We start from the raw sequence: 66,716 nt of genomic DNA on the forward strand, positions 1-66,716 counted from the left end.
TCTATTCCAATGTCTATACCATTAATTTTAACTTTTATAATTTCTAGAGGTACAAAACTAATACTACTATTACTAATAGTACTAATACTACAATTTTTTTAAATACATCATCTGACTTCATGCTATAAATTTATAATGTTTATTACTTTATATTTATTACGTTATAAGTAGTTATATAAAGACAATATAGTTAATTATAAATAAAATTCAATAAACTTAAAATATAAAATATGGAGTTATCATGCATTCATGCCCAACTCTGTAACTATGTTTATATAGGTATCCAGCTATAAAAAGAAATAGCTGCAAGACAGTGTGTGTATGAAGCATATGACTTTCCATTGAAATGTATTTTTTTATACTTCACATTGAACATTTGAAATGGAAAATATATTTAAATCCGAATTTTCTTTCTCCGATTAAAATCATGTCTTTAAATTCACAATCAAATGGTTCATGATTTTCCACGTTTTTAATTTGATTAAATAAATGTACTATATTATTTACTATTCTTCTACCAGTTATATTAATTTCCATCGAATCATTTTTTTTGTCCCAGTATAAACTTCATTGACAATTTTGATTGGTGATAAACCAGTTGCTAATGATGAAGTTGACGGTGTTTGGCCAATATTAGGGGATGACGTAACCAATACTTTTTTATTGCCTATTAATGAATTGTCATCGGTTTCGCAAGTTAGTGGTAAAGCTATAAATCCATATCACTTGAGGAAAGAGGGTAAGAAATGTTCACATGTGACCTATTGTCTTCGGTACTTAGAGTAATCAATGATCCAGTAGGGATTCTATTTTTGTAAATAATAATAAAATAAAAAATAATAATAATAATTTAAAATTTATTTTTATTTTTTAAAAACTTACTGTATTGCATCTGTATTATTTTTTTGGTTCGTGGTATGACAGCCTCTTACAGCATTAATGAAACTTTTGTGTTTTTTTCTTTTAGATAATGGAATTTTAGTTTTTACTTTATATTTGGAATTCATTTTTCTAATTACAATAATTATTTACTATTTAGTCTTTATAGAAAGAAAGCTAAATAGTGACTAAATTATAAATTCAAAGCGATCGGAAATTATAAATTTATAAAATAAGTACCTATTAGAATTCAAGAAAATATAATAATAGCATCTTAATGTGTAAAAATTATTATCAGGGCACGGATTTTATAGTTTTTGCTAATATTATTATAGAATAGTTAGAATACTAATTATACGTATCTAATCATATTACATTGTGTCATTATACAGGTTCATTATTAGATGTATGCGCGACACGGAGGTAGCGATACGGAGTCGCACGCACTAGCATGCGCATGTCAATACGTAATATTGTCATCACGAAAAAAAATTTTTTTTCACTCTAACATACGATTCTAATTCTAACGATGCGTCGCAACGGTTACCTCGATTTGCATTCTGACAAAATATTCTTTTTTTCACAACATGTTGTAGGTGTTATCGGGATGGGGCTTGAATAATTACTCGACACGCCGTTTGGTATGAATACGTTTATTTACACACTTTACAAAAATACTCAGGAACGTGTGCAGCGTCGACGACGGTCGGGCAAAAGCTGCCGTAGTCCGCCGTTGCTGGCCGGGCCGGCGGCTCACCCCGTCGGCGGCGGCCAGACCGGTTGTCGGTCGCGATCTCGCGGACGTCGATAAAGGCGCCGCGGTCGTTGCGTTAACGACCGCGACAATGTAAAAGGGATTGTCCTAAGCACATTTTTAAAATTTTACTTGGTTGCTTAAATAAGTAAGCTTGAAGATTTGCAATTGTTTAAATTTTTTACAATATTTATTGTAATTAAAATTAAAAACTTAAAAATGTATCTAGGTCATTCCCTCGTACATATTGTGGAGACTCCGAATATTTTTCCAGAATGAGAATCGTGATAATTATCGACATGCATCGTTAGAATTAGAAAAAGTAGTTTTTGAAAAAACCATGTGGTGACGAGACCCCTTAATATAACCTATCTTCTGCGCATGTGTCTAATATATCTCGCTGTACCAAATGTCGCGCAATCGATTAAGTCGTTCATGAATAAGGATAAACAAACAGACACAGAAATCCATTTTTATATATAAAGATTTGCATTGATAATAATGTTATGAGCATCACGATTTATGGACTATGATACTGTGTTATATTTTATAGGTATTGTGTCTTCAGTTATATCTGAAAAACGACAATTTGTTATTCCGTTCTCTGTAGTAGGTGAAAACCAAATTATGTTTTGTATATTAAGTGATTTTTTAGAACAGAATACACACTTTAAAAAATTAATGTAATAATAGATATAATTCATTAAATCTTTAAGTTACAATTATTTATTCTGCGTAAGCACATTACTTAACTCAAATGAGTCGGTCACTGGACTGAACAGTTGACAAGACCGATATACAGTAGCCCTGTCGCGTATAAGCAAAAGAGATTAGACGCCTACATAATAGCGTCTAGCTATTTATTATACAATAGTTAACATAAAGACTACCTTTATTCTAAGTTAAACCTAGTTTTGGGTACATAACAATAAAAATTAGTGATATATAACGTAATAAAGTATTTTTTAAATTTAAATTTAAAAATATTTTTTTTCAAATAATAAATTATTTTATATTTATAATATTTAACAGAAGTCAAATGGCCTTATTATTTGCTGAAATCTAAATAAATAATTAATTTAATGAACATTGTTTGGAAAGAACACTACGTTAATGAACTTGCATTTATTGCGTTCTCGTTATTTTAAAAACCACACTCCTACATGGAATCTTTATTAATTTCTTGTAAAGAGTGCATGAACTGTTGCATGTTTTACAGGCCTTTAAAATTAAATTGATTTAAAATTTTATTTTATCTAGTAAATTGCACATTTATACCATAAAAATTAAAAATTCCAAAACTTTTTTTATTATGTTATTATTTGTCTTACTATGGTTACTATAATGCAGTAACTACACAATGTGGTATCTAATTTTTGCAAATGGTAAATACGCCATTAAATTAACGACCATAAGAACGTGTAAATTTTTTAGATGAACCATGAACGTGTCCATTAAAATAATAATAATAATAATAATAATGAATGTAAAAGTTAATGATGAACGAGGCAACAAGTTCATTGTATATGCATTGAACGTAAACCTAAACGAGATCATCTATTAACTGTGCTTTCCAATCACTGAGTATAATACTCGTAAATTACTTAAGGTGAACTTTGAATTAAATATGCCTTAGTTTTAAAAATTGAACGATTTATACATTTTAAACCTACAGCATATAATTTGCGAATTGTTATGATTTTGATTACTTTTATTAAAATTGTGAATAGTAATACTTAAAAAAAAACGTCCCTATATCTCAATATTCTTAAATATCTAGGTATTATAATAACAACTTATAAAACATCATACTCCATTTTCAAGCTTTTAATAGTTTCGGCATAATATTATTACAGTAATTAAACCAAATTAAGTTGAATGTTATTTGAAATGTGTTCGTTAGATTATTATTATGTTTAATGACGAGTAAGAATAATATTCAATCGTAGCCTTCATATGGTATAGAATGGTTAGATAAAACTGCATTCACAGTGCAATTGAGTGATTTTTTTGTCAGTATTAGACACGTGTGGAAATATGAACAAATCATTTGGAATGATTACATCTGCTCAAAAATAAATAATAATAAAAGTAAATACATTAAATAACTTGAGTAACAAAAATATTAACCTGTCAAATCATCTCAGATAACCATTTTTATCTACAAATTGCATGCTGTAATAATTCTGTGAAAGATATATTTTGTTTCTGTTTTTCTACATCCTCGTATAGTCGTATGTATACAAGGCCGTAACTGAGAGGATCCAAGGGGTCCTAGATATCAGAAATATTTACTAATTTTTGAAATATTTTATTATTTTTATCACATCGACATGAATAATTTCAATCACAAACGGCTAAAATTTCAATTGAATTAACTATTAACTGTTTTGCATGGTATGAAAATATTATAATAGCGTCTAACAAGGACATAACTTGTGAGAAGGAGATCCATAATGCTAACAAAATCCAATTAAATAAATATGGACAGCCGGTGCAACTTACAGATGGCTACAATAAAAACATATAATATTTATTTGAAAAAAAAATGTTGGATACCGATCTGCGATCAGTACCTACCTATATTGCTGGTGAGTAAATAAAATGTATGATGGTAAATTAATATTCAATGAATAATACCGTTGAAAAACGGTGGTGAGAAAAGACCATGTGTCAGTTAGCCTATACATTCAAATAATATTTTCTAAATACAATAACATAACTGAGACCGTTGTTTTTCGATTAAATATCTAATGTCTTCCAATTTTTAACTTAAAACAGCAATAAAATAATTGTGTTTATGTACTTTTTTTAAAAATGAAGGTGACAATATGAACTACTTATGACTTTATGAGATATCTTATTTAAATTTTCTATCTTAAGCTATAAAAACTAAACATTTTATTAATTTTTAACCATACAAAATATTTTTAAAATGTTCAAGGCTTTGAAGAACTTTTATTTTAAACTTAAAATGCGTATAAAAAATCATATATACTTATCATTAATATTTTTGTACTGTTACTACAACGATGTTTGGGAAATCTTGTATTCAATTTTCAAATATTTTGACCTAGCAAGTAGCAACATTTTTATAATGCTATTAACATTTTTTATGGCCTATAAATAGCCCAATAAAGATCAAAATATTTTAAAATTTAATAGTGTACAGATAGTTGTAATATTTCCTATGAAAATTAAAAGTATTTTTCGGTTATTAGTTTTTGTGTTACACCAAAAAGTATATTTCGTCGAAAAAGAATCTCCATTTTCCCTTTATTGTTTGTTTTTTTTCTTGACGATTTTGAAAACTAGTGTAAATTTATAAATTCTCAAAAATTCTAAGTTCATTTTCCTATCATAAACGGTACTGGAATTAAAAATTAAATTATTATTTCCACTAGAAAAATGTTTACGGACGGAAAAAAAACACCTCAATGTAAATTCAATACATTCATCGCATCGCTCAGAATATAAAATGTATATATATATTAAATAAAATCTGTTCACAATAATAATTTGACACAACAGAGTACATCGCATAATAATGGTTTATTTATTTGAAAAACAAAAGCTCTTTGTACGATGACTGATAAGATAGCGTAATATTTTTGTTGAGTACATACACGTATTATAATACCTACTTAATATTGTTTGAATAAGCAACTTGAGATTTGTAAGTAAGACGTCCGATGATGTTTACAGTGGGCTTAATTTGAACATTTAAATCATATATAATTTATAATAAATTATGTAAATGTAATACAGTAAATAATTGCATGATCTGTTTGTATTATTTGCAACGTTAGTTTCATTTAAACAATAGATGATGTAAAAAGTTTTAATTAGTCAAAAATACCTACGCTATTTAAACCAAAAAACTCATTTTTTCCTTTCGTTGAGTTGATACCTACCAACGACGTTTTATTATATTTGGTATGATAATATTTATATTTTTACTTTATAACTTGAATAATCAATAAAATAAATCCATATTATAACTTGTATTAAGTGATATTTTTATACAGGGGTTCTGGATTTAAAATATTGCAATGCAATTATGAAACATATTTTTTTATTTATTTTAACAAATTTGCTTATAGATAATATTTAAAAATGATTATTGATTATACACAGAAAATATTTATAATGAATGAATTATCAACCAAGGTTTACAAACCGTGTTAATTAGGTACCTAACCAACCTATAATAAATAGTATTATATAATTTATCACTCATATCAATTGAGTTCTTGTTGGCTCTTATGTATTAATTCATGTTTTAATAATCGATACAATAAACTAACTTATGGTTTGGTGTGGCATGATAGTATACGGATTTCAGTCATAAATCGTGTCTTAATGTAGTCTCTAGCACCAGCTTATGATTCCACTTGTTTCCGGATTGGTATAACCACCCGGGATCTTAAAGTCAAATTTTTGTTACGTGTTTCTAACCGACTGCATAAATAGTTCCAACCGTACCAATCGTAATCCTTAAGATAAAAAAAACACTAATGACCTCAGAAAAAAAAAATTAAAACCTTTAAAATGTTGTCTTGCTGTAACTTAATATGATTATGACCTTTTAAGATATAATATGCAGTTTTTAAATTTTTTTTACAAAATTTGTTATTTCAATAAATTACATGCCATTTTAAAATTACTAAAAATACATATTTATATTTTCATTATAATTTATAATAGGTAACATCAAAATATTAAATAATAGCAGATCGTGTACATATTAATCATATCTCTATATAGTTGTTTCGTTAAGAAAATATATTTAATAATATTAGTTATTACTATAATATTATACTCATGAAGTGTACCTATTGTTTACAATATATATCTTTGGGATTTATTCATTTTTTGTTGACATCTCACTAAAGTGTTTACATTATTAAATAGTAAGTAATAAACTTCACCTTACCTAATCTATAAGACGAATTGTAGTTTGTATGACGTTAATACAATTACCTAAGTATATGATTAAAATATAAAACACGATTGATAAACACATCGTCGCATTGGTAATGTTCAGAAACTTTACTTAAAAATTTAATTTGGTCAGTATCACGTTGTTTTTTTATAAAATTAAACGCTTTTATATTAATGTTATTAAAAAAAAAATAACTTAATCAAAATATAGTTGTTCATTTTAATTACTAATTTGTAAATATTTAAATTAGAATTTGAGTAAAATATATACATAATTCAAAAAAAATTTAATGCATGCAAATTGCAATTATTAAATTGAGTACAATAACAACATATAATATAATCTTTGTTTCAATATATTATTTTATTCTTATTCTTCTTTTGGCTTCTACTACCCTATATACAGGGTGTTTCTGAAATGGTTATGATAACTAATATATGCGTACTCAGTGTGATGACTCAATGAAGATTTTTTGAAATTTTTTTTCAATCTTATAAAATCTGGGTTTATTCATCTTATTGTTAGAATATTATCTTAAATGTGAAAATCAACACTCATGTTGAATTTTTTGCAAAATTCTCATACGAATCGAGGTGTCACATCATTTTTACGCTTGTCGCGCGTTTTTCACGCTCGAATCGCCGACTAAAAAAAAAAAATGGTGTGACAAGTCGATTCGTATGAGAAAACTACAAGGTAAACATTGGTGATAGTTATTTGTGGTCATTTACCATAAGTACAAAATGAAATGTGTATCCTATCAAGTCAAAATAATTATGTTACTGCAATATCCAAAAATTGGAATTTCAGTATAAATAGAAACACAAATTGTACACAAATAGTTAGTTTAACTTATCTCTAACTTATGACTTATGACATTGCGGATACAAGTTACCATATTCTATTACCTGTACATCTAAAACATATACCTAATTTAAATTCGATCCATTACAACTCTGTTAACATTATATAGTTGTATTAGTTATTTTTATTAGTTGACAATGTAAAATAATGCACCAATTTAATCATGTATGTTAAATGACAATAAATAACTATCACCAAATATTTAGCGTGTAGTTTTTTTATACGAATCGATGTGCCACACTATTTTTTTCTTAGTCGGCGATTCGAGCGTGAAAAACACGGACAAGCGTAAAAATGAAGCGACGCCTCGAATTGTAGGAGAATTTTGCAAAAAATTCAACTTTAGTGTTAATTTTCACATTTAAGATAATGTTCTAAAAATAAGATGAATAAACTCAGATTTTGAAGAGTGAAAAAAAATTTCAAAAAAATCTTCATTGGGTCATCATACTGAGTACGCATAACTAGTTTCCTCAACCATTTCAGAAGCACCCTGTATAAGAGTTTTTACCGCCATCGTCTAATCATACCACATTTGTCCAGAACTCGTACTTTCTGCACTCTTGTAAGATATTTCAAATCTTTTTCATAACATTGATCCTCATTTTTGTGTTTATATTCTATTTTAAACATAAATTAAAATAATTTAAATTTAAATTTAATATCATAGGCATATTGATTTTTCAAGCGTTCCAGTTCGTACATTTTTCAATTATGAACACCGTGTGTACTCATCAATCGGAATGTTTTATCGTTTTATTCTAAACATCACTAAGAATGTTCAATAAAATATGTTAAACTTATTATACCTATTTAAGAGCGGATGAGTTGTGAAATTTAATCGGTTCGGAGTTCATTGGAAATTAATACCTACTTAAACCGTTTGATAAAAATAAAGTTCGATGCTAATATTATAAATGTATAATACGATTTATTTTATACATCAAAATAAATTTAAATTCTAGTTTGGGTCCTTGAAAATTGAAATTTGATCCACATCCTTAGATTGCATAGTAATATATTAGGTATATATTTTATAGGCTGTACAGTAATTGAAGCGTTAACTAGCTTGAATTTTAATGAATACCCATTCGACATTGTAACAGAGTAGGTATATACCTGCGTAGTACATTTACTGAAATTACTCGTTAATCTTTTAAAAAAAACATATGCACTAGAAAACCATTGTTAGCGGCCATATACTATATAGAGTATGTAGGTACAGTCCATATTTTTAATTAACGTGTAAAAAGTAAAAAGTAAAAAAGATAATGTTATATGTCTTTTTAGATATTTTAATTGTAAATCAATGTTCAAGAAATAATATTATCAATTGATCCTCATAGATTACTGTCTTTGTTAAATTTCAGATTGATTATTCAAGCAGAATATTAGGATTATTGTATAGGTATATATGAACAGCTTAATGATAGATATATATATCAATTTTAAAAGAAGTCACGCGTGTCAGTTTAGAAATTATTTGATTTCTAATCATTAATATTCACAATTTCTGAACATTATTTATTGAAATAAATAAATACCTACTTATTCCGTATGGGTGATATAATACTTAATCACGTGCTAGATATTATAATTGATGAGTTGTATGAATTGTAGACATCAAATGTTATTATATGACATAATACCTATAATAAAATTAGCTATTAAGTATGAAAATGTGTGTGGTAAATTAAATCACACTTAATCGGAAATGTTGTGTTGAGTGAGACTATTTCGAGTACTTGATCGACTAGTAAGACCATATTAATGTAAACATTGTTTTATTAAAAAAAATTCAGTCAAATAGTTAAATTATTATCTACACGCTATACAATGAATTATATATAATTAAACATAATTACTATAATATTACTCAAATATTCCAAGTCCTATATTGTATTTAGATGAATATAATTTTAAATCCCTACTAAACTACTATGACAATCGGCGTAAAAGTGCTCAGTATTTTTTAAAATTGTTGCAAACCTGTGAATGTGTTTATGATTAATTTTAAAATTATGTGATGCTTTACTTTTCAAATCTCTAATAGGAAATACGGGGAGGGGACTTGCTCTAGCATTTCTATTTCTGCATTTCTGGTAGGTACTATAGATAAAAACAACTTATTGTAACAATGGAGGCTAATCTTAACCTGAAGTCTCTTACAGTACAATAAATAATAATGAATAGCATTATAATATATATAATACATAATATCTGACTCTATCAGGACTATTTAGGCCATTAGGTATCTAACATAACACGACTCACATTCAAATTATACTTTTAAATTCAATACCTGTTCTAGTAGGAAATCGATTCTATAGTTCTTACTTCTAAAAGGTCAAAATAATTCAGGGTTCTCAGTACCTAGGTACTTTAAATTTTTTACTTTAAAATAAGTGTTGCTATTTTTTAACAATATCGACCTACATTAATATAACCTATAACTTTTAATAATAAATACGCCCTATCTATATACGCATATAATATAATACATGTACAACAATACGTCAAAACAATCAAATATGCCCACTTTCACTCAGCACTTCGATATCAATTCAGTTAAGTACCTAATGATAATAACGAGGTTGGTAATTTGACTGTTTATTGAATCTAATACTGATGATGATATTTCCCACACTACAGTGATAAGTCTTTGTAATTGCAACAGTGATACATTTTTTTTTACAGTTTTTGAAGTAATAATATCAAAATAAATAATATGAACTATTTTATTTAGAATTTTCTAGGTGAAATGTTGAGCATTTGCTCTGACTAACTTAAAACTTTTACCATCAGATAAAGTAGTAGTAGCCTTGTGAAAAATCTTAACAATAACCTAAAATTGCCTTCATTTATTAATGGTTTATCTATATTCAGTGGCCCAGAAATGTGGTGACCTCTTAGAACGAAACTTTGCCTACCACAAAATATTATAAAATTAATCACAAAGATTATTATTAAAAATAAAAAATTGAATCTATTTATAATGAACTATAATACTAATTACTATTATAATAACTATTTATAATGATACAAATGTATACATTTTGAAGGTAAAAAAAATGTTGACCACTGCCATTTATAACCTATACATATAGAGGGGTGTGTGGTTGATATTTTGAACCATCCCTCTCTCTTGAAGTTAGATTAGATCAAAACCACCACTGGTACTAACAAATATCATCATCGAAAAAATTAAAAAAATTGTTTTATCAATATTTACTGTTTATTTGTTTTAGTTTTAATTTTTATTTGCCAAATATTCATTGTCAGTGTATACCAATCATCCGAAAACAATTAACATGTCTTATAAGCGTAACTATTTTTAACCACCCATTTAAAAATCACATAAAGCTGTTGAGTGTTTATCTAAATAAGAAGCAAAATTGATCCAAGTACTACACTGTCCCGAGGTTTGCTATAATTGGTTTTATATTTATTACCTATATTTCTATATTACAGTATTCTTAAAAATGATCTTTTGAGTTATTCCATTGCTTGAAATCTATTTTAAACTATTTTTATGGTTACAAAATGAGACGTAAAATAACTCTTAATTATTTATGGTCCGCAGTATCAAGAGCTTTTATCAAAATCTAAAAACTGTAATTTATTGTTATTTTACAATATCATCGAGCGCATAGTAAAAACATTTAGATAGATTGTCTATTTCATCATCAACATAATTGAAACATCGTTGTTAGACTACATCAAACTCAAATTTATTTTTTGAGAGAAGCTTAAATGTAATAAGATTATTAACATCTAAATTGTAATCATTTCTCCAGGATCTTGATGAAATTGCAAACCATTGATGTCAATGTACCTATATGATAGTATATTTATGCTTTGATACTTAAATTGTTTTGTACTATTTTTAAGACGTGGCTTAATGCTATTTCAAACTGTAAAGAAAATATTTCTTTTTTTAAACTTACTTAAAGGATACTTGAATGATGTTGTATTTTTATAAGTTTTGCTGATAAATTATCAAAACCCAAAGCTTTCTTTTCCTTTTAAGTATTTATTAGTTCAATCACATAATTTCTATCAACAGACTCAAACAAATAATTATCAAAGTTTTTATTATAATGGAAAATAATGACTTCCATATCAACAAATTGTGTATAATGTTTTGACAGATTTTTAATGAAAATACGAATTGTTTAAAATATTTTTTTCATAAGAAAAATATATAAATATAATATATAAACATATTTTATTAGAACAAGGTTTATCAATATAGGCTCCTACTTATTTTTATAATCTATTTTCATAACATTATATATGAATACAATTTGAGTTTTTTATTTGTTTTTCGACTTATCTAAGCTGCAAATTGCAATTTATATGATTTACAGTATTACTTTTTGTTTAATATATATTATAGGTAGTAGTAATTTATTTTATTATTGGGCTGTGATCCGTGAAACTACACTTTATGATAAACATGACAATAAGTATTCAAATACTATGATTATTATTATATGATTTATCATTTTTTTTTTTTTTTTTTTTTTTATAATACACTTTAGTCACAATAACTCGAAGTCGAAGGAAGATAAATAATGTATTTAAGATATTATATGTTATTAGAAGTAACTAAATTGAAGTTATAATCTAACCAAGCAAGATATAACAAAAAATTTAGATTTTCAAGTAATCAAGTTTTATATTATTGCGAGTCTACTATGTAATTAGATGATAAGCTTTAATAATAATACACGATCTTTCCGAATCTATATTTGAAAAATTCAACAGAAAAAATATGTTTGCTTTTTTGGAATCTATTGGCAATTGATACAACCACTGAATTATGTATTTTTTTCGTACGTATTATTTTTATTTTTATTCAAATGATAATGTCTCTTGGCCATATTAATTTGTGTCTTGTTGAGATCAAAATTAAACGATTATTTCCATAAAGATAAAAATATATATTGTATAGCCGTATAGGCGCATTGACACTCTAATTCACGTATAGTATAGAATATAGATAATATATATAATACGTTATGGGCACCTACTACTTGCAGCTGACATTCAAGTGGAAAATGTTTATACATTATATTAGCTGTTGCGGAATTGGCAGGTACGTGAAAAAAAATAATAAATGTTACATCATTAATCATGTGTGTATACTATTACGATTCAAATGGACAATAGTAATTATTATTATATTATCTCTAATATTTACCTAAAGCTCTTCATTGTGTTAGTGGCTGTGTAAAATATTGTAATAATGTAGATACTCTATTATGAATATTAAGCAGATAACAAATCTCGATGAGGTACTTGATGCAAAAATAATCATAATTTAAATAAAATAATCCACAAAATACGTTCAGGCGATGTGTATTGTAGGTTTGTTAAATATTATGTTATTTCCATATAGTATTGTTTATCTATATATATTTTAGAAGAAACATAGAAAACTGATGTATTTCATCTATATTTTCTCGTGTTTTCCACCCTGTATCAAAGATTAAAATGAATAATCTGCTTTGTTTTCAATGTGTAAGATTTACGTATTTCTATCGAGTGGCCTAACTGATAACCAATCAAATTTTTATACAGGTATATAATTATTTAACGACTACGAATTTATACTTATAACTTGGCTACATTCTGAATGTTAAGTTGATTCATACCCAACTTACCAGCGTGCCAAAACTAGTTAGTTTTAATATAAACTAAAATCTATTATTTAAAAAGCTATATTAGTTGTAAAAAATATAAATTAATTACTATTCACTTTTTTTTTTTTTTTTTTTTGAAAAATGAAACACGTACTATTAAAATGTCATTTAAAACTTGTGGGTATAAATAAAACAACAAAATCATATATTTATAATTATAATACAATTTTTAAGATGTATATTTGATATACAGTATAAGATGATATTATTATTCTCATCTTATTTTAAATTTTGTGGTACATTTAGATATTTTGTTCCATCATGATATGCTTTCCTCAATTTCTGATTGGCTGTTCGTATTCATTTACATCTTCACTTCTGGCAGAATTTCGAGAATCTACATCAACAATACATTTAAGTGTCGAGGAGGAATCTTGGATAAGTATGTGGATTATTGGACATTTATCATAATAGTATTACTTTAATACCTAATGTCTTAAAGTTATTTATAAATTATAATATATTGTAATCTTTAAGCCATATAAAAACCATAGCGATAGGTATTTGAGTAGAATTAAATTAAAACATGTATTCAAATACTTTAATATAGAATTATTGTTTACAATAATTTTGGATCAATGTTGTAGGTATCCCACATGGAATAGGTATTATATTATCAAATATGCACTATTTAAAATTTAAAGTTATACTGTCTTATGTTACATGTGTATGTGGTATAATGGCATAAAATAAACAACTGGCTCTGAAAATTCTAATACTGTCAAGTCATGATAGCTCGAACCTTGATATCTTTAACTCGAAAAACTTGACAATTTGTTTTTTTTTATTTTGCATGAGGTTGGTTAGTTTGAAATTTAAAATTTTAGTTCTATATCTTGAAGTGATTTAACATCTTTTTTCAACTTCAAGTTATTATGTAACTATTTATATAATAATTAAGTTCCAAAATAACTCAAGACCATTATGAAAATGTATTAAAATAAAGTTGAAATACCTCCTATATCTCTATCCTAAATAATTAACTTTTGCACGACTCTTTGTCTCTAAGTTAAATGTAATTTATCAATCAAATGTTTAGATAACATGAGTTTATTGGTTTTAGGTACAATGACAAGTGTATCGCTTATTTTTTATGATAAATTTTTAGGGATGTAGAAATGCTTCAAACTTATGACTATTTTCTAGCAGATGATTTATATAGTTGGTACCTACTTCTTGAGAATAATGGAAAAACAAAAACCCTTTAAGAGCCTAATTTTTAAGCCAATGATCAAATAATTTCTAGAAGGCATTTGAAATACTTTGAAATCTATTTTAAAAAGTATTAAAAAAAAATAATAAAGAATCACATATAAACACATATATTATCCCTTAAAAATATAACTGATCTATCTTTAGGCTCTCAACTGGGTATCTCACAATGTACTACTATCTAATTTATTATTAATAAATAATAATTCCCATTTATTAAATGTGATACTTATACAAAATATATTATTACATCAGTAGTTATTAAGAAAACTAAAAAAATACAAATCTTACTTCTGGATAAGATGTGTCGGTTTTATGTTTTCAATAACCTTTTTGAGCTATTTCTACATAATTTATTATTATGATTAAATTATCGTATAGAGAAAACATCTCGATCTTGTCATTTAAAATATGTTCTAAATAGAAAATATAGATACACTATATTAAGTCAACAATTTATAGTCTACACTCAGTTCAGATGGATAACTATTTCCATTCACAAATATTCTCAACTTTCTTATTTCAATTTGAATAGTTTAATATTGTTTTGAATTTAATAAAAAATATAATACTATGATTTATGCTTTTACTAACTATAATGAACTATATATTTACAATTTATTTCAGCAAGTATTACAGTACTTATATGTCCGATCGGCTTACTCATGATTGGAATACTAACTGACAAATTCGGTAGAAGAAAAACTATTCAAATTTTCTACGTACCTATGGCTTTAAGTTGGCTAATAATTACATTTGCTAACTCTTATACCGCACTTCTAATTGGAAAAATTATCCTAGGCATCCCATTTGGTGAGTTTTAAAATGTTTTATTTCTAAATTTTATAATAACCATAACAAAATAAAATTCAAAAATGTATGACTAAAATATTTCCATTGATATAAAACATAATGTGTCTTGTACAGATTTTATCACTAATGCTTCAATATTGCTTTAATTATTTAATCTATTGTGACAATAAACTTAATATTTTTATGATGTTACAAGTACAATATTACAATATTAATATATATATAATATATAATATTGATTACCTTGGATTGGGTTTTCGTTAATATGTGTGTTTAAGATATTTTATATAAGTCAAAATAACATATTTTGTTACAATAAGTTATCCCTAAATATTTTACTGAGCCATTATCACAGTTCCATTTTCGTTAAATTACAGTAAGGGAGAATGTGCATAATTTATCAAGATGAATATCACTATAGAAGAAAAAGTAAATATTTACATTTGTTTCACATTTTATGGGTCTTATAATATAGGGATAGTTGATAAATTCCGTGGATCTTTTTATTGACATTTCTATATATTCTTTAAGTAAATAATATTGTAATTTTATAGAAAAATAAATCTGAAAAGTTTTGACTTATAGTAATTAAATAAAACGCTCAATAATTTCTATTCGATATTCTAACGAAATAACAAAAGTGTTAATATACAGGGTAATTCATTAAGTATGCTCACTTCTCATTTTTTTCTTCAATAATGCAGTTATTAAAAATCCAATTTTAAATATACTCAAAACCATATTTTCAAATTCATCATATTTTTTGAACTACTTAAAGAGTATCCTATGGTGGTACAAATTTTTATTTTACAAATGATAACACCCTCACTATTTTCTACACTGAATTATTTATCACAACATTTTTCTAAAAAAATTGAAATACCTGATTCCAAATTCAAATAAGTAGTTTTTGAGTAATTTTATTTTGCATATTAAATACGAATAGTATGATATTGTTGTACATGATGGGTTTGGGGTTGATTTGAACATTTTATTGATAAGGTATTTGTAAAAAATGATCCCAGCATAATTTTAATTAGGAATTTAATTTTTTTATACTATTTTTAAGGTCTGTTATCCTTAGTATCAATATTTTGACAACTAAGAGACTAAATGTTAACATTTTTAATTTGAAGTTTATCAAAAATATGCATTAAGAACGTATCTCATGTAAAAGAGCTTATATATTTGTGAATAATACTATATAAGTCTAGACTTGTCAATTTTTAATTTACCAAACCAAATAATGATAAAATTTTGTAGATATAGTAATAAGTGTGTGAAAAAACTTTTTATTATATATGTATAATTATAATATTTTATTAAATAGACTGACTTAGCAGTAATAATAAAATAAATTAAAAGTCAATACATAATATTATAGTTTTGACGATACGAAAAATGCCATAGAAAAATTAAAAAAAAAAAAAAAACTATAAATATTTTGATAAATAGACTGACAGCTGTAATAAAAATTAATAATAACTAGCTGACCCGGCAAACGTTGTTTTGCCTAAATTTTTTTTTAAAATTAAGTTGACCCGGTGAACTTAACGCCTTCAAATAAAGTCTAGATTGATAATAAAATTCAAGTATTCCATTGTAATGAATTGTTACAGAAATCAATATATTGCATTTCGATAAACAATGTTTTTCGTTTTGTTTTCTGGTGCAAAAAAAACAACGATGACGGTTTTCCAACACGCGAACTGGCAACGTACAGCTGCCCGTGCGAAAAACATGGAAATTCCAAATTGATCCCACAGACTTCCAACGATTGGCCTTGCGATTTATTGATTGTCATCGCAATAGCCAATCTAACGGGAAACTGAATCCGCTTAAACTGAAATGGAAGATCTGTTGGAATGATCAGAATTCGTGGGATAAAGACTTCCTCCCCTTTGAAGTTGCTCTTGATGATCGTTGATTGTATTACACTGTTCATCAGTTTCTTGACGGACAATCGTGTACCATTACACAATTTAGGAGGATTTAGATTCCGCAACATAATTATGATCGATCCCACTTTTACCTGTAAATTATGTGGTGGAGTTCCTGGCACATTAAGCGAGTTCAAAAATTCTGTCGGATAGTTGACCACTTCGTTTTCGTCGGTCGTGCTGTCAACGGATTTGTATTCCAGCAATTTTACTCTGAATTGTAAAATTCAAGCTATCGACGTCCTTATTCCTCGCTGCTAGTATTGCCCGTTCACTCATCCAATCAAGATTGTTATAATTGACCTCAATGCTTGGGAACACTTTTGTAATGAGTTCTTCCTTCGACGATGTGAACTCACAAAAATTTGCCGGAAACGATATTAATCCAGTCAAAACATCAATCGGAATGTGTCCATTACCAAGCGCCAGCCGTTGTCTTAATAGATGATTGTAAACATCTTGTCGAATCATCAATCGATATGCATAAAAATTCATTGAGCTGACATTTTTATTCGTTTCTTCTCCTGAAATATGAATTCAAACTTAGTTATAGTATGAAAAAGAAATGATGACCTGTAAACAAACCTGTCATTTGGTTGACCATCTTTATATTTAAGTGATAGCCATTCTGTCCTCGACAGAACATCAACGGGTATTGAAGTGCATCATATGGCCGATGAGTCTCGTACACGCGCTGCAATTGTCCACCATCGCGACGCTTAAGAACAATATCGCGTGATGCCACATTTTTGCCAACAATCACCACTGCGACTTCATTGATATTGGGAGCATTGAATTGTCTTTCATGGCTTCCAGAGGGTCTTTTGTCTGCTCTGATAATGATTTTGTGGTCGTCAGAATGCATTGTGTCCAATGCGGTTTTGAACATTCTGACCAATTGATTATGCTCATGCAGAAGAATTTGCAATTGTCCGATTATTTCACGTTTATTCGCAGGAAAAATTGCACACCGCTGTTCTAGTTCGTTTTCCGAATTACCAACGAAATATATCTGAAGGAACTTATGATCTTCGTTTGGTTGTGGTAACAAAGCGCTTGCTTGATGGTGAATTTGTCCTTGAATCTGAATATTTAAATGGTCATTTGTAAAAAAAAATGTGTTATTATTACAAACGCCTTTACCTTATAACTCGGGTTGTAGCTTGGTTGTTCAATAACTTCTGATCCAAATGACGTCATTTGAAAACTTCCGTTATATTTTTGTGTATTCGCCAGCAAATGTTTTGATTGGATTATATTTCCATAGAGAAACGAATACAATGGCTCTGGTGGTTGAGCTAAAACTGGTAATTTAACCTTGCCACCAGCGCAGCATAACCGGGGGTTTCCAATTGAAACTTCAATGCCTTGCAATGCTGGCATACGATATATAATGAGCCGATAGCAACACACAAAAGATCTTTGTAAGCGACTGCGGAATCGTATTCGAAAGCAGCGCGATTCAAGGCTACATCTGAACTTCTTCTTCTTATATTAACATGTTGTCGAATTTGAGGCGGCGTTTGTGCAGCGCGGGCCTGTGTATTATGAGCACGTCTAAATTCATTAATGTGTCTTGCATTACGTGTACGCCGTCCAATGTTTGTTAGGAGGCATGATTCAAGCATAAAAATTCTCTCCAAAAAACAATAGTCGTTTTTGATTGAAAAAATTCATAAATAACATAAAACGATAATGTTTCAAAATAAAATGAATAATGTGCCAACTATTATTATTATTATTATTATTTTACTCTAAAGTTCTAAGTGTCTATAATAAAAAATGTATATCAACCAGAATATAAAAATATATTTTTTTTTCGATTTTTATCGATATTAATCGATTTCAAGCCCTGCTATTATCGATATTTGTATTATTATTTATGTTATATTTATATTTTTATTTTTATCTGCTAGAGGGCACCACCGGTGTAACTCAGTTTTTGTCTCTAAATCTCTAACTCACAGGATTTAGGTCCATAATTTATGTTATAAACCCGCTCCACAACATTCTCTATCATTTAAAAAAAATTTGAGCCAGATCGGCCCAGCCGTTCTCAACTGATGCAATTTCGAATTTTTTGTATCCAATTTTATATATATATAGAAAAAATAATAAATATAGTCAATACATAAATTTTGAATAAGTTTACTATTTTCGAACTGGATTTCATTACATTTATTAATTTTTAAATAAGCTGAACATATGTTTTTTTGTACATATCCATTGTTTAACGTCATTAGCTAAATTTTTTTGAAATCTAAATTAAAAACCATCACAAATTAAGATTGTTTTGCCTTTTTAACTAATAACACTAAACACGTTCATTTTTATAATACTGTATGTAATTGTTATTTACAAAACTGACCGTGTTGAACGATGATTATGGACTTATCTACTAATAGTCAGTAGTCGACAAGAACATTGCATTTGACAAATTTATCTTCCTGGGACATATTATTTTATATAATACTAAGCTTACTATTTTTGAACATTAAGGAAATCAATGTAATCGATAATATAATCTGCAAAACTATCGATAGGTAATCTAAGTATACTATATGGGAGGCAATTCGAGTGGACTATTTGGGTATAGGTACTCGTATTTCTTCCGAAAACACCAGGAGGAAATTCGAGTGAAAAAAGGTTACCTACCCAAATTTGGGAGGCAATTTGGATGCCGCCACCCGTGGTGACAACCCAGGTTTTTAGAAACGAATCCTCCACCTAAATACACGTGTTCCAAACAAACCATCTCCCAAAGTAAAAATAGACTTATGTAGATGCTGGTTTAAAAAAAAAAATGTATTTTTAAATCTCGTTGTAAATTTAACCAAAATCTGTAATAATATAGGTTCTTTTAGTAGGTATAATTTTATGAGGCTTGGCCAATAAAAATCTATTGGAAAACACTAAATATACATAACGCATATCAATGCTTATCAATTATCATAGTAGTAATAAATATTACTATCACAAACATAGCACAAATAATTAATACTCAAATACTTTAAATATTTGACCAATAATTGTAATAAATTAATAACTTGTTTTACAATAAATTATCAATCATAAAAATCGTAAAAAAAAATCCATAATAAACTAAGAATAATACTAACTTAAGATCAATCAAACTAATTTTATAATTAATAATAAAATAAAAGGAATACTAAATTTAAATTAAGTAATGATAAATAGGATAATTATATCAATGTATCGATATTATTATTTTTATTGTTACCATTTTTATCAAAATCAGCTACGAACTGAAAAACGGGTGTAAAATATATAGTTGCCTAATTAATTGTTGTAATGGAGTCTCTTTATCTCATTACAAGTTAATTCTTGAGTGTATATAGTAGGATACAATATCTAATATATAAAATAATATATACAATCAACTTGTAAATGTAAATATTCAATTTTATTAATTCCTTCAAAATAAATAAATGATTACGATATCTCCAGCTAATTCAAACAATTTCGCTCAACAGGGGTGAGTACATGCATGTTTCTGTACATTTCCGAAGTAACACCGGCCAACTTGCGGCCGCTGTACGTAACGCTAGTTACCATGACCGTGGGCCTGGGCATGATGGCGGAATGCATATTGATAATGTTCTTCCGCTGTCAAGTCATATCTAGTATCATGCTCGCGTTGTGCGTGGTAAATTTTTTTACGTTATTCATGGTGCCAGAACCACCAATGTGGCTCAGGGCCAAGGGCCGGGCAGCCGAGGCAGATGAAGTGGACAGTTGGCTAGACTTGGGCCACATAATGCACAAGTCGTCCACCGTGGTGGAATCATCAGCTGTTGTAGCCGAACGGCCCAACTCGGTCATGGCACTGGATGCCAACGCGCAGGCAACGGCTGCCTCGTTGCCGTACTGGTCACTATTCCTACGGCGTAAAGTATGGATGCCAACGTTGATCACGCTGACATTCTTCATCTGCCAGCAAGGCAGTGGCGTATATGTGCTGCTGTTTTACTCAATGGATGTGCTCCGAGACTGCAGGGTGCCGTGGGACGGCAACACTGTTTCTCTGTTCTTGTCCGTGGCTCGGGTGATGGGTGGCCTGGGTTTTGCAGCGATGCACCGCGTTCCTCGCCGGACGCTCGTCATGGTTTCCGGCGGATGTATGGCCGTATCGTTGATCGTAGTAGTCACATACATGAGAACGTTCGCTGGTGTCCAAGACCCGCCGTTCGCAATGACGCTCATCATAGCATTCGTAATGTTTATGTTCTTTGCTCTGCTGGCCATTCTGCCCATGCCTTGGATATTATGTGGTGAAGTTTTCCCGATGGCGGTAAAAGGTAATAATAATCACCAATAACTCGCGCATGTAATTGATATTAGTTTTTTAAGATTTATAATATATAAAATAAGGTAAGTGAAAGAATAATAAAATGACTATAATAAAAAAAGGTAAAGCTACCATTTGGATTCTATTCACTATATAGCACTGAAATCATCTGAAATAGTTCTTTTAGCCTCAATATTTAAAATATAATACAAGTTACTTAACAGGGTATTTCTTTTAGTGGTGGGCATATTCGGATTTGATAAATCCAGATTTCGCGGGTCAGAAATATCTGGATTATTCAAATCAATTTTGATGTTCAATGACTCATTTTCATATAGCTACTAATAATATTTTTATTCTATAACATAATTTTCAAATATAGGTATACCAAATTTCGAACGCGTTTTAAGCACCTGTGATATCATAAAACTTAAGTATTAATTTATTGTTAAATTTTCATTATAATAAAGTCAAATAATTTATTTAACCATACATTGAAAATAATTGTGAATCTAAAGTCACATAAAAAACAAATCCATAAATCAGCGGCGTAGCCAGGATTTTTTTCGGGGGGGCTGATCAATTTTTTACACAGCGGTGCATTAAATACCTACTAGCACGGCCGAAGCTATAGAAAACTAACAACATAAATATGACAATTTAAAATTAGTAAAATACAATTTAAGACTTTTTGATTGAATATTTGTAGACCATTACAATAATTTTTAAATTTTATTAACATTTCGGGGGGCTGCAGCCCCCTCAGCCCTCCCCCTGGCTACGCCACTGCGGCATAAATCCAGATAATTCGGGAAATTCGGATAAGAGTTCGATTCAAATCCGAATTTTGATATCCGGATATTTGGATAATTCAGACATTCAGATTTCATTCCCATCCCTAATTTTTTTTTATCCCAAGTATTTATCTTGGGAAGTGGATGAAATCTATCAATGGTTCATTTTGTAATTCAAATCATGTCATATTCACTAAAAGCGTTAGTTAATTAGATTCTTCTTATGTTGAACAGCTAGATTCTAGAGATAAGCTGTGTCCCACCAATTGGGATAGACTGGGCCATGTAGTCAATAAAATATAAAAACTGACGGTTGGTCTGTTACTTGTATATCTTACATCGTGGTTGCATCTGATTTTATCACTATAATTAATTACATTATTTTGATTAGTAACAAGCGTAGGTATTCGCGTTCTGATATTAATTTTTAAATTTTTCAACTCACTGATTTTTAAGAATTGGTGAATACTTTTGATTATAAATAAAAAATTATAATGAATTATATTAATTTTATTTAAACTAGTATGTGATATGAACAGAACCTTCAAAACTTTCAAACAATGTTAATTTTAATATGATCAGCTATATAATACTTACATCCAGTGGTTGAATTGGTGGGACGCGGAGAGACTGAGTATATACCTCTATTAATTTTTAAGATGATATTCAAGCGTACCACTACTTCATTTTTAAAACGGGAACGCATGGGATAGGTAGTTATTTATAAGCTTAAATATTACAAAATGTACTTATAATATTTACAAATTGTATTTTTAATTTTTTAATTATAATTGTATTGATGTTTGATATCTAAAATATAATCATTGATAAGTAACCATCGGATTTATACCATAAATAGTAATTTATAGTTCTATTACGTTATACGTAATATATTACATCATAGTACTTTTTGTCACGTTGTTTCGATAAATAGTTTTTTATATTCACTGTATGTAATAAAATGTTATTCAAACCATTTTTAGTAGATTAGCCAAATAGATATTATAATATATTTTAACATATAAACATAAAACTTGAGTCAAACTATTGGCCAAATAATATCTTTACAGGGATTGGCCATTTTATTCTATCATAAAGTAGATAATTTTCAGGATTTTTTTTACATACTAAACAATAAACATTTACATATAAAAATAAAACGAATTTCAAAAAATCTTATGTAATTTAAGAGGGATACTAGTTATTTTAATATGCTTTAAGTTTTTTTCTCTTACTAAAAAATTTTTTAAATAATTCCTCACTCTATTTAGGCCAATTTATCAATCAATATTTCTACCTGACCACATTGTTTATTAATTATAACGACACGACAATATATTTGTCATGTAATATTATATGTAACATACTTGAAGGCACTAACTCCCTAGAAAATGGTATTCAATCCACAATTATTCATTTAACTAAGTTAAATTTAATTTCCAAGTATAAAATCACGGGATTTTTCCTAAGCTTATTTCATGTGTTTTTGAGATTCAATAAATTACATATAGTTATTTTAATACCTACCTTACGATAACTAAATGTTTCTTACATAATTAAATCATGTACCTACGTATTGTTACAAAAAATAATATTATATAGTATTTGATCGTTTGTACATTATACAGTGAAACCTGTATATAACGGACAGTCGCGAGACCAAAATAATTGTCGTTATAGACAGGTATCCGTTGTAGACAGGTTTCAATGTTTTAAAAATTACAACTTGTACGTACATTAGTATTGTTTTTTATTTTATAATATGTATTAGGTGTAATCTGTATTAATATGTATTATATATTATACACATACAATATAAATTTAATTTTAATTATTATTTTTATATTACATGTAACACATATACATACAATGACATATTACATATAAATGTATTAATTATTTCTTAAAAAATGATTCTATTGATGTTTGTTTTTGTGCTTCGATTTGGTAATTTCCAACTTGTGATGGATAATAATGGATTATGTATATATGAATAATGTAATTGGTCGTAATCTGTGTTTTCACTTAATGTCCTAATTGCGTTTCTTATCAACGTAGTATGTATGTATTTTTGTCCGTTATGAAATTGTCGAGTAAAATATTAGTGTCCGTGTCCGTAATAGAAGGTGTCCGTTATATACAGGTGTCCGTTAATTCAGGTTTCACTGTACATACTATACAATATACATAACTACATAAACTACTATAGCCTAGATTAATTTGTCTTATTTATAAGAGTTCGTAATAATTTTTTTTTTTTTTTTATGTACATAATGTTCATATTTTTTTCAGGTGTTATGAATGGAGTTGTTCAGACATGTGGATATGTTATGTGGTTTATGATTTGCAAAATATATCCATCGTTGATCTCAAATTTTGGAGTGGAAATCGTTTGGTCAATATTCGCTTTCTTCTGTATATTAAACGTGTTATTTGCTATATTTATTATGCCTGAAACTAAAGGGAGAACTATAGATGAAGTCTTGTTGTATTTTGAACCTCAGAAGAAAATAAAAAAATTAATAATTCCATAATACTACTATTTAGTACCTACGTTAATTTATGTACTTGCGAAAATCAAACATGTTTATTATATTTTTTTGTGGTTGAATTTGCGCATCGATTCATATAGATATTATTTTATTTATATTGATTTATTAGGAGTTCTACTAATATATTATAAATTATGTTGATGAAATGTTTTTAAATGTTTAATAATTGTAAATCAACATTAACTGTGACCTTCGGTGATATAAATCTTAATAGTAAACCAATTTTAGTTGCATCTGAAAATGTACATACACATATTATGTAAGATTATTACTTATTTATTGGTAGCTAAATTTTTTATAACATAAGCTTATTTACACGGTGAGAAAATCATATATATTTTTACTTTTATCAGTAGTTATTACGATTATTCATGATTTTTTACTTTGTTAATTTAACGAAAATTATATAATATTCAGCATAAGGTATTATATCACTTCTTTGTTATTTATAATCTCAATCAATTAATATACTTTCAAAGACTATTTTTAGACCTTTAATTGTCTTATTAATTATCTGTTCAATTGAAGAGCTTTAATGGATACCAGTTTCTATTAAGACTGTAACAATTATATCGTGATAAAAGCCCTATCATTATTTATTGAAATATAATTTACCAGCAATAAGATCCCGTACAACAACTATAAATAAGTCACAACATTTATTAAATTCACTTTTGCTTTTGAAAAGGATTTCACGGAAGAAACATATTTATGTTAGTATACCAACTATACAAATCTGATTATTACCTTTCAAGCTATGATACATTATGTAAATTATTTTCCTTTGAAATAAATTGAATAACTAATTTTCAAATGGCTACCCTGAAAAATTTAAAAACATTAAATTTTTTTCGCAGGGAGTCCTTTAATTATCACGGTTTTTAAACCTTGATTAGGATTTTTTTAAATTTTCAAAATTTTCATTAAACGTAGAATATCAACTATGGTAGTAAATAGTATAAAACAATAAATACACGCATAAAAAAAAAAAGTGTTATGATCAACAAAAAAACTATCTAACTAACTAACTATTTACTGTATAATACATTATATTTGAACTGATTTAAAAAATTATGTATAAACGTTCATAAATAAAAAAGAGGAACACATAACAACTTTAATGGCCTGAATTTATGAAATATTAATAATTAATATAGAATATAAAATTATTATACATACATATTATATTATGCCAATAATGTACTTCGTATTAAATCATAGTTTAAGTAATGTTTTGATTTATTTCTTTGTAAAGAGTTACTATATATATATATATATATATATATATACTTAATTTATAAAAATTAAGTATATATATATATAAACACATAAAAATTTTTTATGTGATTAAAATTATTAGTTTTATAAATAATTTTTTATGAAATATTGCTATTTATAAATTCTTAAACATTATTTTATTATATATTAATAAATTAATATATTGTGTTATAAACTACACTTAATGTTTATCAAATATATTATAATTTCATGATTTGTAATTTAATATATAAATATTTTACAAACAATACATTTTTCGTAAGTCATAACTAAGCTATACGAACTAATCAATAGTTAACCATTAAGAAATAAATTGTATAAAAAATACTGGGTTTTAGTAGATATTTCTTAATTAAAATATTTCTGTTATAGATTTGTTCGTAATAGTTCAATACTTTATACACCTATCAGTGCTAACGTATTTGTTTTGGTTATTTTGTGTTGACCGACAATTTTCGTTCATCCAAGGGATGATCAGGTGTAAAATATTGTTTGGTAATTGGTAAATGTTTTTGGCAAAATAAATCTCAAACTAATGATCGAACAATGGACATACTTTATTTGACCACCCAGTTTTTAGATTTCACACAGTTTATGGATATTCAGTCTATTATAACATTATACATAGAAACAAACCACCCCAAACCCCAACCCCTTAAAAAAACTCAAATACATAATACAAGTCCTAATATTTCAAATACATTACTAAAGTTAAAGCAGTTAAAGTATTTTTCGATGTTATTTGATGTATCTCAAAATATTTCCTAATTGGAACAAATGTTGATTTGAGTACCTACGTTATATTGACATCTCACAAATTGTATTCAGGAAGACTTTATTTAATTTGCGGTTGCAGAAAATTTGACTGATAAAAGTTCATCAAAAACTATAGGTTATGCAACAGATTGAAAACTTAGTCGAAAAAAATAATATATTTTCGGATAAGCATGAAAGGTGTTTATAAATATTGCATAGGTGAGGTACCATATACATTTTATGTTCCTTTAATGTGTCTATAAGAAATTTTATTTGAAAGGTTGCTTTATTCGCTACATTTATAACATAATATGTGATTATGATTGAAATTTGATAAATTGTACATGCTATCAGAAACAAAATAATATCCCACTAGAGATAATGAAATAAAACTTAAAAACAATAAGGGTACAATCAAACAGTAAATAATAGCAATAATATTTTAGTATTATTTCGCTTATAGAAAGTAAAAGTTCCCTAAATATACATAAACCATATTTAGAAATATTGCCTATACATAACGCCGTCAAATTAAACTGAAGCTTCACCGGGGTTCTTATTTTTTTTTTTCAAACAGCATCAACTGCATAGTTAATAGCTTAAAATATTATTTTAAGATAAAATTATCATTTACATAGAATAGTGTTTACAACGGAACTAGAAATATATTGAATTGTATGAACAGGGTGATTATTTTATCAAATAACAATCATTATTTCAAAAAACTATTGACTTTTTTCAAATTGTTTTTTTCAAAATTTTAGATCCATCATGTTCTAGGACTATATATTTTTTTTAAATATTTTTACCCTTATATTTATCAGGTAAACCATTATCAACTTTTGATTTTCAAATGACAACCAAAATTGACAATTATCAATATACATACAATTTTATAAACTAAAAGGCTATTTTTTCAATGAATTTTCACGTTTAAATTTTCATTTTTCGTTAATCCGTTTACAAGATATAGCCTCCCAAAGTTTGGTGGTGTTTATGTGTTATAGGTGTATGTTAGGTGGTATTTACACACAAACACCATAATATGAGTGTTATTTGATAAAATAATCCTCCTGTATAATGTATATATCAACCTTTTTTTGAAAAAAAAAAATATTTTTTGAGTCAGCTCAGTACTCTATGGTTATGTAGAAATTGTTGGAATTTCACATTCAAATCGACAAATGTCAATTTTGGTATTGTCTATAATATCAATAGTTGTTTGTTTTGTACTCCTTTAAGGAGGCCTAAGTATTCAGCTATATGAATTACTAAGCAGTAGGAATGATTGAGTAATATTTGATGTGTAACTGCAAGTCTTATGCTAATTGACGTTTTGGATACATCTGTATAAATTTGCGAACTCATATGGTAACCAGTATGAATTGGTTAATTACATTAATTTCGATAAACTATTTCAGGTTTTCATTTTTAGATGTTCTCATAGACTAGTGTCAATTTCGTAGTCATGCATACTCCATGGATAAATTTGGCGAGGTTCATGTTGGAGTATTATCACAAGAGATACATTTCTGTCTAACTTTCTTTCAGAAGCCATAGTCTTAATTAGTTACTTGTTAAACTCACATATAGACGAAAAATGATTCTTATGTATGTAGCGAAAAGTGGAATTATCTTAAGTTGACAAAATACTGGCTATATACTTGAGAGATAACATTATTCCACGGTACTGATTGTATAGGTGGTTCCTCAGTATCGGTTAAATAGTTGTTAATAGGCCTATTTTTAAAGCCTTCAATCAAGGCCGTATATGAGGGGGGTTTTAGGGGCTGAACCCCCGCCCCACCCGAAATATTGTACAACTAATAAATTTCATTTATATAAGTAACTTAATTATAATAATTTACCATGTGGCCATGTGGATACCTAATAATATAATAACTATGTTTGGTGACGATTTCTATAATATAGGTAGGTAATATAATATTATTATATTATACATAGATAAGTCATATAAGATTAAAGACGTTTTGTCGACAGACAAAACGTCTATAAATACTTAATATATTAAGATTTTTTTAAGGGGCCGTGTATATTTTGTAAATGCAACTAACAAAAACTCAAGGTGATAATATCATATAGATACATTTTCTCGTAGCAATGAAGTAACACAAGGCGTGAACTAAGTTGAAAATACCGTTCGTGTTGATCAAAATCCTTATTACTTATTTTATAATATTTATCATACTTTGGTAATAATAATATTTAACAAATGTATCTTACCTCAACACCACAGACAAATATCAAAAATATTAATTACCTTATTTATAGATTCAACAATTTAAAAACATAACATGGAAAATTATTATTTTCTTTTTTGACTGGAGTTTTGTTTTTATCATGATTTTCATCTTTTACAATATAAGAAAAACCTCTTAGAAACGAATAATGTTTGATCAATGGCTTTTGGATTTATTATCTTATCATGTCAATTTTTACCGATTTATAATTGTGTTGTTGATCGTAAATCAAAATCACTTACATTTTATATATTTGTTTTATTTAAATTATATAGCTTTAAAAGAATGCTATATAGATATTTGGTTTCACCGTCTTAAACGTGAGTAATATAACAAGTTAATTGTACAGTAGATCACTTAAAGTGAGTTATGAATACCTAATTTAAGATGTACAAAAAATTAACAATTTTAAAATAGGTACTCACATGGGCACAACTAGGGGGGGGGGGGCTTGGGAGTGCTTAGCACTCCCAAAATCAAAATTAGCACTCCCAAATTTTCTGTACCGATTTTTTACATTATCGGTGACAGTAACACTTCTGATTTTAAAACAAGGGGGGGGTTCTCATATTGTGCTTTAGATTTTAGCACTCCCATAAATTTTACCCTAGTTGCCCATGGGTACTCATAACTTGCTTTTTAAATAAATTCACTCTGATTTTAAAACCAATTAGCTAAACGCGATCTGTTGAGCGTAAACTTTGGTAAGTAAAGCATGTGTTAAACAACACATGACAACAAATATGTAGCATCCTCTTAATAGTATCTAGTATCAAAATAGATTTTTCTTTGCCACATCGGCGTTGTATATCTATACTGCTAATTCTGACCACTTCTTTTTTATTTCAAATAATTAATTAAATTGTTTGTTTAAGAGTATATTCTCATTCATAACATTGTTTTTTTGTATAGTTCAAATCAAATAAGTTCTAAATTATTGATTACATGCCCCTTTGAACGTTTTAAGTAAAATAGTATGTTTATGTACTAGTTTTACATTATGATTTATTACTATTATTTATAAGAAATAAGACTGATAACAAATTCATTGATAAGGTAGGTACACTAAATTATTTTATTTCGTATTTCTTAACAAAATGATTGACTTATACTTTAATCCTGTATGATAAAAAAGGCATGTATACTTCATATTGTTTCAAATTTAAAAATATTAGTTAAATTGAAGAAAATTATATCGATTTTTCTTTAAAATATAAACTGTTCAAAATCATATTAATTTGAACCTATATATTTCATAGGCATATAGTCAAATCAGGCATTTTATTAAATGCCTAGGCATATAGTCAAATAATTTAATGTTTATGCAATTTCACTATCCGCCTAGACATTTAGTTAAATGCCTATTTCATGCCAGGCAAATAATAAAAAAAACATTTTGTATTATTTAAAAAATTTAAATATATTTTCTATCAGTTATTTATTTAAACGTAATAGACGTACTAAACTAAATTATTGTATAATTCAATCGCCATATTTTTGTCGTTATAATCGATAAGATTATAATTTGTCCCACGGTACTCAATATAGATAAGGTTGTCATACAACCTAGTACCTACGTTAATTTTCCAAGGTAAAAACCAATGGAAATTTATTTTTATTTATTAAGAATATATAGTAGGTACTCACTACTCGTACTAGTCGTACAGTCGTACTATAGACTATACTGACTATATAGGCTATACGCCTATACAACATACTCGTACTATAATAAATTTATGTCTATCACATATAATTATTTATTACCTGAATATATTTATGATTTCATTTTTAAAACAATACTAAATAATAATTAACACAAAATTAAACATATTATTTTATATACCTACGTGTTTTTCATATTAATAAATAATATACAGCTTTTTTATATATAAAATAGCAATAAATAACTGATAGAAAATATATTTAAATTTTTAAAATAATACAAAATGTTTTTTTTATTATTTGCCTGGCATGAAATAGACATTTAGTCAAATGGCTAGTCATTTAATTAAATAAAACCTAGTATATTTATACCCCCGGTAAAATTGTTCTACAGGGGGTAAAACGTTTCCAGAGGGGGTAAAAATATACTGGATTATTTTTACCCCCTATGTAAAATTGTTCTACAGGGGAGTAAAAATATACTGGGATAAATTAAACTTTATTTAAATTATACTAGGATATATTTACATCCCAGGTGAATTCAAATAGGATATTTTTACCCCCCCCCCCCTCCCTATAAAAATGTGTTCTTATTATTATATTGATTTGTTTATTCAAAATTAAACAGTATTTTCAACATATTCGTGACTGTCGCTAAATATTATGATAAGAATAAAAATACAACTATACAATTCAAAATAAAATGTACGGTATTATACTTAATTAACAATCAAGTTGGATAAAAAAACTTTGATTCTAAACTAAAGTTAATTGAATTTCTGGATATTGCATTAACTTTTTTATGATTTAGTATTTACAGTAAAAATATTATTCAATGTCCTTTAACTTACAAACGATTCAATGAACAATTAAAAAAATTACAAAAATTACTTTAAAACCTTTTCATTATGAGACAATGATAAAATGCAAAATATGTTAATAATTTATTTCTCTAAATCAATCTACTATTTGGTCAAAACTACTTCAATCGTTGACAAAAAAAATAATAAATATGTTGGTAGGTAAGGTACATATTATACCACCGGTAAAATTTTATGGGGGGTAATATTATCCTAGGATATTTTTACCCCCCCCCCCCCTGTCGATCAATTTTACTGGGGGTAAAATTAACCTAGGATAATATTACCCCCCATAAAATTTTACCGGTGGTATAAATATCCTAGTTTTATTTTACCCCCGGTAAAGTTATCCTAGGATAATTTTACCCCCCCCCCCTCCCATGGTAAAAATATTTGAGGGTATTAAAAACCTGTGACACCGGTTTTAAAACATTTCCTACAGTTATCAAGAGTTTGCAAGTCCATTCTCAGAGTTTGCAAGTAAGTTTTTCGGCCAGGGCGAGCTTTCAAAGTTTTGTGCTCAGCCTTTTAAAGTCAATAGTGCTATAATTATGCAAGTAATTAGCAAGAGTTTGCAAGTAAACAATAATGAAGTTATAAAGGATGGAACCGAGGAAGGGCTAATTTCATACATCCTTTACTTGTTGTTATTTACTAATTTGCATACTTTTACAGTTATACTTGACACTTAATAGCTTACTTTTAAAATAATTTAATGTAGTACATTAAATTATTTTAGAATTGTGGGTTGATTAAAATTAATTGAATTTTATTTTGGCAATGGAAAAAATTAGTTTTCTTTTATTCAACAATAATATACTACTTAATTTTAAAAGACCTACATGGTACTCACTCTTGCGAAAACACTGTCTAGTCCGTAAGACAAAATTATACGTAGATATTACCATTTTTTCCAAAGATATTACACTTGTGCAAGGATACTCAGAAAGTGCACGTGCACGTAAACTTTTTGTATTCAAGGTTAAATACTTAAATCATCTAAAAACACTTTAATAAATTATGGTTCTTTTATTAGTACTAAAACACTCACTGATTGACATACTTCACTTTATAAAAACTAAAACATTAAATTGTACAAAGGTACTCAACTACAAACGACAAACCCATTTTAGCAAAAATAGAAAAATAAATAAAAATAGCAGTGTTAAAAAATAAAAAATAAAAACAGAATACCAATGCATATAAAACTAGTGCTGAGAAAATAGAATCATAAAAAAAAAATATATCATTTTAAATCAAGTGTTTTAACATGTTTAAATTAAATTTTTATGTACATTGAAATGTGAGTAATAATATTTTTGACAGATTCTTTATTTTTAATTTTTTCAATCTTCGGCTGTAGATCGTTGTGCAGTTCCCAATTACTTATTATATAATATTGTAATATTCTTTTATCGATGTTAAATTCATTATTTTTCCGATACCTACTTTCTTGAAGTAATCTTTTCGAAGATATTGGTGTGATGGTGGGGTTATCTTTACAGATATATTAATGAATGATACAATTTTTTTTGTTAGTGTAAATTACTTTGGTTAGCAACGTGACTTGTTTACAGTGGCGGCTTTTACATGAATATGACTAGGTATTGTATTTTTAGCAGCGCTGCCACGTAAGACACCATCCATATGCAGTTATGTGCATTCCTAGTTATTCGTTTACAATTTAAATATATAATTATGATGAAATGAATATTGTTCCGTACACATTGAATAAAAGCGATAATCACATTATCGTTCGTCATATCATAACAATGACTACGTTAATATCGACGAGTCTATCGATAGCATCGGCAAGAGCAGAATTAGTATACCTGTATGCAACCACCTTTTGCAACACACTCTCATACGAGAAGTTGGTAAATTGCGTCCCCCAAAAAAGGTCACTGTCATGTACTACTATGTAAATTGCGGCCCATATACTTTTAAAACATACGTATATTGCGTCCCGGAAATTTTTGGAATGTACGTAAATTGTGGCCTGGGATATTATGATTTCCGGTTGACAGTACAATTTAAAGATAAGTATTAATCTTTGATTGATCGATTGGATAATAATAATATGTTCACTAATATAATATTACTAGCAGCCAGTGTGCATTTGATCGAAGATATTACGCACGAGGTTTTACGTTGCTCAACAGTTTACATTTTTTTTTCAATTTTATTCAAATTTATTTACCAATATCTATACAATTATATTGACAGTCCTAAGTCTGAAAAATGAGAAGGAAAATATTGATTTTGCAAAAAAAGCCTTAGACATAATTATTATTTATAAATAAAAAATATTTAGGTAGGCATACATGCAAAATTATACCCAGGCCGCAATTTACATATGTATAAAATATACCCAGGCCGATATTTATGTAAATATAAAATATACCCAGGCCACAATTTACGTATGTAAAAAATATACCTAGCCCGCAATTTACATAAAAAATTAAGAATGGGGCGCTATTTACAGCGACCGCTCATACGCATAGGTACAAACCGTTAGTTTATATATTAAAACCGGTTTGGAGTTTCTGGGTTGACTTTTAGGGCCTGGGTACAAAACTTTGAAAGCTCGCCCTGGCCGAATAACTTACTTGCAAACTCTGAGAATGGACTTGCAAACTCTTGCTAACTGTAGGAAATGTTTTAAAACCAGTTTGGAGTTTCTGGGTTGACTTTGAAGGGCTGCGTGAAGTTGGCCCTGCAGTATCATTATTTCCGATAACTTCCATAATTGGAACTTGCAAATTCTAAAAATAGTCTTGCAAATTCTTGCAAACTACTTGCTAACTCTGAGCATAATTTTCAAAATGTTTTAACATAGTTGAAGGCCAACTTCACGGTCACGAAGGAACAAGTCTCAAATAGATTATTTTATGGTGAGAAGAGGTTATGCGAAATAGTGTAAAGATTGCAAAGTAATTCTAGGAGAAAATATGACAATACAGCATAGACTTATGATCATGGATATCTGGTGCAATAAAAAAAGGGTGACCAGAAGGAACAAAATAAAGAAGAAAACTAGAATTAGGTGGTGGAAATTATGTGGTGAGAATGAAAAACTATTTACACAAAAGATAAGAGAGATTGGTGTAGTGATTGTAGAAGGGAGTATAAAAGAAGTGTAGGAAAGTGTATTGGGTAATACTAGAAGTGTGGCTAAGGAAGTTTTAGGTGAAAGCAGAGTTAAAATTCCAGAATATGAAAAACATGTTGGCGGGAAAAGGATGTGAAAGCCATAATTTCAAAGAAAAAAATCCCAGTTTGGTAAATCTAGGAGAAGAGAGGATTGGATTGAGTACAAAAATGTGTGTAAGGCAGCAAAAAAGCAGTAAGTAAACAAAAATTAGATAAATATGATGAGTTGTATGAGAGATTGGGAACAAAGGAAGACGAAATTGAAGTGTACAAGCTAGCTAAGAGTAGAAACAAACCAAAAATGTTCTAAATGTAAGATGCATAAGAGACGAAGATAAAAATATGTTAACAAATGACAAGGGGATATTGAATAGATGGAAAAGGTATTTTGAAAAATGTTTAAATGAGAAATTTTCTAGCGAAGAAGTAGATCAATTTGAAATAAACTTTGGTGTGGGCAATTTAATAAGAGAGGGTAAAGTGTGGAGGGTGGTTAGAAAAATGAAAAATAGAAAAGTAGTAGGTCCAGATAGAATATCAGTAAAACCTTGGAAAGTGCTAGGGAGATTAGGAGTAGACTGGTTGACAAAATTCTTCAACAAATTATTAGTTGGAGGAAAAATTCCAAACGCTTGGAGAAAGAGTTATGTGATACACCTTTTCAAAGGAAAAGGAGATGTACACGAATTTGGAAACTATAGGAGAATAAAACTTATGAGTCACACTAAAAGAAAAAGTTATTGATTTAAGGATTAGACGTGAGACCAAACGTTCGTCAAACACTTGGGACTAAAAATGTCTAACTATATTATAATCATATATGACAGAATTATATCTACCAGCAATCTCAGAAGAAGTAGTGACGTGCATATTGATATCCACAATGATATTCCTTCCTCTATACTGTTTATAGCATTGAATAAATATTTTATATTTATATTAATAATAATTTATATTCATAAAAATCTCAATTGACAAAAAAAATATATTGTAAGCTTCACTTATATTCCCCCCAGTTCTCCAACCATTTTTTATAAACTCTTTGTAGAATCAATTCAATCAGTCTTCTCGACCAATAACGATTGCACTCTAATACTTTGTGGTGATTTCAGCCTTACTGAACTTAGAATACCTACTTAGAATGATGATGAATCTGACCTCAAGGTTTTTGAAAGTAAATGTCAGTTGGATATTTTCTTCGCAGACTTTGAGAAAACCTTAGATAGAATCAATCTTAAAATTTTAATTCAAATTCTCAATAAATCAGGGTTTGGTGATACGCTATTGTCTTGCTTCGAATTATACTTTCCCAGGAAGAAATTAAGATTGAAAATCAATGGGCATACATCCAAAGTCTCTTTTATTCCTCTATCTGTTCCTTAAAGAGGCCACCTGTCACCTTGTTCATTAAAGGTATCAAGGAAATGCTCCATAATAGTAATATTCAAGCGTCTTTTCCTTGAATATAATTCAGCTCTCTGGGATCCTCACAAAGCCTCCAACCCTGCCTCAATATGTACAAATATAATATATATATAATTTTAAAACACTTATAACTCATTTCAAAATTAAAATATAGTAAAAAGCTCATGAGGTCGTCTAAATAATATTCTTACCTTTAAATTTTATTACTTATAGGTCAACTCACTCTAATTTTTAAACTAATTGAGTTAAACGTGATTTTCTGAGCGTAAAATTTGCTGTGTTGCGCACTTGTCAGACAGAAACAACACATGCGGGTATCACGTCCTCTTAATACATTTTTATAATATTTTAAGTAAATTATTTTAGTTTTTGTGGTTATATTAATATAACAATATCTGTATTGCTGTCACTGACGAATATTGATAAGTATCTGTTTGAAGGTTTTTGGAAGCTAATGCTTCTCTGTGAATCATACAATGGTTAAACATTATATTTGTAGACATTTCTACTAATTTAGCTTTAAAACCTTTTTTTTTTTTAACCAATAAGGTAGCTGTATCATCAGTACATAATTATAACACTCTCTCATTAGCCAGTGATTTTCATTTATTTATAAAAAAATGTTTATAAGAACAAAACATCATTACCAGTTTTACGTCCATCTTATGGTAGGTAAAATAACAAGTATTTTTTAAGTTAATTTTTATAAGAATATATAACATACACAAGAAGTAAGCAGATTAGATGTACCACTTATACCCGACGATTATAATTGCATAGCAAAATAATTTCCTCGTAATCTATTTAGGAGTTATTATTTCATAATATCAGACATATTTTCAATTTGAGACACGACACAGTATTTCTTGATAAGGACATTGTTTTTAATTAATTTATATCTGACTCACCATGCATAATTTATACTATTTTTATGGCAACTGGCAAAACCAGATTTTCGCCAATAGAGTGTGGTTTTTTGGTTTTCGCAATACTTTATGTGGTTTGGTTTCAACTACATTTTCATTATCACTATTCATCGGTTGTTTGATGAAAAATGTATCCATATCGATATATTAGTATTTGTAACAGTTTGGCTGCACTGTCGTTCTGGCTGTCTGCCTAGTAGGTTAGGTTAATATTATAATATATATTAAACAAGATCATGTACGAACTCGTGTATTACAATTCCTTATAATGTATTTAACTTATTAATGTAATTAAAGACTATAAGTACGTTTATTATAATGTTATGCGTGTAGTTATTATTTGAGCGTCTAGATAGGAATTGTACATTGGCGACGAAGGCAAAATGGTTTACTGTTATGGTAAGGTACGTTGACGGCAAACATTGAAGTGATGGCTTCCAGACAAGTTCCATGTGTTTGGTAGTATCGGTACGGTTTAGGAGTTTGAAGCAACGGACGATTGGAAGTTGTACCAGGAAAGGCTGGAACAATATTTCCTCGCTAATGGCATAGAAGAAGGAAGGAAGGTTCCGGTGTTGCTGTCAGTGGTTGGATTAAATACTTACAAAATAATTAAGGATTTGAGTGATCCTATTTTGCCTAAAGATAGGCCGTATGCAGCAATTTTTGATTTGTTGAATGGTCATTTTTCTCCAGCAGTTATGGATCCACCGTTAGCCAAGTTAATTAAATTGCCAGATAGTGTTGGTGTTTTTGACAGAGTGCAAGTTGATTTTTTAGGTCCAGTCTATGGAAAAATGTTTTTAATTTTAACAGATGCTTTTTCTAAGTGGCCTGAAATTTATTAGATGCCAAAGACAGATGCTGAGTTTTTGGTAGACAAGCTCAAAGATATCTTTGCAAGGTATGGTTTGCCAAATAAAATTGTGTCTGACAATGGCCCACAGTTTGTTTCTGCAGAGTATAAAGATTTTTGTCATCCGTCCACAAATGGGGCAACATGAGAATGCGGTTAAAACTTTCAAAGCTTGTTTTTTAAAGTTTATGAAGGACAGTGGTAAGAGTATGTCAGTTAGTTCTGTGATTAGTAGGTATTTGTTTAATTATAGGAACACTCCACATTGGGTGACTGGGGAATTCCCTTCAATGTTAATGTTTGGTAGGAAAGTGCGTACTAGGTTGGACTTATTAAAGGAGTTTGGAGGTAGAAAAGAGGATCAAAGTAGACATTTTAAGGGAAAAAGAGAGATAGAGTTTGAAGAAGGAGAGATGTGTTTTGCCAGGGATTATAAAAATCCTAATAAAAGGTCTTGGAAAAAGGTTGTAGTAGAAGAGGTTCTTGGAAAAAAAATTTATCTAGTGAGGATACTAGAGAATAATGTAGTTTGGAAAAGACATTTAGATCAAATGATTAAGTCTGGTGATTTTTATAGAAATCCTGATGAAAATTTAAGTTATGAAAATAAACAAAATGAACAAAATAGTGAGTAAATAATGAAATAGGTAAACAATTATATGATGACTTAGAGTAGGAGTTAGTAAAGGAAAAGGTGGAGGTAGTATTTGATGAGACTACTGTTGAGACTCCTAAAAGTATTGAAAATGGTAGGTGTGAAAAGCGACCTGGATGAGGAAAAATATAAAAAAAGTAATAAAATTAGATCTATAAGGTTTTATATGTGTACTTGAATTATTATTATTATTATTATTTTTGTTTTTGTTTTTATAAAAATTGTTTTATGTTGATTATGTATGTATTACGAATATGTTATTACTAAGTACGGACCTTAGGGCAGAGATATGTAACAGTTTGGCTGCACTGTCATGCTGGCTGTCTGCCTATTAGGTTAGATTAATATTATGTTATATATTAAACAAGATCATGTACGATCTCGTGTATTACAATTTCTTATAATTTAACTTATTAATGTAATAAAAGACAATAAGTACGTTTATGTTATGCGTGTAGTTATTATTTGAGCATCTAGATAGGAATTGTACAGTATTTAATTTATGTATTTTAAAATATCAATTTGAATACAAAATTATTAGCATTAAGAGGACGCATACGTAATATAAACATACGCATACTACACCCGCATATGTTGTCTCCGTCTTACAAGTGCGTAACATAGCAAATTTTAAGTGAGTTATGTGTATTTTAAAATTGTAAATTGTTTGTATATCTTAAAATACACATAACTCCCTTTAAAATTAAAATATAATAAAAAGCCTACGTCATGCCCTCGATAATAATGTTACCTTTAATTTTTGTAAGAAGTCAATTTACTCTAAATTTTAAACTGACGGAGCTAAAGGTGATCTGCTGAGCATAAAATTTGCCATGTTACGCACTTGTAAGACGGAGACAACGTATGCGGGTGTAGCGTCCTCTTAATACGATTAACTCAACGGATAGGTAGTACACAACTAATACAACATAATAACCGTGAGATTAATTAAATTGATTATTAAAATTAAATTTAAAAATAACTTTTATATTGCATGATCTAATAGAACTCGTAAAATTAAGATATGATATAATATTACGATTGACAAGGCCATCGATAGTATAATTTTACATCATATAAGATAATTAAAGTACCTACGTAAGATATAACTTTTTCATTTGGAGTAAAACTATTGGCAACCCTATAAAAAAATTTCGTAACCACCAAGTTGTGCAGCACTGCTCTAGACCCTTAATGTACAGCAAAGTATTACCTACTCACCCTTTTTTTATATATATATGGTACCTAATTAATAATTATTGATGATAATGTGATCTGGTCATGAAATTATATTATTTTTAAGAAACACTTATCCATGTGGATAATTTTATCTACTATTCCACTGGGAAAAATTATATTTTTAGGTATTCTTATGAATCAAAATGTCACCTCCCTTATTATTATAATCATTTAATATTATTTATCAATTATTTTATGAGAAACAGAGAAAGCTGATATAATATTTCATCAATATTTCCTCGTTTTCGTCACCCTGTATTAAAGATATTAATTACTGAATTACTTTATTTTCTATGTGTGGATTCACGTGGGTTTATCAAGTGGCTTTACTGATAACCAATTAAATTTGTATAGATACAGCTGTATAAAATGTCTTAACGACTACCAATTTATCCATATAATTTCGCCACATTCGAGTGTGAGGTTGATTCCTACGTGTTAAAATCTATTAGTTTTGATGTGAACTAATATCAATTATAATTAGTTTTAAAAAGCATTAATTTATTTAATTGTAATATTCATAAACAAATTAGAAAATGAAACACAGACAATTACAATGTCACTTAAAACTTGTGAGTATAAACATCAACAATATTATATTTTTATAATGTTTTAATGATGATATTGAAATCGTATAATATTAGTATTATCTTAATTTATAATTTGTGGTACCTACATTTAGATATTTTGTTCCACCATGATTTGCTCATCTTCATTATTGATTGGCTCTTTGTATACATTTTCATCTACACTTATGGCGCAACTTAGAGAGCCTTCATCAACAATACATTTGAGTATTGAAGAGGAATCTTGGTTAAGTATGTGGATTATTGAACATATCATAATACTTTTATATATATATATATATTATACATGTAATATTTTTTAATCACATATCAAAATTGTAGCGTTAGGTATTTAAGTAAAACTAAAGCAAAAAATGTATTAAAATGCTTTTTTCTTAAGTTGTACTTAGGTTAAATATTAAGTATATGGTTCAAAATTAACGAATACTTCAACTAATCAAGTTCAGTATCCTAAAACGATTTTTTATCTTCTTTTAATTATTTAATTATCGCTACCTGACTGTATTTATATTTATTATATTTATAATCCAAATGTTCATCTGATCTAAGTCAATAATAATTTTTGAGTTTTATAAACTTTGTAGGTTGGTTCATTACATCTTTCGAGATATTAAAAGTAAGAAGAAGAAAGTTAAATTTATGTGGCAAGGACATGTTTAGTGTACAAATTGTCTGGCAGTGAAAGGGTTTTATGGAATAAATTGTAAGCCCGTGCGATAATATATTTTCATTGAATTTTAGTACAATAATTAATTTGTTGAAATCCAATACAAAACAAGGTTTTAAATCGTGCTGTTACTATAAATATGTAGATACATCGTTAATAATTGGCTGGAACTCATTAAAATAATGTGTATATATAAAAATATTTTGATCAACATTTTTTCATTTATCGTCGTATTTTCTAAGAACCTAACCCCAACGTTGAATGAGGAACTACTGTATTATGTATCTAAATTATTCATCTTTGAGCTGTCAAGTATCTCCTAAAGTACTCTACATATCCACTTGGGATATAGTTAAAAAAATTTGGCAACATACATTATTTTAATTGTGAGAATTTAGCGTTACAAAATGATAATATACTGTTTTTACTTTTATCTTAATTTGTATAATGCGTATTGTTTTTTTTTTAGCGATACAAAACAAAAATTCTTGTTTATTAAATGTGTTACCAATATAAATTATACAATTACATAGTTACGACAAACAAAAATTACTTCCCAAAATACGGTATGACAATTTCTGTATAATTTATTAAACTCACTTCCAAATGACCATGTTTAAAATGCATCTGATCATAACTTTTTAATAATGCATTTTAAATATAAAATATAGTTACCTAAACTATTATTGTATTAGATCCCAGTTCTGGATAATTATACTTTCATACACTGGTTATTCTCAACTTTCTTATATCAACTTTAATTATTGCTTTGAAATCTTATAGCACCTAGTAAATTATATTAGAAAATATGTTTTATAAATTATATATTTTTTACGAACAATAATATGAGTATTTCAATAATTGTATTAAAAACCAATGACCATATTCTTATTTTTATTTCATTAGAATTCACATTAAATAGGTACTAGTAATTACTACGCACACCATTCTGTGGATTATGATATTACAAACTATAATGATATTGATTTGTAATAAAATATTTTTACAATTTATTTCAGCAAGTATTACGGTATTTATATGTCCGATCGGTTTACTCATAATGGGAGTGCTAATGGATGTATTTGGTAGAAAAAAAACTGTTCAAATCATATGCGTACCAATGGGTATAGGTTGGCTATTAATTACATTGGCCAACTCTTATACCACATTATTAATTGGAAAAATTATACTTGGAATCCCGTTCGGTGAGTTCAGCAATATCTTATTTCTAAAATATATAATTGATAATCGTATAATAAGTTATTTCAAAAAAGTACGATTACAATATTTCCAATAATATAAAACATAATATTATGTGTTCTGCAATATTGGGTTGTATAGTTTTTATTACATACAATTGATCTGAAAATTCATAAACATCACAAAAATATTTGTTTCGTTATTCACAGTTGATTGTGTCAAGAAACTTAATATTTTAAACATAATATGTATATAATAATATTTTACTATGGATAATTTGTGTAATGTTATATTGTGGATTCACAACATTACTCACTAACTCACAAACGACACCTTCTGTAACTAGGTATTTCTTTCAATATTTTATACTCAGTTCATCCCTTCTGTTCTATTAGATTAATTGGTTGTTCATTGGGAGTGATAATGTAGAATTTTCGTATTTTCTCAGGGTAAGTATAGTAGATTAAGGAAATACATACTTATCTTTGTTTCTCGTTAAACGGGAATTATGGTAAGTTATCATATTGAAAACCACATGCAGGAATCAATTTAGTACCTATATTTTTTTGTTAAATCATCTGTAATGTTGATTTTATGAATAAAATATGTGGTTTCATAAAAAAATAAAATCTAAAAATAATTAAAATAATTATAGTATTGAAAAAAATGCCCCATTGCTTCTATAACAAAGGTATAATATACAGAGTGGTTCATCAAGCACACTCAATAACTTTTTTTTCTTTAAAACTACAGTTATCCAAAGTCAGATTTTTAGTAGTTTTAAGTTTGCTAAAGACCATATTATTTTAAGATTTATGAGATTTTTTGTATTATATGAGAAATATATTGAGATGATATTTCTATTTTTCAAATGAGAACTCTCATTTCCTCAATTAAACTATTAAGAGGATAGCTTTTCTAAAAATATTGATGTAGGTACCTACTTTATAACTTGAATGAGTAAGTTTCGAGTTATTTAACTTTGCGTGCTATAATGATTTCTAAAATAATGAGTTTGAGGGTTATGTTGATTTTGAAAATTTTAGTAATAGAGAATTTTTAAGAACCGTCTAAGTATAATAACTTTATACTCAATATTACATCTAGGTATATTTTTTTTTAACTATTTTTAAGGATTTATATTATTCTTAGTATAAACACTTAAACAATTAATACAATTCTTGTTGAAATGTATAATAAGAATTAGGTTCATCAATATTTTTTTTAAAAATAATCCACTTAATAATTTAAAATGAGGTTCCTTATTTGAAAAACAAAAGGTAGTATCATTATAACACACTCCTAAGTAGCATAAAAAAATCTCGAAAAATTAAGAATATAGATAGTGAGTATGCTAGATGAATTTTACTCTGTAGTTAATCTTCTGTTTCTTTCACACTATTATTTTTATTGTATAACTACAATAATAGTATAGTTAGTAGGTGTATATCATAATGTGAAATATGATATGTAAAAATAATTAAATCGACAAATACAGTGAAACCTCAATAATTTGAATCTGTTGAGGGAGAAAAAAATTCTAGTTATCGAAAACTTGACTTACGGAAAACCTCAATAGCATATATTGTATGGAATTCCATTGAATTGTCGAAAATTTGACTTATAGAAGTTCGAGTTATCGAGGGTTCCACTATAATTTTCTTCATTTGATCAAATTGTAAAATATTAAGTTATAATTTTACTTCTAGACACTGGAGCATAGATTCATAGCAATATCGTATACGATGGTATTTTTCCAAACACACCATTCTAGGGAAACACTATAAAATAAAAACTAGTGACTAATTTACTTTAATAACTCTTTCATACCGAAACTTGTCTAGTCTTAACTCACCAGAACAAATCTTTATTACATTATATAATATGTAGGTACTAGGTATTAATAAAAGTGAGGAAAAGAATATAATTGACACTATAATTGATTGCTAATTCGGCCAAATACTAAGGTGTAATCACATTGATTTTTTTTTTTTGTATTTGTTCATTGAAACAACCTCTAGGTCTTCTTCAATGCTTATCACAAGTGGGTAGTAGGGAGATCATGTGATCTATTTAACTATGTACCTATATATCACTATATACATGATGCTATCCCCCTTCTCCAAGAGGAGACATGTGCGGTCTTCACTCTCAGTGGAGTGGGACCTAGTTGGAAACCGGATGACGTAATCGGAAGACAGCGTGAGGATTCAATGATAACGTAGAACCACACAAATTTTTTTTTCACTTTGCTATGAATCGAACTAATGACTGTGTCAGTCGTAGTCAACTGAGTGACCACTGCATCACTCCGGCCCCCAATCAATAACATTGAAGAACATTTAAAATAAAAACCCCGTGTTAAAATTGTAATAACGCATGCACGTGAGGTAACGATAACTAACAAAAAATCTAGATTAGCTATCTAGTTAACACTAAATAATGAAATATGGTCAATTTAAGCCATAAAAAAATTATTATTTTAATATCCTAGATATTCCAAGTCAAAAAAGCGGGCTGTCACTTTGCTGTTAGCAATTCACAAATGGGTTGCTGTAATGGATGGTATTAATTTTGTATGCTAGGTATGATATTATATCATTGTACAAGAAAAATGATTTTGAGTGGAGACGTTTTGTCTTCCTAAAATATTTCAAGCTATATTAATAATATTGTTATTTTTTCAAAAAAAAAAAATGTAGTAGGTACCTATAAAATAAATTCAAAATTAATCGAATCTGATTCACTGTGTACCCTACTTACTCAGTCATTCATAGTATATAAAATATGTTATTCTGTATAAAGTATTCATATGTCATTAACGACATTACTATTACAATTATTTTGTGAAGTATACTCTAGAAATTTTCTAAGTTTTTCCTTAATTTTTATTTTGTTTTTCCCAGCGCTTATTAAAACTACGGGGAATTTCAAAATTTAACCTCCCCAATGTATGAACTAGATTTACTTTCCAACCCGAAAAGCTACAAAAGTTGAAAATCGAAGCATGATTTCGACAACTTATCGTATACATACACAAAAAAAAAAATATATGTATATAAAAACACATTATTGTAAAAACAACACATTCATCGCTTTGCTCAGAATTTAAAATGATCTAATTTGCATTAGATCAGTCTGAAATAATGAAGGCGTGAAATAGTTATACGATGCTCAGCATGTAATAATGAATAGGAACCACTTAGTAAACATAACAAAGTAATAATGAAAATTTATTATAATCACAAATGATTAATTTGAAAACCAAGAGCATTTGATTAATTTGTATACAATAAATTATCATTCATGAAAATCTATACAAATAAAAAAAAGTACAATTCCATAATAATATTCATAAAAAAAAAGTAATATTTGTCTAATATAAGAGAAATCAAATCAAATTGATGAGAAATCATGTGTATTGTTAGTATCGTTTTGTTAACAGCGATGTACAGAAAAACGTCAGTTGAAATAAATATTGTATTAATTGATTATTGTAGTAATGAAAAACTCTTCACTTCAATCAGAACTAGGGGGAAACAACTTATAAATGAAAATATTCAAAGTTATAAATCAAGGGTAGACCATTTACGGACCTCATTGCAATTTTACTGAACCAAGAGTAAACTTACCTAATTATTTACATTTATATTAATACTTAATACATAATAGCATATTTTATATACCATGAATGACTGAAGGAGTCGGGTATATAATGAATCAGATTTGATTGATTTTGAATTTATTTTATATTAGGTACCTACATTTTTTTTTAATAATAACAATATCATTAAGAGGACGCTACACCCGCATGTGTTGTCTCCGTCTTACAAGAACGTAACATTGCAAAAACTGTTTCGCGCGGGAAAGAACCGAAAAGGCTACAGTCATAACTAAGAAACGAAATTCTCACCACAGATAAAAGGGAATCTCGACTGTGCAACGTTGTTTTTATTTTTTTGATATTAGAACTGAAATAAAAGTTATTCGATTTTGAAAAACGCAAAATTAATGAATTTTGAAACAATAAGAACTTTTTTTCTATTTGTGATATCGAAAAATTGAAAACAACGTTGCACAGTAAATGTTCTCCTTATTATGTGGTGAAAATTTCGTTTCTTAGTTATAACTGTAGCCTTCTCGGTTCTTTCCCGTGCGAAACAGTTTTTGCAATGTTACGCACTTGTAAGACGGAGACAACACATGCGGGTGTAGCGTCCTCTTAATATAGTATAAATATTCGAGAATAACCAATCATCTCCGCTCAAAATCGTTTTTTGTACCTATACAATGATGTAATATCATTGAGTTCAAATTTAATACCTTCCATTACATTAACCCGAATACACGTCATAATGTGAAGGGGTTAAAATGTCGTAAAAACAAAAAAGCCGTGAATTCAAAAATATCGCGATGTCAAGAATATGAAAAATATAATATTAATATTATAATTAGGGTTTGGATTTATATGTATTTATGAAATCAAAATATGTAGTAAAAACTCAAAATATGTATTTTAATAATAGGTATAATTTATTTATTAATATTAAATTATATAATATAGTCATATCCATATGAGTTTCTAACGCAGTGTTCGTTAATCGTTATCGCATTTATATTTTATATTAATATTTTAAAATTAGTTACCATGATATTACGATAAGAATATTAGATATCTGGTATTTCATAAAATTGTGTCAAAAAATAAATATATCTATATATCGAATAATTGTATAATGTACAAAATAATAAATTATATTTTTATGTTAATTGATATTGGAAGTTATACGAAATTCCACGCAGGTAGTCGTTAATTGATCGATTTTCATAATCATCACATGATACATCGCATTACACACTAATATCAGTGGTGGTCAAACGGGGGGGAGGATGAGGGGGATAGATCCCCCCCATGCATTTTTTTTAAATACCTATTTATAACAATTTATAATAAAGCATATTGTATAATGCATTACATATTGTTCTATTTTTTTTTCTAAAAATAAATTTCGAAAGAATGTCGGAATATTTTTTTATGACAAGACTATAATAATATTATTATCTAGACTCAAGTTTAGGTACTACTACTAGGATATTATTGTTATTAATATTTAGTTGTTTACACAAAATATAATATTATGGGAATCCCGTATTATCCCACTCGATGATTAAGAATTTTCAATAACAACACGCTCTACACTTTTCCAGAACATTGGCCGATACGGGCGATAACAGTACGATCGGTAGGTAATAGGTATATATTTCAATACTACGTAGTCGGTTGAAAACTTGAAACATTGATTGTTATTTGTCATAATATTAGTAAAGTTATCATTTATCATAGTCTTTCGTACACGTGTTTTCTACTGTGTGTGGTGTGTCACTGTGTCCGTGTAGTGTACTAAAGTGTCAATTAACTCAATTATACAGTCGGTGTCTGTGTCTGTATTATTGACTATTGTTTATTTTACATTTTTACCATTATTATGTCTAATAAAAGGAAAATTACTAGTTATTTTGATGCAACTTGCTGTACTTCTAAACGCTCGGCAGATGAAAAAATAAGTAAGATCACTAATATCCTTACAGAAAATCAAGTTGTGGACTTAGTGGTAATATTTATTTTATTAAAATTAATATAAATGTTTAATTTATGAGGAAAATGAGAATTTTGATTAAAATTATTGTTCTAGACTGTTGATTTAAACGTTCATGACATTGAATCCTACATTAATAGTACCTTGACCGATGCTGATAGATATTTGGTAAGAATTACAACTTTTGTCAGCAATTTATTATTTATTGTTTAGATTACTTCCATGCGTAGTTATAGTTCATCATTACCTATAATTAATACAACTAAAATTGATTCAGATTCTTAAAGATGTGTGGATACCACCAGCTACATTTCCATTTCCATTACTTGATTGTAATGCCAAAAGAGGCTTAAAATTCAAACACCATTGGCTCAATGCTTATAAATGGCTGGCCTATTCTGAAAAATACCAAGGTGCTTTTTGCAAATACTGTGTTGTTTTCTCAACAAATGGTGGTATTGGTGGTCAAAAATTAGGAACCTTTGTATTGGAGGCTTTTACTAACTACAAAAAAGCTACAGAAGTATGTATATTTATAAACAAATTTATTGAAAATTTTATTTATAATTTTTCTATATTTTGATACGTGTTTAAGAAACATGCAAATTTGGAATACCATAAAACTGCATTACTGAAATCTGATAACTTTTTAAATGTTTATTTAAATAAGAGTTCTTCGATTATAAACCGTATTGATAGTGAAAGGTACATAAAAATAATAAGTATACCTATTTAACCTTTAATTAAATATAAATCTATAAATAGAATATAGATGTACGAAATATATTTGAACTACATTTTTTAATTTAATTTTTAGAATGAAACAAATTGAAGAAAATCGAAAGCGTTTAATTCCAATCATTGAATGTGTGATGTTATGCGGCCAACAGGAAATAGCTTTAAGAGATCATAGAGATTATGGTCCTATTTGTTTCAGTAGTATGTATAAATTGTATGTAAAAGTATGTAAAATATTGTTAATGCTATAATAGTATAATATATTTATAAAGTCTGTATACCTAACTAAGTTATAAATAAAGTTTGTATTTCTCATAATTGTATTAATTGATATTAGAATTACACATAGCCATAAATTATATTTTTAATGATAAAATTATGGATGTTAAAAAAATTGGCCATATTATCCCCCCCCCCCCCATGACAAAATCATTTGACCGCCACTGACTAATATGTATACATAACTTTATTTTCGTAGGTGTTTAATCTAATCTAACCTTATCTACGACTGAACGAAAACCGGAACTACTACGATCCACATCGACGACTTCGGCGATAATTACTACCTGCGACATTTTTGTTTTGGCAACATTTTTATCACGACGTTTTTGTTGCAATATTTTTACCGCGACACCCATTAACCCACTTGTAAACTACTATACAGCAGTGATATCCAACTACCCGCTTTTTTTGTTATCATTTACTTTATTTTTAATTTAATTTTACATTTATATATTTTAAATATAGCATCTTCTCTTTTCTATACTGTTTTATAGGCGCCAAAATTTAGTTCTGAACTATTTTCCTCGAGGAATATTTATTTTTTAAATTATGATATATTAGTTAATTTGTATAGCAATATGTTCTATTTATATTATGTGAAGATCTTGAGACATTTATTTACTCTATTTAGCTATATTATTTACATCTCCTAAAATTATTGACCTTGATTCATTATGATTTTTTTGTGTATGCATCAGTAAGAAAATCAAAAATAAATTGTATATCCATATGCATTTCAATAAATAGCAATAATTGTGACGGCGATAAATTTTTTATTAAAAATTATATACCTACGTATATTATTAGGGTTCGCGTAGAGTTGGCATTTTCAATGATCAACCATGTGTGCACGAAATCAGCTAGTGACAATATATTTATCTGTTTAAAATAACATAAGGAACCTATATTTAACTATTTACGCGTAAAAAATTTCAGTTTATTTTATGACCCTTGAAACCAATTAAGTTACTGGTGTCCCTATTAAACAATTGTATTTTGCCGAAATAAATTAATAATTCGTCTCCCTAACAATGTAACAACTAACTCAAACTATTTCACTTAACAGGTATTTGTACGTGCATGTTTCTGTATATTGCCGAAATAACACCAGCTGATCTGAGACCGCTATACATAACTTTGGTCGCCTTGTCTGTTAGCCTGGGCATGGCTGTAGAATCCATACTGGCCATGTACTTCCGGTGGCAAACCATATCCAGTATCATTTTTACGGTAAACTTGGTCAATTTCTTCACGCTGTTCATGGTGCCGGAACCATCGATGTGGCTCAGGACAAAGGGACGAGCCACCGAGGCGGACAAAGTAGACAGATGGCTGGACTTGGGTAATATTACGAATGCATCGGCTCCTGTGGTCGAACGGACAGCTGTACCCATAGAATTTAATACCAACTCGCAAGTCTCGCCCGTCACACCTAATGAGTCATCACCATTGTCATCGTCACCGTACTGGTCACTGTTTCTGCGGCGCAACGTGTGGTTGCCGACGGTGGTCACGCTGACGTTCTTTGTCTTCCAGCAGGGAAGTGGGGTGTACGTTCTGCTGTTCTACTCGACAGATATTGTCAGAGACTGCAAGATGCCATGGGAAAGCAATAGCATTTCGTTGTTACTGTCCATAGCCCGGGTGATAGGCGTCTTGATTTTCGCATCGATGCACCGCGTCGCGCGTCGGACGCTCGTCATGATTTCCAGTGGATGTATGGGTGTGTCGCTGCTCATAGTCATCGCCTATATTAAGGTATTCGCAGGCGTCCAGGATCCACCGTTTCAAATAACTCTCATTATCGCATTCTTATTATACATGCTGTTCGCCCAGATGGGTATTCTCCCCATGCCTTGGATACTGTGTGGTGAGGTTTTCCCGATGGAGGTAAAAGGTAATAATAATCACGATAAATTAAATATTATAATTGTTATTTGATTCTCACGATGCATATAAGTTAACATTACATAGGGGAAAGAACGAGAAAGTAACAACAGTGAAAAGCGTAAATTTTCCGATTGTTTTCTTCGCCATATAGTGTTTAAAATATCATATAAGAGCCGAGTTTTATCTTTTCAGCTGATAGGTACTGATTACCTCTATCCTAATTACGCTGCAGTTCTTATGAAAGAGATAAATACTCTTATTTGTAGATAAATAATTATTATGACTATAGTCATTCAATCTAGTGTGTGGTGTTTATCAAAATCTTTCAACTTCAAATGATGTATGTTTAAATATTTTCAGCTATGTACATAAAATATCTTAGGCCATAGTTTATTTTTGGGAAAATATTTTTTCTATGTGTATAGTGAATAGGTATATAAATTGTATTCAAGTTATTTTTAGTAGGTAATTTAAATTAATATTATAATATAGAAACATGAACCTAATATGATTCAAACTATTGAGCTAAGAATATCATTACAGGGACTGTTCATTTTATTCTGATAGTGTGAGTAAAGTAGACAATTGCATATAAAAATAAATGAATTTCAAAAAATTGTAACATCTTATTACATTTTAGAGGGAATAGTTGCTATTTTAAACTTTTTTTATTAAAAAAGTAAAATATAAAAGCTGCTTACAAAATTCTTCCCGTATAAAGGGGTATAATACTAATTGTGTCTCCATTACCTCTGATTTATAAAATGTTTAAAGACCAAATTATTGGTTATTTTAAAACTATTTTTTTTAGTATTTTCAATGTAATAAAACGATTATGTTAAAGCTTTGATAATTTTCTTATGAATTACGTTCTGTAGACAAACATAATTATTGTCGCTGTGCAGTTTTAACTTTTTCCTACTCTACAAGTATAAATCAACGTAGCATTCACTTAAACAAACATTCTAACTCCATAATTAATAAAGAAAAAAATTAAAACAAACAACGGCATATTTTCTATTGAAACAAATTAATAGATTCGAATTCATGAATAAGTTATCTTTAAAATTGTACCGATAGCATAATATTTTTTTTATGGTTCAAATTACAAATGCAATAATACAATAATAATACATAAGCAAAAACAATATTTTTAACCTAACTATAATAATAATCATTATTACACTCAATAACCTTTAGTCTGTAAAAAGACAGGAAGGGAAATATTGTTTAGTTTTAGTAACATAAGAGCGCAATAAGTATGTACTTAAAAACAATTCATCGTGCAATTAGTATGATCCCAAAAACGCCCGGGACTCAACTAGTATCACCCCCAAAAGTACCTGGGATGCGATTCAGAAGAAATTTATTGCCACGAGACGCAATTCGCATGCAGCCAAAATAATTCATCGAACTCTGGTGAGTCACTTTACGCATCCTTCTCCTACATATTTTTTTTTCATTTTGGTATCATGAATGAGGTAGAGAAATAGCAACGCATTTTTCTGCATTCTTATATCGTTTATTGTAATTAAAAACGCAACAGTTTTTAAATGTATACGTCATGTAATTTTTAAATATATGCAAAATGCAAATGTATGTGCAAAATGGGCACAGACCATCTAGATATATGTAACGGTAAAAGATGAATATTGGTGAATGTCGTCATTCTCCGGTGAATGACGTCTTTTACCAAAATGATTCAATTATGTAGGTAAATGATGTAAAAAACCAAATTTTAAATTCAAATGTACATCTATCACCGGTCATTGATGTCATTTACCAAAACTAGCGGTAAATGATGATAAATCTCAAATAATGAGTTTTTTACTATAGGTACTATTTATAATAATGATTTATTGTTAAAATAAAAAAATAATGAAATACGTGCATATTACAAATTATTTATTTGTACAATTTTGGTTACCATGACATTTTGAACTGCACAACACTTTCGCTACATTGCAAGAACATTTTTTAGTACCACAACCAGTTTTGCAGTTGCATCGATTAAATCCTTTATGACCAGCTATTCCATGTCCTGCTGCTTCTCTTAATGTTATTTCCCTGTCTTTAATTTTTTTCATGGCTTCTTCTAGCTCTAGACATTTTTCTTTACACGGAGAAATTTGTGCTCGTGTATATTAGTGTTTCAACACCCCATATTCTGTACCTGGTTCAAACATTCGGGTATTTATTTTATTTAAATTAAATAAACATTATCAAATTAAAATTGCCTTACATAAATTATACATGTAATCATCGCATGAAATAATAACAGCAAGTAAATTACGCGGAGAACCTCGTGCTCTATCAACATCTAGTATTAGGACACGGACAATTGTACCGACATCGAGCTTTGAAAATTTGTTTTAAACATCATTCTCCAATTAAACTGATGATTGACGACAATAACCGAAGAATGTCTACATTTACAACGTTTACCAATTTTTAGGTAAATTATGTCATTTACCGGGGAATGACGTCTTTTACCACGTTTATATCATTCACGATTAATTGCTTAACTAAATTAAACTATTTTTTTTAACTACTACTTAACTTCGGAAGGATGTTTTTTGGTTGTATTAGGAAATCTTTCCGTATAGCTTTTTCAAGTTCCTCCTTCCCCACGTTCGTCACTACCTTGATCGCCAACTCCTTCCATTTGGTGCACAGCTTAATCATTATAACCTATACATATATGATGACATAAAATGTATCTAATTCAGAATACTTTAATGCAATTGTCTATTTTATGTGCTTTGAATTTCAATTAATTACATAAATTCTTTTAATACCTACTTAGTACTTAGTAAAGGTAATAATATGGCTCATACAAACTTAAATTATTGTTATTTAATTATATTATGTATGATATAAATGTAACATGATATATTATATGATTGCATAACCTACTATGTCTAAAATTAATTTCACTTATTTATAGCAGTCTAAGATACATTATATTCGTATTTATTTCAGGTGTTATGAATGGAGTTGTGCAGACATTCGGATATATTATTTGGTTTATGATTTGCAAAATATATCCATCACTGGTTTTAAATTTAGGAATAGAAATAGTTTGGTCGATATTCGCTTTCTTCTGTATGTTAAACGTGTTATTTGCTGTATTTATTATGCCCGAAACTAAGGGGAAAACTCTAGACGAAGTCATATCATTTTTCGAACCAAAGAAGAAAATTAAGAATATCAACATCCCGTGACCTATGTTAATTTATGTACTTATGGAAGCCGTACTTATTATTATATAAATATATATATATTGTAGTTGTATGTATACATATATATTATATATACAAAAATATCATTATATTTGTATTGAGTTAGTTCTTCTAATATTGTTTTATTTACGTTGATGAAATATTTACTGAATGTTTATTAATGGTAAAATTGTCTCTTTGACATTCGGTGATTCAAATCATAATAGTAAATTTATTTTATTTCTTCTTAAACTATACGTGTACACTTTAAATACGATATTATCGTTAATCTATTGTTACTCATTTTTTTTAATACATAAGCTCACTCACGTGGTATATAATTCATATAAATTTTTTTGCGTTATCAAAATCTACTACACGCTTTTATGATTTATTTGTTTATTAATTTAACGAACAATAATTAGATGTAATATTCATTGTTATATCTTAATTTCATCTTTATCTTTTAATCTCAAATACTTGAACTATTTTTAAAGATTTACAAATAAAGAGCTTCAAAAACATTTTTTCTGAGACTGAAGCAAGTATTTTGCGGTCAAAACAAATATCGTCAGCCATCGAAATATAATTGACTGGTAATCAAAGTTTTTAATATTAATTGGGTTTTTTCACATTTTCAAAATGTTCATCAAACGAATAATATTAACTAGGTGCACGTACATACTTAATAAATACTATAAAAATACTATAAATACTATAAAAATACTCGTATTAAATCAAAAGTATTTTTTTTTTTTTATATATTACGATAAAATAAATATCAATCAAAATTATATTTTCAAAACATTAAAAATATATATGTGTTTATAAAAAAATAAGGCGATCGCAATATAATTTGAATAGTCTAAATTAATGTATATCTAATTCAAAGTAAAAAATTATTTTTATTAAAATAATACACACACACATTAATATATATTATATATTTGTACAATATTTTATATATTAATACAAGATATTTAGATATGTATAATTCACTTGGTATAAAGGCCATTCTATTATTAGTGCAATTAGATTTATTTTCTCGTTTTGAATTTACTATCATGTTACAATACCGATAAGGCTTAGACTTAAAATAATTAATTTTATAAATTGTTGTTATTTATTCTAATTGCTAAATAAATTCGTACAGTTTGTTTTTTATTTTTACTTAATTAACTTGAATAAACTAAAATGAACTTAATGTTCATTGTTATGTTTTGGAATTTGATTTGTGAAGTAACAACATTTTTTTTGCAATGGCTTGCCTAAACCAACACATTAACATGAATATTATTCAATCTTGAAGAAAAATAAGCTTAACATTTTAAGAAGACTAAGTAGGTACTTAGTACGATGTAAGTCCTTAAAACAAATATGCAACTTAAGTGTTAAAAAAGAGTTATTATTTTAGAAACAGCCCTCTTAAATTTAGAATACATGAAAAAATATACATGGGTATTTAATAACTCTCCAAAAAAAAATCAAGGAAGTGTACAACTTTTCTGTTTTTACCGGTACTTTTGAAAACTACAGGGAAATTCAAAATGTTGACCAACTAGATTCATTTTCCAACTGAAAAAGCTACTGAAGTTGTAAATTGAAGCATTAGTTTTAAAATTTATTATGACGTACACAGATAAAAAAAAAATTAAACTAAAAGTGAAAAACACACATAATTTTGAAATCAATTAATTCAATTCACCGCTCAGAATTCTAAAATTAAGGAAAAACTAAAATATTTGACAACTAGTTTTTGACGAAATCGATTTTATTTTTAATTGTTACTCAGAAAGAAAACTAAGATATAAAAACCATAGATAGGTACATAAGATTTTCAATGATTGTTTATATTAGAATTTTCTATATACCATAAAATTTTGATTAAACTAGGAGTAATTTAAAGGCATATGAAATTTTCGATTGTTGTTTGAAGTTTTTTTGTGATTACTGTAGATAAAACATGTTTCTTTTGATCTAATAACTTGATCATTTAATACGAAAGTTCTCTTAAGTTTTTTTATATCTAAAAACAAAAATGCACCACAAGTTAAATTAATTTTTTTATGATTCTTTAAAGTAACAATATTTTCTATATTGAATAGTCTCTAAACTAACGATTTCTAATGTAACAATTATCTTATTTTATTGTCATTTAAAAAAATAAACACCCAACATATATTTGGTAATTGATATATTTGCATAAATCACCATCTTTTTAAAATAGTAGTTTTTGAGCTTAGTAATTTAAAGATATTTTTAATTTTTTTTAGCTATCAATATTTATAAACAAAGTTTTGGAGTATCGAACAGCTTGAAAATCTAATACAAGGTGTCTTATAAGTTTTTTTAATCGTGGTTAAAATCACAACATTTTGCATTTTATTTTCTAGCTAAAAATTATGAAATATTTAATTTGTATAAATAAAGAGTGAAATTTAAAACAAGCTTTATAAGACGTACCCATTAATATTCTTGTAATCAAAAAATACTATCTAATATACACTGAACCTATCATTTATAGTACAAAAAAATAAATACTTTTTAGCAATATTAACCTAAAATATAAATGTTTGTTAGTACTATAAACTAACAAGCCGTCTTCACTGAGAACCGTTTTTCATATCATATGATAATTTAACACATCATTACAATGACCACTAGACATATAGTAAATGGTACCCACTTGACATTCTTCTTTTTTAAATTAAAAATTGATTTTTAACTTTTTTTATCATCAACATTTCTAGATTTTGCGTTTTACATATTATGTATTTATCTTTTTACGTTAATACTAAATAATATTTCGTTAAAAAAAATGATTTACAATATATTATATTAAATATATCTGGAACTGTGAGTACCTACATAGGTAAAAGGAGAATTTATAACTCATCTGAAAAATCTTAAACATCCCAATCCTAAATTTGAAATAACCTATTAACATGACATGAACACTATATTATTATATAGGAAGGTAGGTAATATATTATACTATATCATGATACGCACGTATTGTGTTTGTGACGGGGCTTTCATCGGTTGTTCACAGTAATAACTCTCTTTGTTCATATTATAAATAATTCTACTGCACTATATATTATTATGGATTTTCGTAGTAACCATGTATACTTATGTATACGTATATATAATTACGTAATTTTGCTTTTCCAACGAGTTGTAGTCTGTGTAATTTAATTATGTAAAGTCGATGCTAAATTGCGAAGTTCTGTCATATCGTACACAAGCTCATAATATACAAGCAGTAGTAGGTGATAACAATATATTATGTTAATAATAAAATTTATTATTCAATATGTACCGAAATGGCTATAATATTCTGTATAACGTCGTCATTTTAAAAAGACAAAAATATCTGCTGTTTATCTCACCACAAGATGTTCAGTATTCGATTCAGTAAATATGTGATACTACAACATTATGTCAATTTAAGAACAGTTTAGTTTTTAGATTTGTATTAATTATTTATTTTACCGGGGTCGTATTGCTTCAAATGATTATAATAATGTACTCTTAACTGTGATGTCGAGGGATATAATACAATTCAATATTTACAATATTATTTTAGTCTATCCACATCGATAGTTTTTGATTGAACCACAGTAATATTATCAGGACTTAAAATTGAAAAAATTTTGAAATTTTAATTTGAAATTTTCTTTTTACAATAAGTTTTTTTCCTGATATAAATTTCAAAAAAATAAATTGGTCTTACAGTTACATTTTTTTTTTTTGAATTTTTTTCTTAATTTTATATAAATATATTTGACCCAGCAAATGTTGTTTTGCTATATAAATTATTTCTAGGGAATTTATAGTGTAGAAAAAACTATAACTAACTTATTGTAAATATGTGAGGATGTGGCAAATGAGTAAAAATTTTAATTTTTTTCGCATTAATGAACGGTTTCAAATTTTTATGGTTGATATATTACTTTGATTTTTATGTACGAACATATTATAACTATAAGTAGGTACGTCCAGATGATCATCTTTTGTGGAAACTGTTTACTCGTCGTTACACAAGGCAGCGAAACGGTCCTAAAAAAACAAACCTATCTACCAATAAAAATATAATTATTTAGTCTGTTGGTTATTGTTGATTTAGCAAAGCAGTTAAAGAAGTTGCAATACAACATGTAGGAAAAATAAAATGTTCTAAGAAAAAATGGTGTAATGAAGAATGCCGACAAGCAGTAGAGAGACGAAGGATTGAAAAAAAATAGAAAGATTAAAAAATAAATAAATATATATATAAATAAATAATAAATAATAATAAATAAAAAAAATAAAAAAAATAATAGTAAAAATAATAAATAAATTAAAACTATTATTTTGCGATGCAACTTTTATTAAATTAAATGAAAAAAGTATTTCAAAAGTATTTAAATACATGGAAAACTATTAATTTTTGAATTTAAGTACTTTCTGAATAGATGTATTTTTTAAATATACAATTTTGTAATGATCTTTTATAAGATTGTATATAATATAGGTATAATATATATATATATATATATACATATACAAATAATCAAATAATATATTGTTTACAATAAAAAATATATGAAATACAATTAATATATTATGTCAATAAAATAATAAATTGTTATAGTGTTAGACTGTTAGAGGTAGATTCTTATAACTCACTATTTTTACAAAATCCAAAATTAGATATTTCCAAGCTTTTTAATTTTTAGTTTGGATTTGAATAATTTTCTTTATTCACTTGTTTTTTTTGTTTTCTGAGGAATACAAAGTATAGATTGAATTTTTATTTTATCATCTGTTTGGCATTACTTTAAAATATTGAAGAATAGAAATATACTTGGATGGTATGTATAAAATAGTGGATTGAATTTATAATGAAAATTTATCTTTAATAGACTGGAAATTGTAAATACGATAGTTATATTTATGTCAAAATATGTATTATACGCGATCGAGATATTTATTTAATTTTAATAACCACTGAAAATCGGGATAGGTGAAAAGGTAAAAAGGTTATTACTATGGGCTGCAATCGGACGGAGCCCATAAATACTTTCTAACAGCAAATAAATAACCAAAAACAGAATTATTGTTGCATGAAAAACAAAATTAAATTTCTTATTGCAATAATATTTATTTCATTTTTAAAAGTTTCATTAAAGACTCGTCGTACATTGATTGTAGCCTGAGAAACAGCTTTTCTAACTTTGTTTTCTAACATAATATATTTTACAATGAATGGATTTAAAATAATAGTGGTTTTTCATGTTATCAGCAAATCAATATTTTTAAATTCTTATAAAACCACTTGTAAAAAATATAATCTTCTGTTTTACGAGTGTAACCAGCCTATGTTCGACGATTGAGTATGATATAATCCTAGTGGTACATCAAAACTATACCTACAGATTGGTTTTAAACTTTTCATTATTGAAAAACAATGAGTTGTCGAAAAATGTTAGAAAAATATTAATAAGCACATTAATCCATTTAATGTCTTTTTGATCATTTAATTTATTAAAAGTAGTGTTTGAAACCGATTTTAAATATTGATAAAATCGTTAAAAACCATCCAAAACATCATCAAAATCTACATTAATGATACTAATAATTTATAGTAAAACCAAAAAAAATAAATAAATAAATACTCTATACTCTATAGTCTATACCAAAATAACAATCATTTTAGAGTAATTTATACGTATACACGAATTGATTTAAAACTTTAAAGTCAACAATGACTGATACGTCCATTATAATATTATTTTTAATCTGTAAGTATGATTAGTATAATAAGTAACATATAATACTTCGTTTTCTTAGGCCCGATTCACAGCCAGTCAAAATAATATAGAATATTATAGAATACGCAAACAACGGAGGTTTCTGGTAGGTAGTAAGAAATCAAAATTAAAATTATAAAAGTAAAAATGGAAAATTAATATTTTAAAACGAAAAATAAAATAAAAAATATGATTAAAGTTTAATTAAAATCCATAAAATAATTAAATCGATAATGGCAACAGTTTAATAATTATAAAATTGATATTTTACATTTAAAATTAAAATCAAAAATTAACGTTTTATTACAAGCCCTGCTCAAAATATAAGCATACCTACCTACCTATACAAAATCCAAGCATCGTATATTTTTTATGGTTGTCGAGCTTATTATTTTTTTTAAATAAAAATACGATTCCAGATCCATTAAATTTTAGTTTATCTGTCACTAATTTCGTGCCTTTATATTACCAATAATATAACGTCGTCGTTGCCCGTTAGAGAGAAGAAGAGCTACTTCCGCTTGCAGTTATGCGATTAGTTAATTCGCTCGATTGTCGAATCATGACCCCAATATCCATTATTAATGTGTTTTTTTTTTTTATTTAAAGAAAGAAACGGTACGCGGCAGCTGTGGCTATTGGATGCAATATTACATTTATATTATTTGTTTGTTTTTTTACCATTAGTCAACTGCTAATGTAATGTATTTATTATAATAATGTGTTTATAATGGTAAGACTATTGTGTACGGATTACATAAGGCTGCGTGATTGTTATTCGTCATCATTTGTCTGATCGGCCAGAATATTGTAACTCAGATCTTATACACATTCATTTAATAAATAATAATAATATGTAGCTAAGCAACAATGCGTCTTTTATTAAAATATATAATATTAGAGCACTCAAACACGTTCGCATTACATGCCACAATACTGCCTGAAGTCTAGTCACAAAACGGTGCAGCAATTTAAACAGAAATCGTGATAGAAATAACTTAATAGTATTGTAACAATATCATGACAATATAATATTATAATATAATACACGCTGAACTGCTTTAGTTGAAAACTTCAGTTCTATAACATTTCATTTATATATACCTATATATATTATATTTCAATTTTTTTTTATTCAAACCTTTATTACGCTTGTTAGTGCAACTATTGCACAATGATTTTATTGAAATTCGTTTCATATATTATTGACAAGTACAATTTCATAAAAAAATAAGTTATTATTATTAAATAATTTAAAACTATCATATTGTTCATCGTTCATCTAAATATATATCTATATTTACCTATATAAATAATAAAAAAATTACTTTTACTGACGGACCGTGTAGATGTGAGTGTGGTTATAGTAATAGTAATTAATGCCTGCTCTTAAATAATAAATAAATCAACAATTATTTTAAATTAAACGGACCATTTAATATTAGTTCAATATAGATAATTATTACAGTAATCGTTGCAATAAATATTAAGTATACTGCACAATAAAATAGATTTTGTACTTGTCTACTTGATAGTTAATGACGACAATATATACCTAATAACAACCAGAGGCTCGTAAGTCTCATCTGACAGTGACTGGGGCTAATAGATTAGTTTTACTTACATTACGAGTTATCGAGATCCGTAATTATAATTTGTTAAAGTACAATGAATAACAAGTGATCTCGCACAGTAGACAACAAAACTAGAACTCCATACCAATTAGAGCCCTGCACGGGCAGAGCTTAGTGTCGCCGGAACTGGGTTCTGGTTGGGCCTGGCCCTTCACTCCAGTGAATTAAATATTCGGGCAGGGCCCCAAACCAATACATTTTTATTTAATTGGACAAAGCAGGGCTTCATTTATGATATTAATTGATAAATGATTTCATTACTTGGTAGTAGTGTATACTGTACAACAGTGGTTTTTAACCATTTGAATATTTGGCCAAGGCATATATTTTAGCGAAAATTCGGACTGGGTCTGGCTATATAATATATATATATTTAAATTTTTTAACTAGGTTGGGCCGTATATTTAAGAGAAATGAATTGGGCTGTTCCAGACCATATATCTAAGTGAAATAAATCTGGACGAGCTTGGACTTCAAAAGTTAAGCCCGTATAGTGCTCTAATCAGTGGCACCATTTGTGGAAGGGGGCGCAGGGTATACATTGACTCCTCTTTTTTTTCTGTGTCTTTATTGACCTGGACTACAATTTACAATGCGCCGATAGGGTTTAACCAATAGTTATAAGCACTCTTCGAGTGGCATCAAATGAAATATTTTTTCTTCACTCAAAAGAGTAAATTCTTATCTTAGATATTCAGACTTTAATAGGTAACAAATAATTAAGCAATTGAATGATTATAGTGGTAGAAAAAGAGGATACTTACAAAATAAAGTTAGATGTAACAGTAAATAGATTTTCTAGACTAAAAAGTAGAAGGTAATATATAATAGCTAAAAAGCATAATTAATTTAAAAAACTAATTATGTATACAGTATGGAATATTAATTATTATAACACGTTAATAAATAGGTATAATATATTTATTTTATTTGGAATGAATTGCATTGGTTAAATGTTGATACATATACTTGTTACGGTCCGTCGGTCTTTGACGGCCCGTGATCGAGAATAATATTATACTTGATTATAATATGCTGTGAAAATTACATTTATTTATTCAATCATAAACTTAATATGTACACTCAATATATATATAGGGAGTTGCTTTTTCACGGTCTGGGCAGGCCGTGATCAAGCCAGTGTTTACCCACACAAGGCACAAGTACACCGGAATAACAGTTTTGGTATGGTTCTGAAAAGAACCGTTTTCACGCCGATCACGATGGTAGATCGACCGTGGTTGGCATTACATAACCCGTTGGTAAATACGTGTGCGGTTTGTCGATATCCTTGAGCTGATCGCGTTTCTGAATGGTCAACCGCCTCCGGATTATAATCCCGCGTCGGTGATTAATTCTGGCTGGATCGGGGTATTTGTCGTTGCGCGCTCAGTCTGCACAGTGTGCTGCTTCGTTGATGATTTGTCTTGATCAGGCATTGATCCGGAACGTTTTATTTTGTGGTAAGTCTGCTGGCTGGATCACTTCTTGTCTCGGGACTTCGGTTCGTAGAGTCGGTGTTGGCGGCTGGTGGTGTCTTCGTGTCTTCGATTTCTCATCGTTGGTAGTTTTTGACAGAATACTGTTTGTTGAGATTATATTGAAGACTGATGATCGTACTGCTTTCTTTGCTTGGGGGGGGGGGGGGGGGGGTATGCCGTTAACTATACCAGGCTTTCGCCTCTACTAGGGGGGGGAGAGAGTATTAAGGAAGATTTTGATGGTTAGTCCAAGTTAACGGGTAAGGCTTAAGTTGTTTTTTGGTAGTTGGGGGGAGTGATATTTACCTAGAAGGCGGATATGATCATGGTCTGAAAAGGAATTTTTGTAGAATATAAGTTTGGACTGGGACTGAATAGATGATTGAATGGATTTAAAATTAGCAGATTTGAGAAGAACCGAATTTTTGACAATATAGGGCATGCCCGTTATTGTTCGTATACCTATGTTTTGGACGGACTCGATACGCCTCCATAGTGAAGGACCGATGAAAGGGGCCCACGAGGGGCCAGCGTAAATAAGAACGGGAGATACGTAAAGTTTAAGAATTTTGAGTCTGGTAGTAAGTGGGATGGGGCATGTACGGTTAACTATGAGGTAGAGCATTCCACGTGTGCGGGTAACTTTTTTAATAATGTTTTGGACGTGTTGTCCGAAGTTGAGTTTGCGCCTTATTGTATTGGCTTGATTGGACCAGTTAATGGTGTGGTTGTCAAGTAGTAGTGGTGGTATGTGAGAAGTATTAGATCGACCGAAAATAATGCCTACGGTTTTAGTTGGGTTAATTTTTATGCACCAGCGGTGAAACCATCTGGAAGCAAGGTTTAGTTGATGTTGAAGTTGTATGGCCGCACGTTTGGGATTTTTATCGAAGGTGAAGAACATAGTATCATCGGCAAAAAGTGAGAGGTGGGCTTTAGGAGTAGTTGGAATGTCATTGATGTAGGTCAGGTATAGAGTCGGGGAGAGGTAGGATCCCTGAGGGACGCCTGCGAGGATATTTCTGGGGGACGAGAATTAGTCTTCGATTTTTGTGATGAAGGTGCGGTCGGAAAGAAAGGATTCGATGATTTTTACGAATTCAGTCAGAATGTTGGGGGGTAGGTCGTTTCTATAGGTAAAGTAGTTGGGAAAGTGAAGTTTGGTAGTCGGGGATAGATGAGTTTCGTTAAGTAAAATAATGTCAGATTTCAGTTGGAGAGCTAGGGAATGAAGTTCATTGAGTTTGTGTCTTATACCATTGGAGGTCCAAAAGAGAATTTTCAAATTATTCATTGGGGAGCGAGAATAGATAGGAAGGATCTAATGGTGGACTCAATTAAGGTTTTTGGATCCTGGTTGTTTGAAAGAGCAGTCACAAGGTTTGTGAGTAGGGAGAGAATCGATTGTATGTTAATTTGAGGGGTTGAGGAAGAGGATATTGAGCCTGTGGTTACTGCAGCGTATGTCGGGGTCTGAACTGATTGTTTTGAGGGAGTTGGAATAGAGAGTGTAGGATGATGGGGTTTTGGTGGAGCAGGGGTATGGGTTGAAGGTTTCGGAGTATTTTGAGAAGTGGGTTTGGATTCCACCTGTTTTTGGGCCAGATAATGTGGACAACACCGGAAGTTTACCGTGTGCGAACTACCGCAGTTACAGCACTTGGGAGGTTGTTCAGGAGTTTTAGGGCAGGAACTTGCCGTGTGGCTCCCAGCGTATTTTACGCACCTCGGCTGATGTCCACAATTGCGGGAACCGTGACCAAAGCGTTGGCATGCAAAGCACTGGGCGGGGCCGGAGGGTTTGAGGGGTTCTACAGAGATGGTTAGGAAGAATAAATTGATGAGTTGGTAGATGTCTTTGGCGTTAGGGTCAGCAGCTAGGTGTACTGCGCAGATTGGCATGGGCTTGTCAGGGGTACCAAAACGGCGTACGAATTTAACCGAGAAGTTTAGCGAATTGAGTTCACTGGTGACTTCATCGGTGGAAATGTCAATGGGGATGCCTTTTAGAACAACCTTAAGGGTGCGATATTCGGGAAGACTGAAGGTGTGAAAGTCGATGTGGTTTTCCTTTAAGGTTGATTGGATGAGTCGGAATTGGTTAGGTTCGGAAGTTTGTACAGTAATTTGGCCGTTAGAAGAGGATTTGGCGGTCAGTAAAGAAGAGGTTAGGGAGCTTGTAGATAGTGGGCGCAATCTTGCACCAGGAACTAGAGCTCAGGATAATAGGAGGAGGTCGGATTTTTGATGGTGCAGTAAGAGGTTTAGTGATTGGCGGGATGGTAGTGGTTAGTGTAAAGGTTGGAGGGGTAGCAGAACATACGGATGAAGAGTAGCAGAAGTCCGAAAGGGAGTCTAGAGTTTCTGAGTCAGAGGTTTTTCGTGGTGATGGAGACGGCGGAGAGGAACGTTGACGCTACCACCTTTACGCTTTCGCAACTTGTTGCCGGCCATGCTTAAAGAGGTAGTGAAAGTCCTGTCGTTCTGAAAAGAACGTTTTATTGTGGTGGAGGGGGGAGATAGAGTTGGTTGGGTAGGGAGTTCTGCGGCAGTGTGAGGGCGCAGCCCCACGACAGTTGATCGGATGGAGATTGCCGGCGCTTTCGCGACGGATTACCTGAGGCTTCAGGCGCTGGCGCTCCGACGATCGTAGGCGCTGTCGTTGGCTTTTAGCCGTTAAAACGGCTGATTACTGATTGACGAGCTGTTGGAAAGTCGTGAAAACGACTGTTTTGATTGGCGCTGTTGCCTGTTGATGGTTGAGGTGGATGGCTTGGACAATCCGGGCGCTGGTGCCCTGTTGCAGAGTCGTAAGAACGACTGTTTTCGTTGGCGCTGTTGCCAGTTGAGGGTCGAGACGGGAGCTGCGTAGACTGAAGAAACTGCAGTGTAGCTGACACGGACGTTAGACGTTGTATGGTGATGATGAATGACTGATGATCGTACAGTGAACTGCACCGGTATATATACCCTCTCGTCCACCGTCGTCGTCTCTAATTGATTGCCTTTGCCTGGTGGTTGACATTGGCTCGGTGCGGTTTTCACTCGTCATACTGGGTGATACTACCTATCATTTATGGTGTTGTTCTTTGTTATTGATGGTCCTGAAAAGCACCATTTTATGTAGTACTCCGTTACATACTAAATATTTTTAGGTATATATCAAAAGACAAACAAATTATTAATAAATAATTTGAATTAATTTAAATATATCCTTCAAGAGTTTAACCCTATAAAAGCGACTTAGGTACATACAAACGATATCTGTATTTAGGTACTATTTTGAAGAAAAAGTGGCCTGCTAAAAAAAAAAATTGGCTTGCTTAAATTTTGGCACCCCTATTTAAACACTGAAATTGGCGCCACTGGCTTTAATACTGATTTGAACTTTCTGCGCACAGTACGAGCTGAACATCCTAACTGGAAAAATATATATTAATATCGCATAATTATTAATGTGAATGAGCGATACTTATCAAAAAACAGGGACAACAACTCTAACAACCTAAAATCATCACATGCTTTTTAATACTGTACAGATTGCTATCATCAATCTATACAAAATACAAAACTCTTCTTCGAGTACTTAAAACGATATACACTTATGGCGACATACCTACATAACGTATATGCTAACCTAACCTAACGTAATTGGCTGCCAAAAAAAAACTGCACACAAACGAATTCAGGTTATTCTTCTACGAAGTCTACATGTATTAATTTAATCCAAAGTTTCATAAAATAAATTTTAAAAACAAGGAAATTGGTCTGCTGTATGTATCA

The 66,716-nt window shown here is 28.8% G+C and overlaps 5 protein-coding genes across 8 annotated transcripts; 4 read left to right on the forward strand and 1 right to left on the reverse strand.

Moving 5' to 3' along the window:
* The first annotated feature begins 12,947 nt into the window (after window positions 1-12,947).
* Window positions 12,948-25,906, forward strand: LOC107168941 (facilitated trehalose transporter Tret1-like). 3 transcript variants are annotated; one of them, XM_089216976.1, is made up of 5 exons: window positions 12,948-13,028; window positions 13,397-13,532; window positions 14,990-15,175; window positions 20,610-21,434; window positions 24,511-25,906. In XM_089216976.1, the coding sequence occupies exons 2-5, from the start codon at window positions 13,412-13,414 to the stop codon at window positions 24,750-24,752; spliced, it is 1,374 nt and encodes a 457-aa protein (XP_089073102.1). In that variant the 5' UTR covers window positions 12,948-13,028; window positions 13,397-13,411; the 3' UTR covers window positions 24,753-25,906. The 3 variants fall into 3 exon arrangements, with proteins under 3 accessions (XP_089073102.1, XP_089073101.1, XP_089073100.1); XM_089216975.1 differs by lacking the exon at window positions 12,948-13,028 and adding an exon at window positions 13,081-13,271; XM_089216974.1 differs by lacking the exon at window positions 12,948-13,028 and adding an exon at window positions 13,081-13,267.
* LOC149060880 (uncharacterized) lies at window positions 17,299-18,498 on the reverse strand. Its single transcript, XM_089225834.1, has 3 exons — window positions 18,259-18,498; window positions 17,701-18,199; window positions 17,299-17,639 (listed from the first exon to the last, which is right to left on the reverse strand). The coding sequence occupies exons 1-3, from the start codon at window positions 18,496-18,498 to the stop codon at window positions 17,299-17,301; spliced, it is 1,080 nt and encodes a 359-aa protein (XP_089081960.1).
* A 9,176-nt stretch (window positions 25,907-35,082) lies between the features above and the next one.
* Window positions 35,083-35,484, forward strand: LOC107168940 (uncharacterized). Its single transcript, XM_015518498.1, has one exon. The coding sequence runs from the start codon at window positions 35,083-35,085 to the stop codon at window positions 35,482-35,484; it is 402 nt and encodes a 133-aa protein (XP_015373984.1).
* Window positions 35,485-40,254: 4,770 nt separating this feature from the next.
* LOC107168942 (facilitated trehalose transporter Tret1-like) lies at window positions 40,255-54,149 on the forward strand. Of its 2 annotated transcripts, none has more exons than XM_089217188.1 (5): window positions 40,255-40,413; window positions 40,524-40,659; window positions 42,115-42,300; window positions 49,979-50,809; window positions 53,785-54,149. In XM_089217188.1, the coding sequence occupies exons 1-5, from the start codon at window positions 40,378-40,380 to the stop codon at window positions 54,024-54,026; spliced, it is 1,431 nt and encodes a 476-aa protein (XP_089073314.1). In that variant the 5' UTR covers window positions 40,255-40,377; the 3' UTR covers window positions 54,027-54,149. The 2 variants fall into 2 exon arrangements, with proteins under 2 accessions (XP_089073314.1, XP_089073315.1); XM_089217189.1 differs by lacking the exon at window positions 40,255-40,413 and adding an exon at window positions 41,565-41,661 and having other exon boundaries at window positions 40,526-40,659.
* Window positions 47,194-48,475, forward strand: LOC149060881 (uncharacterized). The gene is made up of 3 exons (XM_089225891.1): window positions 47,194-47,907; window positions 47,989-48,060; window positions 48,170-48,475. Exons 1-3 carry the CDS (start codon window positions 47,782-47,784, stop codon window positions 48,473-48,475), a joined length of 504 nt encoding a protein of 167 aa, XP_089082017.1. The 5' UTR covers window positions 47,194-47,781.
* Window positions 54,150-66,716: the final 12,567 nt, after the last annotated feature.

This window comes from Diuraphis noxia, unplaced genomic scaffold (assembly GCF_037042655.1).
Source record: "Diuraphis noxia isolate RWA-SAM2 unplaced genomic scaffold, SU_Dnox_SAM2 contig0001, whole genome shotgun sequence".
Classification (NCBI taxonomy): domain Eukaryota; kingdom Metazoa; phylum Arthropoda; class Insecta; order Hemiptera; family Aphididae; genus Diuraphis; species Diuraphis noxia.

What these genes read in the sequence shown, in the direction of transcription:
- LOC149060880 (XM_089225834.1), bottom strand. Translation starts at nt 18,498, where the DNA reads ATGCCAGCATTGCAAGGCATTGAAGTTTCAATTGGAAACCCCCGGTTA. An exon ending in GCTACAACCCGAGTTATAAG is followed by an intron (nt 18,200 to 18,258) that starts GTAAAGGCGTTT and finishes TTAAATATTCAG; the next exon opens with ATTCAAGGACAAATTCACCA. An exon ending in GATGGTCAACCAAATGACAG is followed by an intron (nt 17,640 to 17,700) that starts GTTTGTTTACAG and finishes TTCATATTTCAG; the next exon opens with GAGAAGAAACGAATAAAAAT.
- LOC107168941 (XM_089216974.1), top strand. Translation starts at nt 13,232, where the DNA reads ATGAAACACGTACTATTAAAATGTCATTTAAAACTT. An exon ending in TAAAATGTCATTTAAAACTT is followed by an intron (nt 13,268 to 13,396) that starts GTGGGTATAAAT and finishes TGGTACATTTAG; the next exon opens with ATATTTTGTTCCATCATGAT. An exon ending in CGAGGAGGAATCTTGGATAA is followed by an intron (nt 13,533 to 14,989) that starts GTATGTGGATTA and finishes AATTTATTTCAG; the next exon opens with CAAGTATTACAGTACTTATA.
- LOC149060881 (XM_089225891.1), top strand. Translation starts at nt 47,782, where the DNA reads ATGTCTAATAAAAGGAAAATTACTAGTTATTTTGATGCAACTTGCTGT. An exon ending in ATCAAGTTGTGGACTTAGTG is followed by an intron (nt 47,908 to 47,988) that starts GTAATATTTATT and finishes TTATTGTTCTAG; the next exon opens with ACTGTTGATTTAAACGTTCA. An exon ending in CCGATGCTGATAGATATTTG is followed by an intron (nt 48,061 to 48,169) that starts GTAAGAATTACA and finishes AAATTGATTCAG; the next exon opens with ATTCTTAAAGATGTGTGGAT.
- LOC107168942 (XM_089217188.1), top strand. Translation starts at nt 40,378, where the DNA reads ATGAAACACAGACAATTACAATGTCACTTAAAACTT. An exon ending in TGAAGAGGAATCTTGGTTAA is followed by an intron (nt 40,660 to 42,114) that starts GTATGTGGATTA and finishes AATTTATTTCAG; the next exon opens with CAAGTATTACGGTATTTATA. An exon ending in TTTCCCGATGGAGGTAAAAG is followed by an intron (nt 50,810 to 53,784) that starts GTAATAATAATC and finishes TATTTATTTCAG; the next exon opens with GTGTTATGAATGGAGTTGTG.
- LOC107168940 (XM_015518498.1), top strand. Translation starts at nt 35,083, where the DNA reads ATGTTAACAAATGACAAGGGGATATTGAATAGATGGAAAAGGTATTTT.